Raw genomic sequence first — 72,089 nt, forward strand, 5'->3', positions numbered from 1 at the left:
CTGTTACCAATGGACTTCTTGGACTCTTATCTTCTCTAACTTTTCGGATCCCACAATTCAACTCGATTGCATCCGCCAATGAATGGCTCCTTCTAATGCTTCCCAGTAGCACCAAAATCTCACTTTACATTTAGAATGGGTGTGGTAAGTGTTTGGCTTGCAACCTCTCAAGGATCTAGAAATGGAAAGGTAGGAGTTGAGGAAAACCATAAGGAAATGTGAAGATGATTGTGGGAATAACAATCTCTAACTCTCAAGTGTATTTTCTAGGGTTTTCTCTCTAAAAAACACTCCTTACACTTTGTAGGTAATGAGGGTACATATAGTGTGGGTAAAAACTTAGTAAAGCAAAACACAACTTTTGCCAAACAGTAACTTTCGCGGGTCCTTCGTGGGTTGGCCCTTCCCGCAAGACAGTTGCGAAAATGATAGCCTAGCATGACTATTCATCTTCCAGTCATGTGCTCTACACGTGGCCTTTTTGTGGGTTGCTTCTCGCGAGCCAGTCGCAAAATCCACTTGTTCAACTTTTGAAGCTTGATTCTTCACCGACCTCTCACACTCATTCCTTACAATTAAACCCACATACATACAGGGAAAATGATTGAGGAAATTACAATCAAATTTGGCACGGAATTAAAGCCAATACAATATAGTTAGAAATCAAAACTTTATAGAACCAATAACACTTACTATTATGAAAGTGTTGTACAAATATTATGGATGTAATACATCTCATTTTAATTATACCAACTATCATATTAATTGACTTATTGACTTAACATCTATCTTCTTAATGGAGATAGATGAGAATAACGTTTTGAAAATGATTTCAAATGTGAACAATGCAAATAAAATTTTTTGAACATCAGAGAGAAGAATGAAACCCTATGTATAAGGGATTTTTTTTAAAGGAGAAAATTAATTAAATAAAAAGGGCTAATTAAAAGTAAGATTTAGTAAAGTTTTATTATTTATGAAAATCCTACAAGGAACATTTTTATTTTGCGTTATATTTGACTTCACATAAGAGATCTGAGGGTCAACTTCTGCCTACACCAAAAACTAATTGGTGTCTTAATTTGATAATAAAGAGATATCATTAGAAACAAACACCATAGGTTATGAGGTTTAAATCACACTAAATAATTAATATTTTAATTTTAATTGCTTATCTAGAGAGATAGGCAACGAATTAATGTTAATATGTTAATATTTAAGCCAAGGGAGAGAGAGTAACAAACGGGTATAGGTTTTTCTATATAAAGGGGGCTTTCAACATGTCGATGGAAGACCACAAAACTACGCAGGTCTACTTTTGTTCGTCTTGTCTTGTAGGCCAATTCTACATTGGTCTGAAGTTCCAGACACACAACACCAGCCTTGAGTGCTACAGCCTTGAGAAGTGCAAGACCACAATATCTTGAGGTAGCCCCATATGTATATAATGTAAATGGTCATTTAGAAGTTCTTTTTGAAGGGTTATAATTATTTTGTACAATCCAAACTTTGATGTTAAAATTATGAGTGCTCAAAAATTGGTCATAATCACTGGCAGCCGTGCAGTTCTATTGAAGCTAAAACAGAATGTGGAGGCTGAAGATAGGAGAGGGTAGCAATGATCCTTACCTCTTTAGCACAAATAACTTTGCTGGAAGACAAACATGGGTGTTTGACCCTGAAGCTGGTACCCCAGAAGAGCGAGCTGAGGTTGAAGAGGCACGCCAAAATTTCTACAAGAATAGACGTCAAGTCAGGGCCAGCAGTGACCTTATATGGCGAATGCAGGTACCCTTCAAGCCTCCTATCCTCCTAGCCCTCCTCTCTCCAATTTATACTGATATGGTTTTCTCCACAGTCCAAGTAGTGATTTTTGCTTTTTTAGCTATGAGTTTTTAATTTTGTATTTTGTATAGTCAAATCCTATACATCCTATATATAGAAGTTCAACCATTGTATTGAAATTTTCACTTATTAATTATTATTATTATTTTTAGTAATAATCGCATCTTTATAGTTATAGATTCTCTTCCTCCATTTGTTTTTGAAAGTAAGCTAGATCATTTACGAGTCAAATTTTGTTTTTCTGAATCAAGGTTAATTTACTTGATATATAACTATTACTTTCTTCTTCTTTTCATGTTTTCCTTCGTTAATATGAAACGGGGGAAAGCCAGAATTTTAATTGAGGTGAGTCCAAGTTTGAAAATACTTTTTTCCATAAAAATCCAAACTAATATCCATTTTGAATACATACAGTAACTGTTTTTGAATACATTGCAACACAATTTTCTATCATAGTGGAACTTGATTTCTTTTAAAATAAATTAATGAGAGAAATAGATTGTGGATATCATACATAACCGCGCGAGTAAAAAAATTATATTAAGTAGATAAAAAAAATTTAAAAAAAAAAGGACAAAATTTGGTTACAAAATTGATCGTAGCCTAAAGCTACAACATTACTCAACATTGTTAACATTTTTACATATTTCGAAATCTAACCGTTGGATTGCATGTACATGTTTTTTGCGCTTTTAATATGCATGTCAAATTTTGTGCCAATAGGGTATTATTTACTATATGATCTATACAATTATATTTTATGCATAATTTTAAACTACAAAACTTGCAATTTAAACAATTTCTTGATGACATTGCTATTGATCTTTAATTTTCTAGAAATTTTACAAGCATAGAGGATATATGAAGAAAATGTAATTCAACAGTGGATTTGTCGAAATTCACCTCCAATAAAAAGATATTAAGTAAGGTTGTAGCCTTAAGCTACAACGAATTTTGTAACTAAATTTTGTCCAAAAATAAAAAAAGAATTAATGAGAGAAGTAGGCCAAAATAATAAATAAGTATTAAGTTTAGGATAAAATTTAGTTACAAAATTAGTTGTAGCCTAAAACTACAACCTTACTCAATAAAATAAGCATTACTACATATTTTAAAAATCTAATAACTAAATTACAGATTATTTACTCTTTTAATACAAATGTCAAATTTTGTGTCAATCAGATATTATTTACTATATGATTTATAAGTTTATATTTTATGCGTAATTTTAAATTACAAAAATTTTCAATTTAAACAATTTATTAATGATATAACTATTGATCTTTAATTTTCTAAAAATATTGCAAGTATAGAGGATATAAGAAGAAGATGTAATCCAATGATAGATTTGTCAAAATTTCACATCCAAAATATATTAAGGTTGTAGTCTAGGGCTACAACCAATTTCGTAGCTAAACTTTGTCCTTGAGTTTAAATGACACAACCACCAAAGCAATTTAATGCTTTTGAATTAAACTCAGTGAAAGCTCAGATTTGTGTAAAAACACAAGAGCTTGTTTAGATCTCCAAATTAAAATTACGGTTAGATAGTTTTTACTCTAACTTATACTAAGTACGGAACAATAGTAAAGAAGCACAAACAACCGTTAGCATTATCCTAAGCCATATTCATCTATTATCAACAATAAAAGGAAAGCTTAAGAGTAGGGAAGAGAGATGCAAATACTAGATAACACCGAGACGTGTTATTAAAGAAGAAACCCAAGAACTGGGCGAAAAACCTCTATGTGACCCTCCAACTCAAAATCGATCCACTAGAGAATAAAGTTGGAGTACATGAATAACAAAAGACCCTCCAAGCCTAGTCTACCCCATGTACTTAAACCCTCCAAGCTCCTGCTACCAACTGACTTCTCAGAGCCTTGTCTTCTTTAGCTTTTTGGATCCAGCAATCCGCCAATAAATGGCTCTTTCCAATGCTTCCCAGCAGCACCAAAATCTCACTTTACACTCAGTATGGGTGTGGTAAGTGTTTGGGCTAGCAACCTCTCAAGGATATAGAGATGGAGAGGTAGGAGTTGAGGAAAACCACAAGGAAATGTGTAGATGATTGTGGGTATGACAATTTTTAACTCTCAAGTGTATTTTCTAGGGTTTTCTCTCTGAAAAGCACTCCTTACAATTTGTGGGTAATAAGGGTATATAAAGTGTGGGTAAAGACCTGGTAAAACAAAACTTCACTTTTTACCGAACAGAAAGTTTCACAAGTCCTTCGCAGGTTGGCCTTACCCGCGAGACACTTGCGAAAACCTCTAGCTTAGCATGACTCTTCGTCTTCCAGTCATGTGCTTTACACGTGGCTCTTTCGTGGGTAAGCTTCTCGCGAGACACTTACGAAAACCACTTGTTCATCCTTTGAAGCTTGATTTTTCACATTATCTCACGCTTATCCCTTACAATTTGAAGCCCACATACATACAAGGAAAAATGATTGAAGAAATTACAATCAAATTTGGCATGAAATTAAAGCCAACACAAAATAGTTTTCAATCACAACTTTACACTCAAGTACAAGGTTTTGAAACCCAGACCATTCATTGAACCGTAAAAGAGAGAGATTCAAGGTTTTTGAGGTCGAACCGAGGTCGAACCGAGGTTGAACCGGGGTCGAACCATGATGACATCATAATTAATTTAATAATTATTTTAAATATATATAAAAATATTAAATTAATAAAAAATAGAAAAATTAACTAAAATAGTCTAACACAACGGATTTAACTAACAATCTCCAAGACGAGTGTTTCACCAAGCAAATCTTTTATATCATCTAGCCCTCGATCTATCCCAAGGTTTGAAAGCAATCCACCAACAGTAGATTTCACAGTAACAATGGCTTTCACAGAACTGACCACTTCACAATAACAATGTGTAATCCAATACACATTGTTTCTTACAAAAATACATAAAACCAATGTTATGAATACCGTTTCGGTTTGTCTATTGGAATGAAATGTTTCGGTACTGGTTCGATAAAACTTGTTATCTTAGAACTAATATGATCATTTACTTAAACTACTATTATTTTATTAAAGTATACTAATTAATTCTTTTAATGCAAAAAAAAAAAAAAAAAAAAAAAAAAAAAAAAAAAAACCGAACAAAATGAAAGTATGAAACTTAGAAAGTTGGCTTGCACTCTACCCAACCAATTACATTTTCAATATTTTATATTACTCCTTTTTTCCTCACTAGCTGGTTCACTCCCTTTTTTTTTTTTTTTTTTTTTTCTCTTCTATTTTCTCATCCACACATGTCTAGCCACACTCCCTTTTCATTTTTTTTTTTCTCTTCTATTTTCTCATCCACACACGTCTAGTCACACTCTTCTCAGTCTTAAATTTCCTCTCATCTTTGTCATTACATGTTGTCTTCCTCTTTCTTCTACTTTTTCCCTTTGTGTGCGTCTTCTTCAACTTACCAGTTACCAGTGCTTCATCTCATCTGACTTTTCTCCACTTCTCACTCAAGTTTCTCACTTTCTTACCGTGGATTTTTTGTTTTGCTTTATTTTTTTTGTAAGGTACGTTTGTTTATTTCATTTCTTTCTTCTTCTATTTTTTTTTTTTTTTTTGGTTGAGATTTTAGTTTTACAGTCCAAACTCCATGCCAGCCAAATCTTGAATTTCGGCCGGTCTTTACTAAGGGTTTCTTGATTAAAAGAGTGAGGCGAGGGTTTCTTGTTTGAGAGAATGATCCAATTCCAAAGTCCAAATGACGCTGTATAGGAAAAAAAAAAAAAAAAAAGGAAAGAGAGTCCAAAACGGTGTCGTTTTAGGCTTGAAACAAAGGACCCGTGTGAACTGCCTGAACCGGTCACGGTTCACAGAATCGTGCAGTCCGACTGCAGTCCGTACGGTTCACTGCTTTTTTTGCATGGAGCGGTTCTTCATGTTTAACAAATCGTAAAAATGGCCGGTTTGAGGTTTTCCCGGTCTAACCGTACAGTCCGGTCCGGGTTTCAAAACCTTGCTCAAGTACAATCCCCAAAATATAGAGTGATTTTAAGACCACAAACTATTCCACAACTTTTACGTGACATACTACTATAAGTGATTGTCTATCACTTACACATAAATTTGCCATTTTTTTCCATGACTCACACTCTGCCACATTGTAGTTGTTGCAAAAAAGTTATGTAATAATTTGTAGTAATAGATATTTTCCAAAATAAAATACATTAGGTAAATATGGCAAAATGGGTTAAAATTTGCTAACCCAACTCGAAAATATCTGACTCAAATCCAAATATTTTCACTGAAAGCAAAACCAGTTGACTAGTGACCCGACCCGACTTTTTTTTTTTTCGCAAATCAACCTGAACTCGACCCATTTTTAAAACATTTTTTTTTATAGAAAAAAATTAAGACATTATTGATTTAATTGCTTGTTGTGAGTTTTACAATATACAAGTCAAACTCAATTGGCAATATGTAATGGACATTATTATTAATTTTTTTATAAAATAACGTACATCAAATTTTTTACCATATTTGGATAATGCCATTTAGAAATATACATTTAACATCATTTTGATAATGACTTTAAGGAAACATTTGAGAACTTTACATAACTACATGCAAATAAATCGAAATATGAATGACTGAGGCATTCTGTAATGTGTAAAGATTTTAAATATCAAATAACAAAATACATGCCAAGATAATCTGGTTACAGTAGAGTTAAAAACATATATTTAAAATTATAGACATAGATGAGAAACATTCAATAGTGTGAAAAGAGTAAAGCCAAAATATATGAATGAAATTAGCATAAATTATGGATGCTTAGTCCTATTTTTTAACAATTCAAATCCAAAATAAACGGCTTTTCAAAATAAATTATGTTATTTTTAAAAGTGTGTGTTTCTTAACAATGATATGGTTTTCATAAAAAGAGACCATGTATTAATAAGTAAACAATCAAATTTTAATGTACATTCTCAATTTGAAATAGAGTGTCAACCACAATTGATATTAGAATTTAAAATTAGCTTTCAAGATTGAAAATTTCTTACATGATTTAATTCGTTATCAAATTAGTTATCCAATAAGGCATTTGCAATTTTGTTTTATGTTTTGGGATGTTGATATTGTGTAGAAATGAAACTTGTGTGTTTGTTTTAATTATCTTTTGTGCTATTTTGTTTTAGTTAGTTACGTTGGAATTTGTATAATTTTAAAATTATTGAATAAGTATTAATTTGTTTAGCTGAACTCATTCTTAATATTAGTGTTGAATTAAAAGTAATGCATTTTATATCAAATAATTTGCTGCATTATTTTTCAAATGGCAAATGCATTTATTTTTCTTTAAAGTAAAAAGTTCATGTGAAAAATATCGGTGTACTCAACCCACAATCTAATGAACCCAACCCGTCCCTAACCCACTTAAAATGAATCGTTTTTACCTGCAATCTGGTTGGCCCAACCTAAACTGCCCGTTTGCCACGTCTAATCTCCTAATAAAATTTGCTGCAATTAAATTCAAGCAGGAGGGATACTAAAAAGCAATCACATATGTGGATATGGACATATTCAATCACACAAGTAAACAATTTATAATAAGTAGAAATAGGGTCTTATTAATGGTTGCTCTTAGGGCATTCTTAAATTTTAGGCAACTTTTAACACAATTTTTATGAGAAATATAAAAAACCGTCAAAATAGTTAATTTCTTTTTTCTATCTCCATAAAATGTTTTTAAAAATATTTCCTAAATTGATGCACTAAAAACATCCATTAACTTTTACAAAAAAAAAAAAGTTTTTTTCACCAAGATCCTCAGCACATAAGCCAAAGAAACATAATAGCATCTAAAAAAATTTCTTTAAAAGAAATAAAAAAATAAAAAAAAATCTCATCGATACGTTATCACTTTCACATGAAAATATATCTAACTCCAATATTATTTAACAAGACTCATCACATGTACTTTGCGCATGTAATAATGCCATGAATGATGAATGTAAAACCAAAAATCCATCAAAATAGCTCAAAATATCTCAACATTACAAAGGAATCAAATACATACCTCAATAGAAATTAAGACCAAGCTTGTAGTCAACGATCTCTGTCTCTCTCACCAAGCTCTCTACCAACAACACACACCTTTATATACAAACCTCAATAAAAATTCACTTCTCCATAGAAATTAGATATAATGTACCTTTAAATATTGAAATTTAGCAAATTTTAAAGGTTGCTACGTTTGATTCTGACATGAAAGTGGTGGGTCTGTTAAATTAGAATGAATATGTGAAGTAGGAAGGTGGGAGATGTGATATGCAAATGGGTGGTCAGAATAAAAGATTTTTTTTCCTTTTGTACGTGATAGTGGCTAAAGGGAGTTGAGATAGTAGTGGGTAGTAGTAGTTATTTTACATTGCTATCCCTAGTATGGATGCAATTTTAATGTGTTCAAATGAGGGAAATTTTGTACCGTAAGAAGTTGAAAACCAATTGAACATTTGAATTTATCGATTGGGATAAGAATTGTGATAAGTAAAACAAAAACAAAAACAAAAACAAAAAAAACTGAGTTTCAAACAAAAGAAAGATGATAAACGTTAGTGTGAATGGATGAGGACTTGTGATAACTGTATATAATTTGGATTAAAAAAAATTGAAATATTTTAAAGAATTAAAAAAAAAAAAAAAAAAAACATAAAAATTTTGGGATAAAACTGAAAAACGTTTTAGTATTATTATTATTATTATTATAAAACATAATTGAAACAAAAAAAAAAAAAAAAAAAAATTGTTTTTAGCTAAATACGTTTTAGTATATATATATATATATATATATATATATTTTTTTTTTTTTTTTTTTTCATTTTGTACGTGAGAGGTAGTGGGTTTTTTTTTTTTTTTTTTTTGAAGAAGTAAATTTGTAATTTTCGTTTTGATAAACATAATCGAAGTATTTGAATTCAAATAGATAACAGATACAGATATGGATCAGACTTTTTTTTTTTTTTTTTTGAAGCCGATAGGAGACATTTGAATACAAATTGATGGTGAGAATAAGGTTTTTTTTTTTTTTTTTTTCCTTTTGTACGTGAGAGGTAGTGGTTTTTGTTTTTTTTTTGGTATTTTTTTTCTCTTTGATAAACATAATTAAAGTATTTGAATTATTATTTTTTTGATAAAACATAGTTGATACAAAAAAAAAAAAAAAAAAAATTGTTTTTAGCTAAATACGTTTTGGTTTTTTTTTTTTTTTTCTTTTGTACGTGAGAGGTAGTGGGCTCTTTTTTTTTTTTTTTTTTTTGAAGAAGCAAATTTGTATTTTTCTTTTTGATAAACATAATAAAAGTATTTGAATTCAAATAGATAACAAATGCATATAGGAATAAGACATTTGAATACAAATGAATGGTGATAATAAGGTTTTTTTTTTTTTTTTTCCTTTTGTACATGAGAGGTAGTGGTTTTTTTTTGTATTTTGTTTCTCTAATAAACATAATTAAAGTATTTGAATTCAAATAGATAACAAATACAGACAATGATCAAACATTTGAATACAAATGGGTGAAGAGAAAAACTTTTTCGTTTCCTTGTATATATGTACATAATTGAATTTTTTTTTTTTTTTTTTTTCCTTTTGTACGTGAGAGGTAGTGGTTTTTTTTTGTATTTTTTTTTTCTCTTTGATAACATAATTGAAGTATTTGAATTTAAATAAATAACAAATATAGATAGGGATCAAACATTTAAATACAAATGGGTGGAGAGAAAAATAAAATTTCCTTGTGTACGTACATAATTGAATTTTTTTTTTTTTATATAAAACATAATTGAAGTATTTGAATTCAAATAAATAACAAATACAGATAAGAATCATATATTTGAATTTTTTTTGGTACGTGAGATAGAATTACTCGTTCAACCTTTTTGTTTTTTTGTAGGAGAGAAAAACTTTTTTTTTTTCTTGTGTACGTACATAATTGAATTTTTTTTTTTATAAAACATATTTGAAGTATTTTTTTTATAAAACATAATTATGGTATTTGAATTTTTTTTTTTTTTTTTTAGAGAGTTTCAACCTATGGTGTCCATTCCTGATGATAGCGCTTTATCATCAGACCAATACACCAATCAGTTTTTGGTGTAAGCAGGGATTGAACCCTAGATCTCTTATACAACCATCAGAAATTTTACCAGTTGAGCTAACTGGAACCCACCAGTATTTGAATTCAAAGAGATAACAAATACATATAAGAATCAGATATTTGAAAAAAAAAAATTGTACGTGAGATAGAATTACTCGTTTAACCTTTTTTGCTTTTTGGTAGGAAACAAAATTAAACTAAAGAATATGTTATTTCAAAATTTGTATGAGGACATTTTGGTACACCAAAAGTTGAAGACGAAATAAGGGAATCCTCTTATTAGTAGTATAGATTAATCCTAACATAAATTTAGTTAGCCATAGCTGAACATGCGTCAACTCCATTAGGACCTTTAATTCCATATGGATATTGTTCATTTTGAAAAATCAAGAATAACTAAATTAAAAAAATTAAAATCAATTTAAGAGAAAACCCCCTATTGATTACCCCTAAAACTTAAGTGATCGTAATCATTTGATCACATCATGAAATTTAAACTTTGAACCTGCAACTGGAAACCTTGCTTTCATATGTGAACCTTAAATTTGAGATCAAAGTACTTAGATCACTGGAAGCCACAAATTATTCTAATTCCTAATCATAAATTCAAAATGTTTTCAATTCATTGATTACTCTCAAATGAGTCAAATCTATATTAATTTTACCCAATTAAATTTAAAAAAACCTAATCTTTTTTTTTAGAAAACATAATAGAAAAACCTAATTAGATGTACTGGTTACATGTTATGGATCCAATTGTATTTAAACATTACAAGAACGAAAAGCCCTAATTTAATGTAATAAATATAATACCTAAAGATACATTTCATTAGATCGACTTAACCCAAACATAATCTAACCTTAGAGTTATGAATTTTAATTAGGATCCTTAGTTTTTCTTCTTAAGCATTCAATTTAATGGTTTAACGTCCAGAACACAAAAATCCCCTATTTATGCATAACACTTAAAAATTTTATAGCCGAAACATAAAAAAGACAATGATGCAGATTGGTTAAGGGAGAAGAAAATATTTTAATATTTTATGTTGTTTTATCATTCCTAGTGGAATTAGGATTCATTTGCTTTTATAAGTTCAATTAAAATCCTTTTCCTAGTTAAATTAGGATTTTAATTGTTTTTCTTTTCCTAGTTAAATTGTTTTTCCTTTCTCAAATAGAAGTAGGTTTATTATTTCTTTTCCTAAAAGGAGTAGGAGAAATTCTATTCCTATAAAAACTCTTTAAAGAGAGGTTATTGTTATGTGTGTTTTGAATAAAAGTTTGCTAGAGAGGTTTTCTCTATTATTTTGCCTATTAGCCTAGTGTTCTTGTAGAACTTAGGTATAGTGGAAGAGTTGTAGTATTTGTGTGTTATAAATTCTGCTTCTACACCCCTACGCTGCATCAGTTGGTATCAGAGCAAGGCTAGGTTCCTACCATGGCACAAAGAGGAGCATATGGGGGAAGACCTGTTGCCAAAGATGACATGTATGAACGCGATGAGATTACACACAATGCACAATTAGAGGCGTTCTTTCAACGAATAGAGGAGTGGTTTGATGCGCTTTCAAAGCAGCTTGCAGCCTTCGCTGTTGAAAACCAACCTCAAAACTACCATCCAAATCCATGTGATGCAAATTGGTTAAGGGAGAAGAAAATATTTTAATATTTTATGTTATTTTATCATTCCTAGTGGAATTAGGATTCATTTGCTTTTATAAGTTCAATTAAAATCCTTTTCCTAGTTGATGAGCTTCTCTCAATTTTTTTTGGTAATACAGTTAACATCAATTTGGAAAGATTAATGGAAAACGTTATTGATCCCTTCTGGGAGGATTTTATTGAACAAGAATTGATAGAGGTCAACAAGAGGCATGAACAAGTGATTTTAAGTAATCTTTGTGGAGGAGACAATATGAAGTTTTTGGATGTGTGCATGGATTCTTTTTTAGTACTTGCTTCATATATCCCGCCGTGGCAAAAGAGGTCAAGAATAAAAATTCGTACATCAAGATTTATTATGAGTGAGAAAAGATTGATAAGTAGCATATTGATTCGTCTTGTCTTGCACAAAAGAATAGGATGGAGAGGATTATTCGGGGTTCCAATTGATCGTGGAAGATTGCCACAAAACTGGAGGACGAGTTTTCCCCAACCCCGAGAGAATGATGCAGATTGGTTAAGGGAGAAGAAAATATTTTAATATTTTATGTTGTTTTATCATTCCTAGTGGAATTAGGATTCATTTGCTTTTATAAGTTCAATTAAAACACTTTTCCTAGTTAAATTAGGATTTTAATTGTTTTTCTTTTCCTAGTTAAATTGTTTTTCCTTTCTCAAATAAAAGTAGGTTTATTATTTCTTTTCCTAAAAGGAGTAGGAGAAATTCTATTCCTATAAAAACTCTTTATAGAGAGGTTATTGTTATGTGTGTTTTGAATAAAAGTTTGCTTGAGAGGTTTTCTCTATTATTTTTCCTATTAGCCTAGTGTTCTTGTAGAACTTAGGTATAGTGGAAGAGTTGTAGTATTTGTGTGTTATAGATTCTGCTTCTACACGCCTACACTGCATCAGACAGTCTAGCCCTAGAGTTGAAATCTCTCAAGAATTCCTATCAAAGCACTAAGAAAAAGTGAATTGGATTCATTAAAAGGGAAAAAAACTAACAAACCTTGGTATCTTTTAGTGTTCAAGTGAATTGGTTAAAAAGTGTCATTGCTCAATGAAATTCTATGGTATTAGTCAGTTTTGCAACTGCTCATACTTCTAGAGCCTCAGATATTGTTGACACTAACACCATCCTTTCTTTAATTTGCAAAATTATTGTAGTTTTTGAGAGAGAAAAACTTCAAACAAAAAATTCCACCAATAAAGATTGAGGATGGAGAAGAAATCACAGATGAAAAGGCCACAAATGCATTGAGGAGGGCTGTCCATTTCTTTGCGGCCTTGCAGTCTAGTGATGGTCACTGGCCCGCTGAAAATGCTGGCCCGATGTATTTCACTCCACCCATTGTGAGTTATAATGTTGTCATTATTGTTCAATATTGTGATCATTATAGACTATTTAATGACATGCCTGCCACATAATTATTTTGGTGTTCATCTTCATCTAACTGCTAATTGTCTTTATCAAATCCAAAAATATGCAGGTAATATGTCTCTACATTACAGGACATCTTAATACTATTTTCCCTACTGAATATCGAATAGAAATTCTTCGTTACATATACAATCATCAGGTACATATTCTTTGATGTTTTATAGAATAAGTAATTAGAGTTTTTGTGGAATTTGTTACTTTAGTCTTTCATTTCTTCTTCTTTTTAATTTTAATTTTTCACAGTTCAAACTTTATTTATAGCAACTATGCTAAAAAATATTCAACAAAAAGCTATGTTATTAATTTATCATTATTAATTAGAATGAAGATGGTGGCTGGGGATTACACTTAGAAGGTCACAGCATCATGTTTTGCACAGTTCTCAACTACATTTGTATGCGTATACTTGGGGAAGGACCTGACGGTGGTCACGACAATGCTTGTGCAAGAGCACGGAAGTGGATCCTTGATCGTGGTGGTGTTACACACATACCCTCTTGGGGAAAGATCTGGCTTTCGGTATGTCCTTTTCTGCAAAGTTTCACATCAAATTATAGTTATACATAGATAATAATTTGTATTGTAAATTAAAATCTAATTGTATTGCTTTCACCAAGAATGATGACTATTTGCTGGTAACTAACTCTATTATGCAATGTTGTAGATACTTGGCGTGTTTGAATGGACTGGATGCAATCCAATGCCCCCAGAATTTTGGCTCCTTCCTTCTTTTCTTCCCATTCATCCAGGTTCACACAATATGTACTTATTGCTTCATTAAATATATCATATTTTACAATTCTATGTAATTTAGATCCTTATTACATAGTGGAATGTTTTTGAACATAGTTAGGATAATGAAGAAATAAGGTTTTCCCTTCTATTAGATGCCTCTGCCACTGTTGAGGATTTACTCTTCTTCGACAATAGAACTTTCTATATTTTTATTTTAGTTAAAACTATATCAAGGATTTTTTGTGCCTAAACTATAGCCAAAATGTGGATCTATTGTCGGTTGGTGTACATGCCTTTCTCGTACTTATACGGGAAAAGATTTGTTGGTCCAATTACACCTCTAATTCTTCAATTAAGGGAGGAGCTCTATACTCAGCCTTACAATGAAATTAAATGGATGAAAGTGCGGCATCTATGCGCGAAGGTGAGTTTACCTAATTTTCTCCACATGGTTGATACGTGTGCATTCACATATAGGCTCTTAATAATTTCTTCATATGCATTGGTTCTTCAAAACTATTCTTACAGGAGGATCTCTACTTTCCCCATCCTTGGATACAAGATCTGCTTTGGGATAGTCTATACATATTAACTGAGCCTCTTCTTACATGTTGGCCCTTAAATAAGTTGGTCAGAGAGAAGGCTCTTCATGTAACAATGAAGCATATTCATTATGAAGATGAGATTAGTCGATACATTACTGTCGGAGTTGTGGAAAAGGTAATTCGATTCTATAGTCAAGAATAGCAATTAACATGGCTAACTTAGGCTTTATAACATCAATACTAATGCCATTTGCACTTAACAGGCAATATGTATGCTTGCTTGTTGGGTTGAAGATCCAAATGGGGATTATTTCAAGAAACATCTTGCTAGGATGAAAGACTTCATATGGATTGCTGAAGATGGAATCAAGATGCTTGTTAGTACACATGTTTCTGTAAAACAATTGTGGAACATTTTACCTATTTCTTGAAGACTTAAATTTGAGTTTATATTGAACAATCAATGATGATATTCTTTAAAATAATTCTTTTATAGAGTTGGTTATGTAATCAGTATATACATTTATATAGATTAATTTATGTCAATTTGAGTATAAGCATAATTTCAGTATACATATCTCCGCTTTATATTTTTATCTGTTAAAGGACATTGCAAGAAATATAGGAATTGTTGACCTTGATTTATGTCATCTATATGCAGGGTTTTGGTAGTCAATTGTGGGATGCAAGCTTGACTATTCAAGCTCTTCTTGCTAGTGATCTCACTAGTGAAATTGGACCTGTATTGGCAAGAGGGCACAACTTCATAAAAATATCTCAGGTATGATTTTCAATTCTTAAAAAATGTCATTACCCAGTATTGATTCAAATATCTCAGATATGATTTTCAATTCTTAAACATTGCAAAGGTCAAGGACAATCCTTCTGGAGACTTTAAAAGAATGTATCGTCACATTTCTAAAGGATCATGGACTTTCTCTGATCAAGATCATGGATTACCAGTTTCTGATTGCACTGCAGAAGCTTTGAAGGTAACTAACTTTGTTTAATACTTGATTGAAATCTAGTGTTTCCCTTTACCCATAATCAATTGATTTGTCACCAATTCTCCTTTGCTTTACAGTGCTGCTTGCTTTTCTCAATGATGCCACCAGAGGTTGTTGGTGAGAAAATGGAACCAGAGCGGTTGTTTGATGCTGTGAATAACCTGCTTTCCTTACAGGTGAAGATTAAGGGCCTATTTGGGTTAGCCTTTTTTGTCACTCAATTTCCGTCACTCAATTTCCATCACTCATCACTCATAACTCATCACTCATCACTCATCACTCAATTTTTCACATCCGTTTGTCTTCATTACTCAGTTTCCATCACTCACTATTTTTCACACTATTTGGAGGGCCCACGCCTGTCACAGTGCAGCTTTTTTTTTTTTTTCCACTAGCAGCTTCTTCTTCTTTTTTTTTTTTTCCTCCTGGGTTGGCTGTTCGGTCTTGGGTTTTTTTTTTTTTTTTTCACTAAGTTTGGTGAGTCTAGGTACTAAAGAAAAAAAAAAAAAAAAAAAAAAAAAAAAAAAAAAAAAAAGGAGGTACGAACAGCCAACGCCAACCCAGGAAAAAAAAAAAAAAAAAGGAACGAATAGCCAACGCCAACCCAAAAAAAAAAAAAAGTCAAAAGGTGGTCAAAAGTTGCGGCTGTGGGTCCCTCATGTGTGTTTATTTACAGAAATGTCATTGAGTTATGAGTTATGGAAACTGAAAACAGCCTTTTGTTGTTTTCAGTTTCCATAACTCATAACTCAAAAATCAGAGAATTGAGTTATGGAAACAAAGTTATCGTTTGGCCAAACAACCTTTTTGCTATAGGTCCCACCATTTTTGAGTTATGAGTTATGGAAATTGCTTACCCAAACAGGCTGTAACTTTCCCTAGTGGTGTATCTTTATGCATACTTATTTTGAATTTGTAGGCATGTATAGTTCATTTATGTTACATTATTACAATAATTCTAGGACCATACCTTTTCCCACAACTATTCTATGTGACTAAGTGTGAGTGGTGAAGAAAAAGTAATAAGTCAATGTAAATGTGATAGGCAGCCAACCACTGTTTACCACATAAGATAGTTGTGTTCAATGGTGGTAAATGTTGTGGTTCTAGAATAACTAACATTATTATGGATCAACAATTTTTAACAAGAAGAAAATTAATTAACCAAATTGAGAGAGACTTTTATTTCTAAAGCTTCTTCCCCAAAATTATCTTTAATTTTTAGTATTTTCTATTGTTATTAAAAAAATAAAAAAAAAAATAAAAATCAACTCTTTATGCATAATGAAATTCACTTTGAAGGAACTTTGTTAATTTTTATTAATTAGTTGTTTGTTTATTTCCTCATTATTTTACTATGTTTATGTCAACAATGCAGAGTAAAAATGGTGGTTTAGCAGCTTGGGAGCCTGCTGGAGCTGGGCATTGGTTGGAAGTTAGTACCTTAACCATATTGGAATGATGTTGAAAAAGTCTTTTGGAAATACATTAAAATTATCTATGTCAATAAATTAATGCTTAATTATATTTTCAACAATAAGAGTAGCCCCTATGGATAAATATCACCCTATTGATTAAAAGATGAGAGATAGACACTTTAGATTATTTGGTCATGTTTATAGGAGAGCGATTAGTGCACTGATGAGAAAAAAATGAGTTGATTCAAGTTGAGAGAATAAAAAAATAAAAATAAAAAAGGAGAGCAATAAAATAATATTAATAGAATTAAGAAAAAATAAGGCATGCCAATTAAGAAAGTAAAAAAAACATATGAGTCATATGGCTTCAGATAAAATATATTTATTGAAGAAAAAATACATGTGGCTGTCAAAACTTACTAGTCTATTGAGGATCCATAGTTGATCCTCACAAATTTTGGAACTAAGTCTTGATTATTGTATCCTATATTTATGAAAAATTAATCATGTATTGTTTTTCCCTCTCAGTTGCTTAATCCCATAGAATTCTTAAAGGATATTGTTGTTGAGCATGAGTATGTTGAGTGCACTGCATCAACAATCCAAGCTTTTGTTTTGTTTAAGAAGTTGCACCCAAAGCATAGGAAGAGAGAGATTGACAACTCCATTAGAAATGCGGTTAGATACATTGAAGACACACAAATGCCTAATGGTTCATGGTATGGTTCACTAAATATGTATTATTATAATTATTATTTCGGCTCTATATAGATGTATTTACTACAAAATAATTTAAGTGATGAATCTTCCCTACAGGTATGGATCTTGGGGAATTTGTTTTATATATGGTACATGGTTTGCACTAGGTGGATTGGCTGCAGCTGGCAAGACTTACCACAATTGTCCTACTATTCGTAAAGCTGTTGATTTTCTACTTAGAACACAAAAAGATGATGGTGGTTGGGGTGAAAGCTATCTTTCATGCTCAAACAAGGTAGGGTTTCACCAATCTATAAGCCTTTTGATTTTTTAACTTTCCATAATTAATATCTTTCATTATATATGTTAAAATATAAATAAGAAAATAAAAATAAAAATAAAAATATATATGTAGAAGGAAAAAAAAAAGTAAGAAAAGTATTATCGTGATTCCTCTAGATGAACTAAGTTCATAGAGAAAAGCTTTTAGATGTTACACCATTAATGTGAAAAATATTAGAAAATAAAAATATGATACCATCATTAGGACATGAGAAAAATATTTTGTTACAGATGATTGGTACTAATATATTATCTTGGGAATATTTTAGAAAATAAATAACATATTATATCCCATTAAAAATTAATTACATATTCTCGTGAATCTGGTGGATATGTGACTAGTTCTATATAATATTTTTGACAAAAAGTTAAATAACAAACTCTTTATGTTTAATTATATAGGAATATGTACCTTTAGAAGGACATCAATCAAATTTGGTACAAACTGCATGGGCAATGATGGGACTTATTCATGCTGGACAGGTTAGTCTCTAGTTCAAAAGCGGTTTATTACATTTTGCGGTATCATATGCTTTTCTTGAATAATTCTAATAGACACAATTTTACTTGTAATAGGCTAAAATAGACCCGGAACCTCTACATCGCGCAGCAAAGTTGATAATCAATTCTCAAATGGAAGATGGTGATTTCCCTCAACAGGTATCTTCTTATTTGGCATAGCTTCAAATAACATAAAGAAAGAAAAAGATATTAACAAGAAAAATTGTGTTTTGCCCTTGTCTAGTAAATTTCACAGTAGTTTGCACAGAGACCCAACTTATTGAAGCATGACTTTCTATTTCAAAATTCAGATAGAAAGGGGAGAAAGGAAAAGTAAAACATCTAGTATATTATGCTTTAGTTTTACTTACAATAATTGCAGTAAGGAAAATTATTGAAGCATGAGTTTCTATTTCAGAATTCAAATAGAAAGGGGAGAAAGGAAAATTAAAATATGTAGTATATTTTGCTTACAATACTTTCTAACCAGTTATCACACGTTATGATAGGAAACCACTGGAGTCTTCTTCAAGAACTGCACGTTACACTATTCAGCATATAGAAACACTCATCCATTGTGGGCACTTGCAGAATACCGCAAGAGTGTTCCATTGCCATCTAGAACTATGTAACTCAAAGATGCATAGCGAATTGTTAGTTCTGTTGGAACCATTTAGTTTTTAGTGTCTTATCCATCAATACCTTCTCTCTCTCTTTTGCAGCAATTGATGACTGTATAGAAGTTTATTAAATGCACTTGAATGAATGGGAATAAGATGTACAATATTATATGAACTACAAAAAGGATTGGTTTTTGCCATAAAAAAAAAAAAAAAAAACTAGTTTTTACAACTACAAAAAGCCGTCATAAAAACTAGCTTTTTTGACGTAAAGTCTCTTTCTTCGATAATTACTCGTCAAATATTAAAACATTTGTGATGACAGAATGATTCTATCAAAAATGCCTATTATTTTTGAAGAAAATATGATTTGTTTTGGAGGGAATTGTTCCTGCCTTACTTTTGTGATGGCATAAAAATGTTCGTCGCTAATAAAGTATTATTTACGACGATCATAGAAAAACTATCGAAACTATTAACACTTATGATGACTTTTGTGCATCGAAAATACAAAATATATACTTTTTATATTGTTAGTATTTGCAACAAACATTCTTCCATTGTAAATATAAAAGAAGGTATTAGCGACAAACATGAAGCCATCAAAAATGGTAAAATATTTTGGAGGGAAAATTCTCCCCTTACATTTCACATTTGTGACGACATTTATCTATCGCAATTAATTTTTTTATTTTTCTAATTGAGTTTATATTTGTGACAAACATGTTGACCATCGTAAATAGTTAATTTGATTTAAAAGAAAGAATGTATTAGTGATGGAATTGGATACCTCCCAATAAATCATATTTGCGATGAACCTAAGCCATCAATACTAGTAATTTTTTCAAAATGGGGAATTCATGCCCTTATTTTTCATGTGTTTAACGGTTTTTTTCTGTCATTTTATATTGCATTGTTATTTGCGATGAATGTTTTGGTCGTCATTAATAGTTAAAATTTTCTTAAGAAAAGAAGGTATTAGCGACAGTAAGGTAAATCCGTCACAATAAAAGTGATTTCCAACAGACATATGGCTGTAAAAAATGGTTATTTTCTTTGAATGGTGAATTTTCCTCAATTTTATCTTAAAACTCAAGAATTTTTTCTTAATTTTAAAAACTACACAAAAACGTCTTTCAAGACCCTCCAAGTACTTATGGTCTATTTTGGTCATTTCAAAATTAAAAAGGTATTTTGATCATTTTGAAGCTTTGAGGGGCACTTTGGTCAACTCTTGGGTTGTATTTTGGTTAATTTAGAAGTTTATGGATATTTCGGTCATTTCCTAGCTTTCAAGACCCTCCAAGTACTTTAGGGCTTTTTTGGTCATTTCAAAAGTAAAAGGTATTTTGATCATTTTGAAGCTTTGAGGGGCACTTTGGTCATTTTGTAGGTTTTGGGTTGTATTTTGGTTGCTTTAGAAGTTATGAGTATTTTGGTCATTCCTAGCTTTGATGGGGGTATTTTAGTCATATTGGAGGCTTTAATAGTTATTTTTGGTTATTTGGTAGTTTTTATCAACATATGAGACAACAACATGCATCCATCATGCACCAAACTCATATTCAAAGTTTGACTATTATATTGAAAGAATGGGGTAAGATATTGGTTTTGGTTTGAGCTTAACTAAATGGTTGGATTATGTGAACAGGGTTAATCATAGTTTCTTAGGGGGTGGGTATAACGACACATGGCCATCATTCGACAGACTGAGATCCAAAATCTAACCATCGAATTGGCATAATGTAGTGAAATATTTGTGTTTGTAAAGTATAGTGACAATCAGATGGTCAAATTGTGAGAGCAAAGTGCAGTCAAATCTTGCAAAACTTTGTCAAAGTCAATCAAACTTGGTCAAACTTCAGAGTTGGTTCTAGGACCATTTGATTTGATGAAATTTGGTTGATCAGTGAGGTTTTAAGTGGGTTTTGGTTATTGGCCAGTATTTTAATTTTTTCTTAGTTTTCATGCTTTATCAGTTTCAAGTTTTAAAATGGCAAGACAAAGTAGTCAAAAGTCACATGCAAATCCATTGGGGTCATTTTCTAGGTTTTGGGTTGTAATTTGTAAGTCATTTTCTCAATTCGTAGTAATGTTTATATAGTGTATAACTCTCTTGGAAGAGTATTAACTATTTTTAGTGATTGAAGTTTCATAATAAGTCGATACAAGAACATATGTCCATCTTGTGCTAGAGTAAGATTTAAAATTTGACCATTGGATTGAAAGAGTAGGATAAAATATTAGTTTTAATGAATTTTGAGCTCAATCTAATGGTTGAATTGGAAGAATGTGACCAATCAATTTTTCTTGGTATTCTAGTATAATGACACATGTCCATAATGCTCTAGACTCAAATCCAAAATCTAACCGTTGGATTGGAAGACTATGGTGAGATATTAGTGTTGGTGAAGTATGACAACAATTAAATGGTTAGATTGTGAGAAATGAGTAGTCAAAGTTTGCAAAACTTGGTCAAAATTGGTGAATATTTAGTCAAACATGGTCAACCATCGAAGTTAGGTCTATGACTACTCAATAGGATCACATTAGGTTGAGTATGGAGATTTTGAGTGGGGTTTTACTTAATTATACTGAAGAGCTCATCAATGTAGATGCATGCTTCTCTTGAGAGATTTTGAGTATGGAGATTTTGAGTCTAGGCCAAATCTCTTGACAAGATTATTAGCATACTTCTCTTGGGAGATGAAAATATCATCTTTTCGTTATTTAACTTGTAGACCGAGAAAATAATTCAGCTCACCCACCATGCTCATTTCAAATTCCTTCTTCATTTCTTCTGAAAATTCATGAGCAAGTGAGTCAATTGACAAGCCAAAAACAATGTCATCAACATACACTTGGGCTACTAGAAGAGATTTTTCATCTTGTTTCACAAAGAGATTGTGATTGGCGAGGCCTCTTTTAAAATCATGATCTAAAAGATATGTTGTGAGACGATCATACCAAGCCCTTGGAGCTTGCTTCAAGCCATACAATGCCTTTTTCAGCCAAAGAACATGATCTTGGAAATGAAGATCTTGAAATCCTTTTGGTTGCTCAACAAACACTTCTTCTTGAAGGATCCCATTAAGCAATGCACTTTTGACATCCATTGGATAGAGTTTGAACTTCATGATACAAGCAGTTGATAATAGAATGCGAATGGACTCTAGTCTTGCTACTGGAGCGAAAGACTCATCAAAATCAATGCCTTCAACTTGAGTATATCCTTAGGCCACCAATCGAGATTTGTTTCTCACAACTTCACCATCCTCATCGGTGTTGTTTTTAAAGATCCATATTGTACCAATCACATGAGTATCCATATGACGTGGAACAAGCTCCCTCACATCATTTTTCAGAAATCGATGTAGTTCTTGGTGCATGGAGTCTACCCAATTTTCATCTTGCAAAGCTTCTTCCATCTTCTTAGGTTCAAATTAAGCAAGATAGTAATAATAGGTCACATGATTTATAGTACCTCTTCTTAGGCACCCTCTTCTATATCCCCAATTATGTTGCTTTTAGGGTGATTCAAATTCACTCTTGACGATGGTTTCTTTGAAGTGGACAGAACTGAGAGTGCATCATCATCACAAGATATAGGAGGTTGAAACTCCGGTGGAGTGAAGGGACTTGATGGCACTTGGGATGACCTCGTTTCTCTTTAAGAAGGACTAGGAGAAGATTCCTTTTCTAATGATTCTTTTTCAGCACCACTATCTTGAGAAGAAATACCATCCTCATTACTATTCTCAGGATTTGTAACATCACCACCTTCATCTCGGGAATAGCATCATTTATAACAACATTTATTGATTCCATAACCATTTTGGTTCTTTTGTTGAACACTCTACATGCCCGGCTATTCATGGACTACTCAAGAAAAATTCATTCATCACTCTTGGTATCAAATTTTCCAAGATTTTCTCAATCATTGAGAATAAAGCACTTGCTACCAAACACCAGGAAATATTTGACTTTGTGCTTCTTTCCTTTCCATATTTCATATGAGGTCTTCTTGGTACCCATTCGAAAGAAGATTCGATTCCCAATATGGCAAGATGTATTCATTTCTTCCCTCTAAACTTTTGAGGTATATTCTGATACACTAATGCTAGCCTCCCATTTTTGCCACCACATCAACCTTTTTCGTCTTTTTCTAATTTCTGGCCTGATCTTTGGGCTTCTGTTTCAAGGCCTTTCTGAGCTTTTTTTTTCTTCAAATTTTATATTAACAAAAAGATCTGGATGTCTAGTTTCCAACGGTTCTGGCCTCGTTTGATTTGGAGCTACGGTCGTTGAGATATCACACTTGGAAGGAAGGTGACGCAATGCTAAAAATTCTTTGACCTTTTTCCTTGAAAAATTCATATCTTCTAATCTGAAGCAGATATCATCAAGCCATTTTGATAAAATTAGCTAAGACCTTTTTCTTCAAGATGGTCCAGCCCACTCATTCCAGTTCTTGCTCAATCGGTACAGTTTATTGCATGAAGTCAGGTAAAAAACTGCCAATTTTTCCTTAAAAAAGTGAAGGTTTTTATTAGGGTTTTTGGTATTTTGGTGATATCTCATCCAATTTCACCTCAATATTGGCCCGTAAACTATCGTTTTGAAGGGAAAAATATGCCCTATGATATAATCCAAAATTCAACACAATCCAACGGTTGGATCAAAAAGTCAACTTTTTAACCATACCCGATTAAGGCTTTGGCCTTAATCGCTGTAAAATGACTTTTTCAAACGTTTTGACTTTTTGATCCACCGCCCAATCATATTGTATTTATTTTTACCCATTTTAGTCTTGAAATTCATGATTTTGCACCTCTTTCATTTTTTTTTTTTGGTTTTTATTTTGACACTTGAATCAAGGCTAGACAAAATACCATATCCACAAGGCCAAAGGTTTTTTTTTTTTTTTTTTGTGAAAACTTTTGAGTTTTGGAGCCCAAGATTTGATTGTTTGAAAAAAACTTTAGGGCTTCCGACCTAAGAATTAATGTTTATTGAGAATTGCTTTGTTTTGATGTATTAGGCATTGGTGCCAAAAATTTGCTGATAATTACGAAAATGCATACTAGAGAGAGCTGAGTAGGTTAAATGCCAAAATGGGTGAACGCATCATTATCAACTTTGTGCATTCCTACTTACTAAAACACAGCTGTAAAATTGTGAAGGTCATATGAGGGAGACGTTTTTCTAGTAGTACAGTTGGGCATTTGTTGTTTAATGTCATTGTGGCCTGTACCATTAAATGGATTTGAAAATACTGGATTCAACAAATTTTACCACCACTGGTGGTCACTCTATGAGTATAAATGCTTGTGGGGTGTGGGGGGTAACGGCTGGAGTTCAAGTCTTCAGGAGGGAGCTTCACACACATATACACTTAGATTAGGCTAGAGTAAAAATTCTATCTTGTATAAAACAAAAACAAACAAACAAAAAAAAAAAACAAACAAACAAAAAAAATTTACCACGTGTGCAAATTTAAATCTTACATACGCATTTGGATCACTTGCATTTCAAGTTCGCATTACTTCTCATCAAAAGGAAAAAGAAAAAAATTTGCATTACTTCTATCTTTTAATTGTAAAAATGTCACCGATATAAAACTGATCTAGCTTGCAAGAAAACATGGGAGTACAATTTCAGTATAAAGTAGCCCCAAGTTTTGAAATCAATTGACCATATAATATGTTAAGACTAAAAGTCACATGGTACACAAGAAATTATTTACTCCTACGGAAGGAAACCTCTCTCCTCTCATAGGAGGTGTGAGTCCCACATAAGGGTTCATATTTGTTATGAAAGGAGGGAGGACTCCTCTGGTAGAAATGAATAATTTCACAATTAATTGATTCCATGCAAATTAAATTTGAATAGCATGAACTTGTGGAGAGCAAGAAGTAATTATTATCAAATGCAATGATGAGGAAATTTGCCGTGGGATGAATGGAGTGATAAAAGAGTAGTTAGTTCCTAAATTTTATTGAAAGAATAAACGGCCAAAATTGGCAAATGCCCCTTTTACACAAACTTTCCTACATTTTGCTCCATTTCCCAAACAAATTAGGGAAATGCCCCTATTTTGAAACTCGATTTTCTAAAAATTGAGTTCCAAATATAAAACTTGATTTTTGGAACATCGAGTTATAGCAAACGTGGACTTAGAGAAAAAAATTTTTTTTTTTTGAAACTCGAGTTCCATGTGAAGTACTCGATTTCATGGAACTCGAGTTACATTTAAATTTTTTTCAAGGAACTCGAGTTCATGGAACTCAAGTTCCAGAGAAAAAAAATTTCTAATTTTTCGGTTCGCTATAACTCGATTGTCCAAAAATCGAGTTTTAAATTGAAACTCGATTTTTGGAAAATCGAGTTTCAAAACAGGGGCATTTCCCTAATTAGTTTGGAAAATGGGGCAAAATGTTGAAAAGTTTGTGTGAAAGAGGCATTTGCCAATTTTCTCCAAGAATAAACAGATCGATGAGTGAATCAGTTACTTAGTTCCTTGGTTTTTTAGGCGGAGGTTTTAGGTTATTTTTATCAAGTTATTATCTAGGGATCAATTTCAATGGGCTTTCTAAAACAATCAACTATTTATGTAATTAGTCGTACTCCCGAGCAATGCACTGAAAACTACTAAAATTGAGATCTAAAGAAATAGTAGTAATATTATTTAAATGAAATTGTTACCTCTCACAGAATTCAGATCCATTTCAACCTTGTAAATCAAATTATTTCATTCATTAGTTGTATCATGTATGTTATTCATTTTGAAACAATAATTATTTGTCCTATTCTCGGCAAATTTTGTGCTTGTGTGTGATGGTCTTATCTTTTAAGATTCAAATGTTATCATATTTATAATTGGGTCCTCTCTCCAAAATATATATATATATATATATATATTTTTTTTTTTTTTTTAATTGGGTCATGTTAAAAGGCGTCTATATATATATATATATATATATATATATATATATTTATAATTGGGTCCTGTTAATAGGCGTCTTTAGAACAATTGTTAATAAACCATATTCCTAAAGTTTTGACATCACTTTTATGGAAAATATAAAAAATTGTCAACAAAATTAATTGTTTTAACATTTTCCCATAAATTATTTTCAAAAATAGTTCCCAAATCAATGCCCTTAAGGCATTTGTTAACGTTTCCATTTATTAATTTGCTTCATTCTTTGATTTTGTCATTGCAAAACATAAGTTGCACTTGAGCGCTGACCCTTTCTCTACATTGGTAATAGAGAAAAAGAAAACTTTAATTTATTGCCTAATCCTCCTCCAAATTTTAAATCGTTTGGTCTGGGGTATGTGAATTCTTGATTTTCAGGCAATTGGGTGAATTTGGTTATTTTATTTTATTTTTTGTTGGGAAGTGAATTGGGTTTCTGATGAGTTTAGAAAATAGAACAAAATTTAAAATAGCATAGAATAATTTCGGTTCTAATCGTTATTAAACAAAATTTACATGAAATAACAATTAGGCAAAAAAAAGAAAAAAGATTACGTCTTTGCAGATTTCTTCTAGCTAATATGTGAATCAGTCATATAACAATCTGCACCACCAGGACTAAAATTACCTATATTTTCGTAAAAATTCCAACAAATTAGCTTAGCCATAAAAAAATTAATTGAACACACCACAAAATATATGTACAAATGCATACAGAAAAACATAAGAGGTTAGTGAAACCAGTTTCTCTTCACTCTCAGTTTCATTTTCTACATTTATGTGATTTACATGGCAAACATTGAGCTTCCAGTTATAAGTAAGTACTTATTAACATTCTTTCTAGACAGTATTCATGTTTAACTTATGGCCAAATTCAATGCCATAGCCTTCAATCCATACTCCATACCCTTACAATAAATATTTGAGTATTTCTATGTTGAAACTTAATCCAATTACATTAGCAACATAAGTACCCTGTTTATTGGCCAACACTCTTCAAATAAACTTCTAATGTTAAGCTTGACATCATTCACCTAAGATATACTACAAACTCATTTGAAAGCTATTAGCAATTTAGGATTCAATTCCTATTATTGTATTTCGCATTTTATTGGCAACATATTGTACTTGCTGCTGAAAATAACCATTGTGGTTGAAAGTTACCTAATCTCTATTGAACTACTTTATTTAAAACTTACCTCATCCCATGGAAAGGAATTAGGATAAGTTTACTATTGCATTAGAGAATTTGCTTTAATTCTCTGATGGAAAGGAACCAAGGAAGTGGTGGCTAAAGCAACTAACTTTTTGTTAAGTATTTGACATGAGCTCTTTCAAGTGGAAATTATGAGGAGGAAAATTTTACAGAACTCACATAACTAGAGCGATAAGAGCTAGTTTTCACAATTGATTTTGTATGTATCAAAACTAAATTAAAATTTAAAAATAAAAAAAATAAAAAAATAAAAATAAAAACCATGTCAAACATAAAATTTCATTGATTAGGCTCAACTATGAGAAAATGTAAGCATACAACTTTCAAGTTGATGTTAATTCTTCTGAGCAAGTCAAATATATTTCAACATGAACAATCCGATGTAATTGATTAGGATGTGCTTTGGTGGTGGAGGGCATAACTAAGACATTTCAGTAATTTTACTAAACATTTTAGGGTTGATTGAGTTTTATGAACTGAAATTTCTTATTCACGATCCCTTGCACAGAACACCTCGTTTGGCTTGCCATCAGGAGGTCAACAAAATGTCAAATGTCTTTAGTTTTATATTATATAGAGAATATAGATAAGATTATATCATTTTGGTAAGATTTAGGATTATGCAAAAGAATTATCCCTTTCCTTCCTCTTTCTATAAAAAGTCTAGTTGTCCACAAATTCAAACATTCTGACCTAACCTTGTATTTACATCATTTATTTACAAGCTCAATAACTCCCGAATCCATCATATTATAATAGTTCTATTTTGAATGATTCTTTCTATTTGTTTTGAAATAGACAAAGTCACAAAGATATTTCATGGTTAAGATGTATTTTTGAAAAATGTAAACATATATGCCGTCATAATTAATGGTAACTGATTTTATATATGTGAAAAAAATGCACTTTTTAAATTTCTAGAAATTAAATATTTGTTGAAAAATAACTCCTATTATTTTTTACAAGAAATTTCTATTAATTTTAAAGCAATATAGGGAGCATTTTAACTAGTGATTAAATTCAAAAAGGAGTTCAATATATATTAATCCCAAATTCCTAATTTATAATTTGTCCCTCATATTTTATTACAATCTACAATTAAAAAATATAGAATATTATTATGCAGCTAGGTTAGTTAAAAATTACATGTTTGTGAGTCTATAAAGTTTTTGTATCTCTAATAAATCAGTTTTATCTTATAAGAATTTCATATGGGAAAAGAAAAGGTTACTTATATTTTAATATTTTGATTATATGAAAAATTCTCTTCCAACTTTGTCAAAAATGGCATATCCAAATAAAATTGTCAAAAAATGAGGTTTTAAAATAAGAAATATTATTAAATTACCCCATCCTAAACTAACAAATTATTATTATTATTATTATTTAAAAAATGGCACACAATATTGAGTTTCAGGTAAAGTTATTGTGTATGTCTGCGCGTGTGTGTATATATATGTGTGTTTATAAGTACGTATATGTATATGTTTATGATTATGAAGTATCTATTTAAATATTTTATTAAAATATAATTTTATCTCTCTTTTATTTTTTATATAAATATGAAACTGGATAATTATGACATTTATAAATGGTCATTTTTTTATTGTCTTTGTATATGAAATATTAAATACAAAATTTGACAAGTATGTAATTCATTATTATATTGTTCTTATCTAAAGCTATTAAATGTATATTTATGATAATTATAAATATATATTTATTATGATTGTGTTTATTTATTGGACTGTCTATTTTATCATTTAATTGAGAGTTTAAATATAGAATAGAAATTTAAGTCCAATCAAAAAGACTTCCTCAAAAAAAAAAAAAAAAAAAAAAAAAAAAGTCCAATCAAAAAGTATATATTAGATATTGACATGTAAAATTGTGAGCATATAAAAGCTTACGTGAAAAATTTCTTAAGGCCAACCAAAAGTCAATTATTTTTAATTTTATATATTATAGATTATATTAGGTTATATATATTAACGAATTGCATTATTTATAATTTGTTAATTCGCTAGCAGACTGCAGTGATTCAGAAATTATTAATAAATTAATGGAATATTGACTTGATCTGGGTTATACAACATATAATATGTCTCAAATGTGGATCTTATCCATCAAATTATGGACAACTTCGCGAAACTTTTGCGAAGTTGTCCTTAGATTAATTGCCAGACCAACTATAAAAACTTTATTCCTACCAATAATTAGAATAATCTAAATCACTATGGTCTGCAGGTGAGTTAATAAATTGTAATTAATGGAATTCTACATTGGTAGAAAAAAATATTATATTATTCAATTCCTTATTATACATAATCTTGGAATCTAGTTGGCTAGTGATAATATCGCTTGAATTTAGAGTGACAGGGTTCTCGTCATTTTATATTTTTCATAATGGCATTGAATAAAGTTAAAAGGTTAAAGGACTAAATTGAACGAAATTAAACTTATAAAATATAATTAATTTTCTTACAAAGTTAGAGGGTGTAGTTTTAATATAGACTATAAAAAATTTAATGTGTATGCATATGTATATGTTTATAGTAATGTTTATGAAGTTTTTATTAAATATTGCATTGAAAAAAAAATGGTTCTATTTTTCTTTTTTTGATAGATATAATTTCAACTTATGGCGTCTACCGCATGAGGATTGTTTTTATCATTAGACTAAGACACCAATCAGTTTTGACGTTGGCGGGATTTATGATTTTGAAATGGTAATTGAAAAATAAACGTGCTATATTAAAATCGATTAAGCATCTTACGAAAAAATTTATTGTTGAGAAATAAAAAATCATTCAGCACAAATATTAGTCCAAATGTATGTTAAGTTTTTCATTACCATTCGTTTGAGTGCTTGGATTCTAAACCAATTTTTGTATTTGAAGATCATATTTTTCTTGGACAAAATGGCCTTATGCCCTTTTCACCCAAATTATATAGCCTTATGCCCCCCTTCCCAAACTAATTAAGGAAATGCCCCTCTTTTGTAACTCAATTTTCTCAAAATCAAGTTTTTTTAATAAAAAAAAAAAAAATTCTAAGCCCTATAGTGACGTTTTTAAGGACCTATAGTGATGTTTTAAGGACCTATAGTGACGTTTTGTAACTCGATTTCGTGGAGCTCGAGAAAGGACCTATAGGTCCTTAAAAACGTCACTATAGGGCTTAACTCGATTTTGAGAAAGTCAAGTTTCAAAAGAGGGGTATTTCCCTAATTAGTTTGGGAAGGGGGGCATAAGGCTATATAATTTGGGTGAAAAGGGCATAAGGCAATTTTGTCTTAATTTTCTTATTTGTATCCTATCTAGTGTTACCTTATTTCATATGTTTTGAAATGCAAAAAAAAAAATATCTTTTGATTGTTTTGAAGCTAGGAATTTGGGCACAAAATTTTGTTTGATTGTTATTTTTGAGGGTTGGCTTTGATTGGAGGGTCTTATCCTCGAATGTGCATGAATCTTTGTTCGCGTAGAATTTTTTGTTTGTGCACAATTTTGTGTGTTTTGAATTTTGTTTATGTTGAATTTTTGTATTTGCCATGGGTTTTGTGCTTGAAAATAGAACAAATGGGCGAATGTCCCTAGTGTGAATATGTTTGAAAACAGACAAGTTAATGTTCCTATGTTTTCACGATGTGTTGTGACTTTTGATTGTGGTTGTCCAATCTTTTGAATGATTAGAAAGTAAAATAATTTTATTTTGAGCCTACGGTTATTCCTAATCTAAGGTGATGTGGATGATTTGGAGAGGATCCAGGCCAAAAGTAGTTCGAATGAATAAGGAAAACTTACTGTTAATGACGATGAAGACCCCTAGTCAAGTTTACGTAGTAATTTCAAAATGAATTTGTTCATGAGAAATTTTAGAAATGAATGATGTTATATGTTGCATGTTAGGAACCCCTATAGGTATATAGATAATAATTGTTGTAATGTTGCACTTAGTTAGTTAGTTGGTTAGTTTGTTACAATTCCAAGCATTTTAATCATATTTAACACATGTTGGAATTATCAATGCACATGGGGATTAATATAACCATTAGGATAAGGTCATGTGGGCCAATAAAATAGTTTTATGGTTTTATAAATACCTACTTGTAATCACATTTCCATTATTGAAGAATAAATCAATTGCTTAGTGCATTAGTGCGTCTCTCTCTCTTAATCTCTTTCTTTCTCTATTGAAGGTGACTACCTCGAATTAAGTCATTTCTCCTACAATTCCTACCTGTCCCTATTAGGAACCACCGGGTTCCTAACAAGTGGTATCAAAGCCATTAATCTTGAGACGGGTGAATATAACCAACAAGAAATCTTGAAAGACTTACGACAAAATGGTGAATGAAGTTTCAAAGAAGGTTAAGGTCTTAACGGAATCTCACAAGGATGTTTCAGAGAAGGTCAAGGCCTTGGCTAAATCTAAAAAGGTCATGAAAGAAGAGCTCTCAAGATTGCAAGAGGATCTTGAGAATATGACAGAGGAGGAGTTACTATATCTTGATGCAATGGAACTCGAAGAACAAAGCAAGTTCCAAGAATTTACTGTCATTGTTGCAAGTCGGGATGTTGATTTTGTGTCAAAGTGGATGATGATATCCATGTACATGCTGCCCTTGAAGTTCAGTCCAAAGAACCAACAAGGAAGGTGATGATGATCCAAGAATCTACAATGCAAGAACCCATTGTTATTGGTGTGGATGAAGAACACATTGTTCTTGTGCAGTCCCTTTGTGTACAAGGCAATCAATCTGACACAGTCATGGAAAGCTTAGCCATGCATGGCATGGGTGCAGTGCATCCATTGGCAAGATACAACTCTGAGCCCTTTGAATTCATTGCTTATGAAGGCACAATAAATACGGATCATATTTGTTGTATCAAGTGTGATAAAATGTATCTTGATATTCTTTCCAAGAGTGGCATTAGACTTTCAATGAATGAATATGGGTCAGTTACAACTTCGCATTTTGATGGCAACGTATCACTTTTCAACATCATGATTGGTCCAATGCATAAATCAGTGATTATATATGGAATGATGTTAATTCAACTTTCCATGTTGATGAGTTTTTTAGTCCATCTTTCAAGATTGCTCCAATACATGATCCAATCAATGTACGTAATCATGTAACATTTGATTGAAGGGATCTTTTGTGCTATGATGGATGCTTGTGTGCCTTGCATATAGAGTGTACCCATTTGCCAAGAATTTATCGTGATACTTGGTACTGTAGGTATTGCTAGATTGTGTTCCAGAAAGAAAAATTTGTGAAGCATATTGCTATTGATGTAGTAGCTAGAAGTAAGTTTGCTAATCCAGTTAGAGATGCGAGCTACTTTCTCAAATTATGGGCTGTGGCAAATTGCTTGGAAGTAGTTGGTGTGTTCAATCTTCAAGATTGTTTGGAGTATTGGGTTAGTGGCTAGTTTCCCCTCATGAAGGTGTCATTTCACAACAACACCTTGTGGGCAAGGTGTTTTGAAGGGGAGGGAAATGTTAGGAACCCCTATAGGGTTATAGATAATAATTGTTGTAATGTTGCATTTAGTTAGTTAGTTATAATTCCAAGCATGTTAATCACATTTAACACATGTTGGAATTATTAATGCACATGGGGATTAATAGGACCGTTAGGATAAGGCTATGTGGGCCAATAGAATAGTTTTATGGTTCTATAAATACCTACTTGTAATCACATTTCCATTATTAAAGAATAAATCAACTGCTTAGTGCATTAGTGCATCTCTCTCTCTTAATCTCTTTCTTTCTCTATGGAGGGTGACTACCTTGAATTAAGTCAATTCCCCTACAATTCCTACCTGTCCCTATTAGGAACCACTGGGTTTGTAACATTGCGTAAAAACATTTGGTGCACAATGGTGTTTTAAAATTTTGAGAATCTTTTTTCCCTTTTCGAATGAGCAAGAGAAAATAATTTGAACAATAACTTTGGGACAAATCATGATATCTAAGAGTCAAACCATTCTCTTTGATTAGAAAGGATGAAAGTCTTTAGATCCACAATCTTTCACTATAAGCTATCATGTTCGCCCATATAGCTCCAAAGACACTTCCCCAATCTTGGATCCCTAGTCGCCTAATGATAAATACTAGAGACATACTAGTTTTCACAATCTTTTACACATCTAATAATGTAATCAGTTATGATTGGAACATTGTAGCTTCTACATGGAGTTATTAAGAGACCATATATCACCTTACATCACTTTTATTAACACCAATCACAATGCAAGGAATTTGGGATTTGACAGTTGAATTTGAGGACAACTAACCTCCAAGAACAAAGATAGGGAAGAACAGAGAGAGAGAATTAGAGGGAATAGAGAAAGAAATTATGGAATTAACAAAACGGTTCATACACTTCCCATCCCATTCCCTAGTCTAATACCCTCAGTCACCAACTGAATGCTAGTTATGTAACTACCTTGACAGCTATTCACTCTAACTAACTCACTACATCAGCTAACACACATGCCATATAACCATGAGGTAAACACATCACCACTACAAGTAATACATGTGTAACTAACCTACAATACAAGTATACAGTGCCAGCTAATTAATACAACCATTATCTAAAAAACATAGTCCTATACACACCCAAGCTGCACTGGAACTAGGGGTGTCCACGGGTCGGGCCGGGTCGGGTTTGTGCCCAACCCGGACTCGACCCGCTCAGGTCGGGTGGGAGAGAATCAGACCCGCAACCGACCGCCGATCACCACGGGTCAAGTCGGATCGGATTCTAAAAAACGATCGGTCGGTTCGGTTGAAACCGACGAACGGCGGCGACAAGCGGAGAAGAACGAACCGTCGTCGGATTTGGTCGGAGGAGAGCGAAACCTCACCGATCAGAGCTTAAACATCGCCGGATCTAAGCCAAAGTTACCGATCTGAGCTTAAATGTCACCGATCCGAGCTTAACGTCACTGATCTGAGCGAAGTTTTGAAAAATATCGCCAGATCTGAGCCAAAAATTGTCGGATCTAAGTAGATCTGAGCAAAATCGTCACCGGTCTAAGTGAAAGATGGCAAATCATCGACGGATCTGAACGGAGGAGGCTTTCATCTGAAGTGGTGGTCGGGCGGGTCGGGTGGCTGCGGTTTTAGAGGAGAAAACCCGCCACTCGACCCGCCGGAATCGGGTTTGGAGGATTGAGACCCGCGGCCGACCGCCAGAGTCGTCGGGTCGGGCGGCGAGCGGGTCGGTCCGGGCGGGTTTCTCGGTTTGGTCGGGTGAACAGGTTGCTTGGACACCCCTAACTGGAACCACACACCCCTCATCAGTTGTGCACGCATGCCTCATCAACAGTATACACCCCTTACATCAGTAGCCTCGGCACACCCTGCAAAACCACCCCATGCAGCACCACACGCACTGCCCATTAGCACCACATACACACATACAACTAGACACTCCTAACAATGCCCTCTCCTTTAAAGCACCTTGCCCATAAGGTGTGGAAACTTCTGTTGCAATTCAAATAAACTCTCCTAGGTAGCATCATCCTTACTCTCATGCACCCTGCCACTGCACCAGCACCTGAGTGATGAGTCTACTCCTCAACTGATGAGTTCTAGAGTCCAAAATAGCCACAGGTTCAAGGGAAAGGATCTGATCTGCAGTCACAGCAGGCAAGGCAAGTCTAGGAACCACATGAGCACCCAATTTAGCCTTGAGATTTGAAACATGGAACACAAGATAGATTTGTGACCCCACAGGTAGATCAAGCTTATAAGAAACCTTTCCCACCTTCTGCACAACTTGAAAAGGCCCATAAAAATGAGGAGCAAGTTTCCCAAACTGTCTAGACTACACTGAGGACTGCTTGTATGGTTGAAGCCTAAGATAAACCCAATCCCCCACCTCAAAGGACCTATCCACTCTCTTTTTGTCAGCAAACCACTTCATTCTCTCTTAAGCAACATTTAAATTGTGTTTCAACAATGAAAAGAGCTACTGCCTATCTTGCAAATAAGAATCAACAGCTACCACCCTTGTAACACCAGGGACATATTCCATAACCTTAGGAAGAGGATAGCCATAAAGTGCCTCAAATGGAGTGAGCTTAATGGAAGTGTGGAAGTTTGTATTGAACCAAAATTCAGTTAAGGGTAGCCAATCCGCCCAAGAGTGAGGCCTGTCAGCAGCAAAGGCCTTCAGGTAGTGTTCTAGACTCTTATTCACCACTTTAGTCTGTCCCTCTGATTGTGGATGATATGAAGAAGACATAGCCAAGCTAGTTCCTTGTAATTTCATCAATTCAGACCAGAATTTGGAAGTAAACATTGGGCCCCTGTCACTCACAATTGTAGAGGGCATACCATGTAACTTGAATACATACTGCATGAACAAATGAGCAACCTTAGCAGCAATGTAAGGGTGAGCCAATGGAATGAAATGAACATACTTGGTGAACCTGTCCACCACCACAAAACCATTGACTTCTATTGAGACCTAGGCAAACCTTCCACAAAATCCATGCTAATGTCTAGCCAAGGCCTATCAAGAACAGCCAAGGGCTGCAACAAACTAGCAAGTAAGCAAGTATCACTCTTCAACCTTTGGCAAGCATCACATTCCCTAACAAACTGTTTTAAGTCCCTCACCATACCAGTCCCAAAATATCCTTCTTAAGCCTTTGAAAGGACTTCAAATAGCCAGAATGACCCCCTAAAGGACTAGCATGTAGCTACTGCAACACCTGCACCTTCAAATCCTAAGCTGAACTACCCAAAAATAGTCTGCCCTTGTAAGACAACAAGTCATTGCAAAAAGTGAACCCAGTGGGAATGTCTCAGCCTGACTAAATAGCAAGAATGATTTTCTGGGCTGCAGAATCAGAAGTATAGCTTGTCTTGAGATCATCCATCCAAGTGGGAGTAAGAAATGAGATAATGTAAAGGGTGCCCACATTATCACCCTCAACAACCCCCTCCTCAACAGCCTCCCTCCTAGAAAGTGCATCAGCAACCAAGTTCTCTTTACCATGTTTATATTCAACCAAAAATGCATACCCAAGGAGCTTAGTAATCCATTTTTGCTAAGCCGAAGTCCCAATCTTCTGTTCCAACAAGTATTTAAGGCTTTGATGGTCTGTTTTAATCACAAAGGGCCTGCCAAGGAGATAAGGTCTCCATTTCTTCACTGCCACTACCAAAGCTAGCAATTCTTCTCATAAGTGGAAAGAGCAAGGCTTTTACCCTTCAAGGCCTGGCTATGGTAAGCAATTGGTCTTTGGTTCTGCATTAAGACAGCTCCAACACCTAAACCAGATGCATCACACTCCACCACAAAGGACTTAGAGAAGTCAGGTAAAGCCAAAACAGGAGGATTTGACATTGCATCCTTAAGAAGTTGAAAAGTATGAGAAGCTTCAGAGGTCCAAGCAAAGGAATCCTTCCTCAACAAGGTTGTTAGAGGGGCAGCAATTTGACCATACCTCTTTACAAACTTCCTATAGTAGCCTGTCAAGCCCAAAAATCCTCTTAAGGCCATAACATCTTTAGGAATAGGCCACTGCTGCATAGCAGCAATCTTCCTTGGGTCTATTCTGACCCCATCACCAGAAATAAGGTGTCCTAAGTATTCCACCTCCTTACAAGCAAACACACACTTTGACTGTTTCGCAAACAATTGATGTTTAACCAAAACTTCCAACACCAAACGAAGATGATGCACATGATCAGTCAAATTCTTGCCAGACATCACTTTGTCCATAGAAAAGCATAAACTTCTACACCTTCTACAATCATTATTTCTATTTAAACCCATATGCTTTCAGTTACATCTTATGGACAATGAATCCTTACCCGATCAAGAACCTAAAGTCCCTCAAACATCCCCACTTCTATGAGTCAAGAATCCAAGCACTATACTCTTCATTTGGCTTTTCAATAAATGCTTCAATCTTAAATATATATATATATATATATATTGACATGTCTGTAAGGATAAAAAGATATAAATGCAATATTTTATACCAATAATGCATGCTTAAAAATGTCCATAAGGACAATAGGACATGACAAATGCAACATATCAATAATTATTTTTTCCTAGATAATCATCTTGATTTTCATCTATCTGATTTGAACCAAATTGGTTTATGCGTTTGGTATAGAATGATAGATGATAAGAATTTTAAATTGAAATCTTCAAGACACGACAATTTCACACTTACCAATATATAATAATAGTTTAATAAAGAGAATGTTAAAGCATTCTCATCTAGTCCTTTAAAACCGGATGAAATGCAAAGTATGTAAGGATTTTCATTATATATAAAAAAAAAATAAAAAAAATAAACAAAAAACTGAAAAAAGGAGCTTACATAACCGGTCTCGCATTCCTGTAGCAAATTTTAAACATTGTTATAGTATCATGTATTTTTAGATGATACTATATAACCTATGTATTCTTTCTTTTCCTTTTTTGTTCTTTCTCTCTTACTCAATCTCTCTCTCAAACACACATAATCCTTTTTTATTCTTTTTCTGTCACTCAAACACACATGACCTATGTTAGGTGTAAAAAAAATATTATTTTAATATGGTGTATTGTAAAATAAAGAATGTGATGTAAGGTCTGTTGTAAGAGTAGTAATGTAAAATAAATCAAATGGCCTTTTTTATTCTTTATTGGGTTCAAGATTACTTATTTGGCTCGATAACTATGGATAACATCGCGATAGTTTTGAAGGAAAAAACTCTTTTAGGTTATATTATTAGTGTTTATCTGATCTATAAGGGCAGAAGAAAGGTTATATTATTTTCAATTTATTACTATACAATCAGCTTGGCTAGTGATATTATTGCTTGAATCGGGAGTGATAGAGTTCTCTTGTCACTTTATTTTTCATAATGACATTAAATAAAGTTAAAAAGTTAAAAGACTAAATTGAATGAAATTAAAGTTACAAAAAATTAATTTTTTGACAAAATTAGAGGGTGTAATTTTTAATTTAGCCGATCAAAAATTTAATGTATATGTATATGTATATATTTATATTAATGTATATGAAATTTTTATTAAAAAACAAATGGTTCTGTTCTTTTTTTTATATGTAGAATTTCAACCTATGGCATTCATTCCATGAAGATTTTTTTTATCATCACGCTAAGAAACCAATCTGTTTTTGGCGTAGGCGGGATTTAGGATTTTAAATTTAGTAAATTAAAAATAAACATGATATGTTAAAATTGATTAAGGATCATATGAAAAGTAAAGTTTGGGAGAGTCTCATTCCATGAAACTTAAATAGAGATTTTTGTAATTTACCCAATCATTTATCATACTTTGTCATCATTTTTTTTTTTTTTTGAAAAACATACTTTGTCATCATTAATTATGAAAGATATAGATATAAAGAGGTAGTAGTATGCATAGGTCAAGTTGGGTTAGGTTTTTTCTTCTCAAAAAAAAACAAAAAAAAAAAAAAAAGTTGGGTTAGGTTTGGAGTATTTTTCAACTCGGTCGATTTGGTTTGAGAAATTTCTAGCCCAACCCAACCTTTAAGGATTAGGTTGTAGCGATTTTGTTAGGCCTTATAAAACCAAACAAGAAAAAAAAAAGTTAAATTACATTAACCATCATTGAGGTTTGAGAAAATAATCAGAAACCCCTTCCAATTTTCAATAATGACACTTAGCCCCCTAAAATTATTATTAATTTTTATTATATAAAAAAAATTAGTTTGTAAGCATTAATGTTATTCTAAATGAGAATTTAATATTATATATATATATATATATATATATGTGTGTGTATGTTGACTCAATTGTAATTGATATAAATGATTATAGAGGGTTGTTATATGAATCGAAACATTTAGGGATGTCATGTTGTTTTTAAATATATAATTGGTTTTTGACATTTTTCTAAATCTCAAAGTTAATTTACCCTAAAAATTAGGCTTTCATTTAATTATTTAAGTTCATTGTTCTATAAATAATTACAAACTACATGATTGATCTTGATATTCCAACTTCATCTAAAATAATTTACAAAATATGAAAATTGTTAAGTTATGGTTTCTCACATAACATTTATGTTGGCTTTATTCCATGACAAAAAGCATTGTAATTTTATTAATTTATTTCCTTGTATTTGTGGTATGGGTTTGGTCTTAAGTGGTGATGATTTGATCAAGACAGTTAAAGGTCACATGAAGAGCATATGCCAGAAGTTGAAGAGTCAGAGTGTTTCACGACTCATCTTACGACTAGGCCAACTCATGAGATGACCCGCGAGATACACTGACAATTGGGATTTTAAGTGTGACTCTTATACCCTTCACCCATACTATATATGCCATCATTACCCACAAAATTGTAAGGAGGCTATTCAAATAGAAAACCCTAGAGAGGTTTCTACAACACCCACCATTTTAGAGAGAGCTACTCATTCCTTAAGTGAGAATTCTTTTGTAATCTCTTCTCCTTCTCCTCTCCCATTGCCATACCTTGAGAGGAAATTTGTACCCAAACACAACTCACACTCATTCGGAGTGTAAAAAGTGTTTTGGAGCTTGAGAAACATTGGGTCTTTGCCAAAATAGGCCAATGAGGCTTGGCGGTGCAATTAGGCCGTATTGCGGGATCCGAGAAGCTAGTGAAAACAAAACTCCGAAAAGTCCGTTGCTAACTGAAGCATGGAGGGCTAAAGTACTTTAGATAGATTAGGCTTGAAGGGTCTTTTTGGTATCCTTATACTCCAACTTATTCACTAGTGGATCATTGCGACTTGGAGAGCCACAGAGAGGTTTTTACGCTGAGTTCTTCGATTTTCCTCTTCGATAACACATTGTTATGCTATCCTGGATTTGCTATTATTTTACCCACTGCCCTTTCCATTTTAGCATTGCACTTATTTGTTCATCCATGCAATTGTTGAATGCTTCGATTGATTAATTTGCTAATCACATAAATTTCACATTAAGTGTGTTAAGCATAAAATTAATCAAGCCATAATTAAAATTGGGGGCCTAAATAAGCTCTAGTATTAGATTATCGAGCTTTCAAAAATAAACCAAACAACAAATATAAACTAAATATCAAAATCCAAGTTTCTATCATTTAATAATAAATAAATAAATAAAATCCAAAATTCAAGAAGAATTAAATTAACCGACTTAAAATATATATTTTTATAAACTATTGAATATTTGATAGCGTGGGTTGGATCAAGTTGTAAATCTTGTCGCTGAACGCAATTTATCAACTCATAAGAACCAACACAAGGTGTCAGGTGGAGTTGGAACGGGTTAAATTGAGTGAGCATTTGGGATTTGCTTAAGTTGGTGATGATGATGATGATAGTGATAGGGATAGGGAAGAGGAGGTAATATATTATTTTAATGTGTAGTAAATATTATTTTAATATATAGAATTGAAGAATAGAACATCTGATAAATGGTATGTTGTAAAATGATGTGTTAAAATGATAAAGTGGGTTTTTGGTGTGTCAAAATGGCATTTTTTTTTAGAGAGCTGATGAGAATGCTCTAAGCCTTCATTGAGGTTTGAGAAAAAAATTAGAAACCCCTTCCAATTTTCATTAATGACACTTAGCACCCTAAAGTTATTATTATTTTTCAAGGGAAATTACAGTAAATCCACCTATGGTTAGGTCCGTTTTCACTTTGCCTACCTGTGATTTAAAACTTAACATTTTGCCCACCTGAGGTTACTTCCGTTAGGGCTCCGTTACCCACCTCTATTAAAAAGAATGTTGAATATGTATTTTTGCACCATTTTTATGTCTCTCTCCTCCCAAAACATAAAAATTCAAGAGAAAACAAGATCAAAATGTGCTATTGGTAAAAAATATTATGCAATTTCTTAGAACTTCAACTTGTATTTGAACTTATCATCTCAACCACAAACAAACTAATTATACATCTAAAAACATGATAAAGCCGAATGAGAAAAATTGGATAAAAATTAAAACTCCTAATCTAACTCAACAACATTCAAATACATCAAATCAAATCTCCTACTCCTCATGTCCCTGCCAACAAAAATTGAAAACCCAAAAAAGTTCAAAAACTAGAAACCCAGAACTAGCACTACAAACATCATTAGAAATTTAGAACCCACAACTGCCACTAGCACACCCACAGTCCACAACCACCACATCACTATCAGTCAATGTTACATGTAATTTTCTATCCAAAACAAATAATCCACTTGAGTGACCAAACTTGGTGCCAGAAGGCCAGAGTGGAACTTGAGAGAAGGCAATACATGGGGAGACATGAAAGTCTCACCATTGAATGATCTGTGTGAAAGAGGAGATTTTGGAAATGGGCCACATCCAATCTTCTCTGTTAAAGGAGATCGAACTAGTGGGGGTTCTTCCACTTGTAAATCTGATCCCTGAAAACCCAAAACTCAAAAAGATGAATAAAGGAGCCATAGAATCAAAATGAAAGTGAAAGAAGCAGATTAGAGTTAGACCCATAATTTGAAATAGAAAGAAAAAGGAGAAGAGAACAAAACGAAAGAATAAAGAACTCAATTTTCTGTAAAAGAGAGACTAATTTTAACAATACAAAATGTACCTGTTTGACCCACTTGATTGCGCTTTCACCCAAGCCTTCAGTGAGCATCTTTGTGTGCTTTTTGGTTTGACAAAAAGGGTTTGGAAATGAGCAAGCTTGATTGAAAGGATAGGAGAGGATCTGAGAGTAGAAGTTGAAGAAGTAAAGAAGAAGAGAGAGCGTGGATATGGTGCTTTGGGGATTTTCATGATTCTAGGAAAGAGTTTAAGGGTTCGTGGTTTTGATCCATCTTATGTTGTGATTTCTATTAAAATGTGTTTTTTTATCGTATGAGGTTGAGGTGGGTAATGGAGAGCAAACGGATTGAAGCTCAAGTGGACAAAGTGTTACGTTTTAAATCACAGGTAGGCAAAGTGAAGGTTGGCCTAACTACAGGTGGATTTACTGTAATTTCTCCTATTTTTTATCATATAAAAAATCTAGTTAGTAAGTATTAATGTTATTCTAAATAAGAATTTATTATGAAAAAATATGTAGGTTGACTCAATTGTAACTGATATAAATGGTTATAGAGAGTTATTTGTTATATGAATCAAAACCTTTAGGGATGTCATTTTATTTATAAAAATATGATTGGTTTTTGACATTTTCCCAAATCTTGAGGTAGATTGTTTTAATTTACCTTTAAAAATTAGGCCTTCATTTCATTATTTTATAAATAATTGCAAATTACATGATTGATCTTGATATTTCAACTTCATCAAAAATAATTTTCAAAATATCAAAATAAACCAAACAACAAATAAACTAAATCTCAAAATTTCGCTTAAAAAAATACTAGATCTCAAAATTCAGGTTTCTATCTTTTAATAATAAATAAATAAATAAAATCTCAAAATTCAAGAAGAATCAAATTAACCAATTTAAAAAATATATTTTTATAAACTATCGAAAATTGATAGCGTGGGTTGGGTCAAGTTGTAGACCTTGTCACCAAATCCAAAAAAACCAATACAAGGTGACAGGTGGAGTTGGAACAAATTGAAAATCTTGTCACTGCATCAACTCATAAAAACGAGTTCAAGGTGTTAGGTGGAGTTAGAACATGTTAAATTGAGCGAGCATTTGAGATTTGCTTGAAAAAATTTCACCTTTTTTTTTTTTAACGTATAGCTTTTAGTCTTTTATAACATATTTACTATAAAAATGATCAAAAATTATATCTATTCAATAAATACTATACAAATATACTGCCGAAAATAAACAAAAGCGAAACAGTCAATTCATGAGTAGAATGCACACCATATGAGAGGAGTTACCTAGAGAAATACCCCTCTCTAGTGACCAGGAGTGGAAAGACTTCTCCTTTGTGGGACATGTGGGTATTACAAGAAATGGCTACAACTTAGTATATTTTAGACAGACAGATTGATGTGTAATACATGGCATGCCCCCTCTCAATTTGAAAAATAGAACCGTTAGGACTTATCCTCACAGCCAACGGCTAGTTTTTTTTTAATGTTCCTTTTGAGGACACCGCTACACTGTTCTCTCTCTTTATCTCTATCTCTCTCTCTCTCTCTCTCTCTCTCTCTCTCTCTCTCTCTCTCTGTCTCTCTGATATCCCTAATCCGGTAAACACCTCAGACGCCAACTCAGTCATATAGGGTCTTCCATCTGAATCTAAAGTCGTCGCTGAATTGAAGCAAATCTCATTTCAGGTTTTACTTTGACTTTCCGATCCGATCCGATTATTCAATTTATTCACAAGTATATGCCAGTGTGATTTTTGGAGTTTGGATTCTATTCAATTTCGCCCAAACCCTAAACCTGAAAAAAATATGAATGAATTGATGCAAGACCAACATCAGCCGGAAGTCACCACCACGACGGCGGAGTCGCCTCTTCTTCCTCCGCCTCCGCCTCCTCCGCCGCCAACTCAACGGCGGCCGAGGGTGAGAGAGGTCAGCTCTCGGTTCATGTCTCCTCTCGTTTCATCGCCCATTTCTAAACACCAACAACAACAGCATCAGCATCAGCATCAGCATCATCAGCAGCAGCAGCCGCAGCGGTCAACCTCGGCGCATAGGCAGCGGCGGCGGCATCTGGACATGGAGCCATTGTACAGTTCCGATGACGAGAACAGGCCTTCTGTCACTGAGTCGATTCAGATCCAAAACTCGGAGCTGGACCCTCAGTGCAAAGCAGCTCAGAGGAAACTACAGCGTTCTGTAGTGAAGCTTTTCAAAGAAAACAGAGGAGGAAACAGAGCCGATCCGCCTTCGAAAACTTGCTCTGGAAAATTCAACACGCCTTCGAGGCCGGACACGCCTACTGTCTCTACAATTGGTACAACAATAGCATCGAGATTCAGACGATCTACCACCAATATGAGCGCCACGGGCACCGCCGCGGCCAAGCTTTTGCAATCGAGCGGCTTGTCATTGTCAATATCAGCTCAACCTTCAGATTCTTCCGATGAGACTAATCACAATCTACGCCCAAACTGCACGGCTCGCTCTCTTCCTGATTTCCGGTCTTCAGTGCCCGAGGCAGATAGACTGATGTCTGAGAAAAATTGCTCTACCAATAGGGGTGTTAATGGAAGCAGTGATTCTTTGAAATTCTCTGCTCCATCGCCTTGTTCTCGTTCGATGAATTTGCCATTATCAAGTGGTGGTAATGGTTGTGAAAAGCCTTCAAACTTTGCTCTCCCCAAACCAAACACAAACTCTGTGAAGACGAGTGGAGGCCTCTCTCTGCCTCCAGTCCCACCGCCTGGGGCAAAGTCGTTGGGGGCTGGGAATGATGCTAGGAAGGTAAAGAAAGTTTCGACCCAACAGGAAAATGTACACACTCTCAGATTGCTTCACAACCGTTATCTTCAGTGGAGATTTGCCAATGCAAAATCTGAGGCCTCTATGCAAGCTCAGCAAAGAGAATGCGAGGTTGGTTCATCACATTCATTACCCAATTTCCTAAATTCATTGTTTTTCCTTCTAGTTACCAGTTTTCTTGATGAGCATAATGATGTTTAAAGTTTTGACTTGATATAGAACTAGGGAGGTGAATTGATGAATAATTTTGGAGTGAATATAAGTATCACTCTAACTAGTGGTGCTGTTGAATTTTTTGCACAGTTCACTTGCTGGTTTTAATTGTAAACGCCACATGGTGCTGTAAGCTGTTACAGTATCTTACTTGGTCACAGTGAATTCCAGGCTCATGACAATGGAAATGCCATTTTCAAGTTTGGCTTGTTATTCCCTAAAATTGAATATATGCTATGATCATGCGTAGAGTTCGTAACACTTATATGGAATGTATGAAATGGGCATGCTTAAAGTGCATAACAACCTTATAAATCTATTTACCAGTAGAATTCGGTCTTAATTTTTAAACAAGGTTGCTGCTACTTGCTTTTCAAATGAAAAGTACAAATAGGATAAAGTTTTTGTTACTAAACTTGTTTAAGTAAGAAGGACTGGACTTAATTGTCTTTGTTATAAACCCCTTTTACATGTCTGTCAAATTTTTAGTAACACCCATTGCACATGTTTCTCTTGTCAATATGTCTACTTCAACTTCAAAACCAAATGAGGGTTAGTTTATGGTGCTGCACATACATGCTCTTGTTGTCTGTGACACAATCTCTAGGAATTCCCAAAAGAAAGAAAATAAATGGTATGTTGTCAAGACCATTAGTAGAGGATACTTATCAACACAATTATAATTGTTAGAGATTTCATAGTCCCAATACCACTAGTATCATATGTTCTGTTAGACATTTTGGTTCTCCATCTAGGGCAACAGGAATCAATATAATTTCCCATTACATTGCTTTGCGAAAATTTAGGAACCAAAGGGCAGACTGCTGAGATTGTTAGTGGTAAAGCAACAATGGATAAGATTAGAAATGTAAGCGATGGCCAATGATGAGAAGTTAAATGCAGCATCAAATGCAAATGAGGGAAACATAGCAGATAATGTTTTTGCAAAGAGAAATACAGGCACAAAAGGGACTTAGAGGAAGCCAAAAAGAATGTGGTTAATTGCAGTCAAAAGCATTTATTCTTTCTTTGATGTGAGAAAAATAGGATAGTGAAATGACAAACTTAGCATCGACATCTCAGTTATATATATATATATATATATTATTGGGTATTCGGTCTAAATTGACTTTTACTTAAACTGACCTCATTCACACTTTTTTCCTAAGTCATGGTCATCCATATCTTGTTATTTTGGAAATTTTGATGCTCTGATGTATTTGCTCTTTGCATAATCACATAATGATCTTACCGTTTACCTCCCTCTACAATATGCAATCAAATCTATTCTTCTCCTGTCATAATAATAGAAATATTTTCTATGCCTTGTGAATACTTTATTAAACAGCTTCTTATCTTGTAGAGAACACTTTATTCCCTTGGGGTCAAAATATCTGAGTTATTTGATTCTGTGAAGAAGAAACGCCTAGAACTTGGGCTTTTGCAAAGAACGAAGACTCTTTCAACAGTTCTTGAAGCTCAAGTAAGGCTGCCTGCCTCATTATTGCTTTCTGCATTATCTTATCTTGTCTGTGCTTAACTTACAATTTCACCGATAAAAAGAGTTCTTTTATACCTGTATTTAGTGGCATGGCTTGGTCCTCTCCCTCATGCATCTAACCCATTTCTGGCATATAAAGCATCTTTCATGTAATTTATATTTCAGTGGAACAAAGTTGTTTGTAACCTGCCATGATTGGGAAATATATACACAAATTCATTTATACTAAACTTTCCTGTTTTAACTAAAGGAGAAATAATTACCATGCGTGATGTTTGTTATAGGCACCAACTCTTATCATTCACGTTTTCTTTCTTCCAACCAAAAAGGAAAAAAAAAAATTCAAAATAAAAAGTTTCATGCTATGATTTCGGCCTCTCTCTAGATTTTCATCTCAAATACTAATATCTTTTGCTTAGGGTACCATGCGCTTAAACTATGACTTCTCTTCATAGGTGCAGTTGCTTTTAAGCATTGCAAATGATGGCCCATCTTAACCAACATTTTCATGATATTGCATTGACAAGTGTTCCTGTTATATTTTAGATCTTTCTCTAAGCCTCATCTCGCATATTACTCTGTTCACCTTTCACTTAGGACACCATTCACTTCTATTCATAAGTGCAATTGCTTATAAGCATTGCAAAATGACAACCCATCTTGGCCAATGTTTTCATGATATTGCATTGACAAGTGTTTCCACTAAGTTTGATGTTTAACATAGTTTCAGTTAGGGTCAGTTCTTTTTAGCTCAAAATGGACAATTATCTTCACCGTCAACTTATGTAAAAAAATTTAATGCCTTACTTTTTATACATACAGTTTTTCTTTTACACAGTTTATTTTTTTAAGACAAAATAAGCTCATCCAAACACACTAAGTCGTTTTCATCTTAATTCTCATCCATTTACTTATTCTTACCTTTTTTTTTAACCAGAAAAATTGGACCCAATGATGAGATCAATTTTTAAAGTTTGATCTAACTGGGGTGAAAATATCTAGGAAGCAAATATATTTTGGGTTGCACAAGAAAATATTTATTCGTCCCAATATCTTTTCTTTTCTTGTCTTTTCTTTTTTAGCCTATTGTTCTCTTCCCACTTGGTTGACAACCCAATAGAATAAGTAGTGATGTTTTGGTTAACATCTCTCTAATCATTTTCTACAACCTAGATTTTTCATGGAAAAAGGGCCAACGAAATTAATAAAATATCAAATAAAAAAATATAAAAAATAAAAAAAACCTGGACAGTTTGTATGCCTATGTATTAATACTGAAATTGAATGACTTTAAACAGTTCATAGTAATTATCTGTTATGACTTTAGCTAGTACTTGCTGCCTCATAGAAGTACAACTGTACAAACAAGCTTCCATCATCTTTATTTATTTGTTTATAATATTTACACAGCTATCTCTTAAAGCTAGCATCCCACCGATTCTCGCTGGTGCTTATAAAATAGTTGAAAGCAGTGGTTGCTTGACACGGTTTTCAATTGCATGAATACCAAAGGCGTGATAATTATACATGTGAAAGCAGAATTTTTATGAAATATAAGGACTTCTTTTTTATTTCAAAGACTATAGGGATTTAGTTTGTGCTTATTTGTCCAAAGAAATGTTTGACAACAGAATGTGTCGTGGTGGTTTAGGAGGCTTATAAATATTCTGCTTTTTGTTTATCAGGATGCTACTACTATAGGGAATTTAGCAACAAAACTGAATTCTTTATTTCCAATGATTAGTTTGATTTGCCTATAGCAATAGAAGAATTTGGACCTTAGAAATTCTTTTCAAATTAAATCATACATTGAAGTCGTGAAACCAAAAAATAGAGGTGGAATTAGCCAATGAGATGTACAAAGGTTAAATAATTTCTGCGTTTGATGAGATCATGTAACAAATCTGTGGCACTTTGCCATTATATAACTATTGTGAGAATAGATTACTTGGTGCTCTTTACTTGTGAGATCATGTAACAGATAGGAATCTTTACTTTTGTCTTACTCCTTTAAGAAAATATCAATTTGCTTTGTAACATTGGTGCTTATAACATTCATAGTTTAGCCCTATCTAAATCAAACGCTATTGGCCCTTATTTTAGATTCCCTATCTGGAGGAGTGGTCTGCTCTAGAGGAGGATTATTCAGTTTCTTTATCAGAAGCAATTCAAGCTTTGTTGAATGCCTCACTTCAACTTCCAATCGGGAATGTCAGGGTAATTTTTTTTTTGTCCATTTTAGCTTCCAAGTGGTACTAATGTTTAAAATCTTTCCTACTGTGTTTTCTACACTGATGATTCTTGACCATGAGAATTATGCATGTTGCAGGCTGATATAAGAGAGGTAGGAGAGGCACTGAACTCAGCAACAAATATGATGGAAATGATAGTTTTTCATCTTCAAAGCTTTGTGCCAAAGGTAAAATAAGTGAAAGATATTTTCCTTTACCATTGTTGAGTAGATCTTTTGTTTTCTCCATAGCTATGACAGAGACTATATATAAACCTCTTCTTGAGCCTATCCCACATTGCTAGTTTCACTGGACACACAACTCAATCCAAATCCAACTTATTGGATTGCTTTACGTGAACTATTTTAAGTTGAACAAAGTTCTTCTGTAGGGGATTTCTCCTATATGCAATAATTTGTTCATGAAATTTTTTATATATTTAATTTAATCCTTTATGTTTCTATATTAATGATTATTGAATTCAGTGTCTAATATTGTGTATATTTGTAAATATGAGTTATATATGATATGTGTAAATTTATGTAAATAAACTTTGCCTCCTCTAGAAATTATTTTGAGCGTTTTAGTGACAAAGTTCATCTGACACAGGCAGAAGAAACAGAAATTTTAATTTCCGAACTAGCCAGAGTTACTGGGGGAGAAAAAGCTCTTATTGGAGAATGTGGTGGTCTGTTGTCTAAGACATATGCATCGCAGGTTAGCCTCACCACGACAACTCTGCTTGTAATATATTATTAGTACTGTCACTAAGTTGCTTTGTGGAAATACCAGCATGCTTAAGTTAACTGTAGTGTATAGTCTTACTAGTAGGGGATTGAGATGCGGTGCAATTACAATATGCAATTGCACCATGCAATTAACCCCATTCCCTTCACAAAATTTTTTACATTCTTAACTTTTTACTTCTTTTTAATATTTTTTTTATTGAATGGTTGAGATTGAAATTTTCTTTTTTCAACTTTCAATCTCAACCACTCATTGCAATTGCATCATGTGCACATGATCTCAATCCGTTTTTACCTATAGTAGTCCTATGCTGAAGTGACGGAAAGAAAAAACTGTATATAATATAACAAATAAATCAGAGTTATGCCTTGACCTTATGATATTGCTTTCATATCAGGTGGAAGAGTTCAGTTTGAGGGGTCAGCTAATCCAATTGCATCATTGCTCTCATAAAGACAATCTTGTCAAGACTGAGTAGTACTTCATCACTGACATTTTGTTTGTGCTATCTACATAGAATCAAGGATTTAGCCCATGATCAGTTGGTGTTGTCTCTGTGACTTTTCAACAAAATAAACATTTTTATTACTCATAAGAACTCTCAATCACTCTCGCTCTCTTGGAATCAAGGCGGAGGTGAGAAAAGGAAGGGAAAAGGGGGGGGGGGGGGGGGGGAAGCTAGGCATGAAAGATAAATTTTGTTGTAAATCTGTCTTGGCCCAGCAATTCTTTTGTATGTATAAAACTTTTGTAAGATCTGTAATAATCAATAGCTTTACATCACAATTCTTTGATGAACTGGCTTTAAGCTCTGTCGCTAATTTTTTTGGTTGGAACATACGAGTGCAAGAAAAGAAGGGAAAAGCAAGAAAACTAACCAACCTTATAAATGACACCAAAGCTTTTGCTAGAGCCTGATACCAATAATTATGCCTAACCTTGTTTCTCCCAAAAATAATAATAATAATAATAATTATGCCTAAGACATTCAACAACAGTTAACTAGGGGTCCTTTTCGGGTCTGGATTCCCAAAAAAAAAAAAAAACACAGTTAACCAAAAAATAAGAGAAGTTAACAACCAATTGAGCAACTCCATTAGCTCTGCCTGATACCAGTGAGCCATGCCTAACATTCAAACTCTTTACCTTTTTGACTTTTACACTAATACAAACACAGAAATTGCCTGGTGTAATGACTGTATTGGATCCAAATCCAGCTACACAGACCACTAACATCGATGAATCTGGGATGCATTATGTGAGCTATTGCCTGAATGTCCTGAAAAATCATTCCAACATCCCTCAAGAGAAATTGTCATGATTTGTCATGACAGCATTTGCCTTTGCTGCCAAAAGGTATGGGCTAAAATTTTGTATTTCATTCCCAGATCAATTTGCCAATTTGATAAGTTTGTGTATTCTTTCAGCTTGAACTTGGTTGTCTTTTCTGACTAAAACATTTGTTTGTATTAAAATAATCTTCCAATTTGACAAATTATGTTTTTCCACAATTTTTATTTTTTATTTTTTTATTTCAGTTGTTACAAAACGAATGGGGGAGGAGAGATTTAAGCCCAAATTTTCCTTGTAAAGAGCACCCAATCCCAATATCACTAAGACTCTTTATAAACATAAGTTAATTAAATTTTTTGCTTTCGTATAGATAAAATAGGATTTTGCTTTCATATAGATAAAATAGGATTAAAAATCTAGGATATTGTTTTGATTAAAAAAAAAAATCTATGATTTAATTTGTTACACTGTATTTTTTAGAGGGATTATGCAAATTTTTATAACCATGCTGATGATGAGAAAACATTTGTCCAATATTTTGGGGTGGATTATAAATTCTTAACTAGAAAAACAAAAACTTTTCTCAAAAATACAAAAACACAGACATTTGCTGTGACAAAGGCAGGGATCGAACCCTGGACAACAAGCCTCACAAAGGAGGAACGACAGCCTCACAGAGGAGGAACGAATACCAACAGACTATAAGCCGATGGACAACGCAGGAGTTTATATTTAATATAATATGTAATTATGAATTCGGCCTTTTTTAAAGTAATGGGCCCAATAGCGACAATGTGATGGGCTGGGCTGGAGTCCAGGTGACCATGGCGGCGGCTAGAATACGAAATTAGAAATTCAGAATTCAGATTAAAAGATTAAGATTATTGAAGAAGAGCAGAAAAGGATTCAATTGTAGTGGTTGTTGTTGTTGAAGTTTGATTGAAGAAGAAGAAGAAGAATGGCGTTGAAATTCTTGAACAAGAAGGGATGGCACACGGGCTCTCTTCGGAACATAGAGAACGTGTGGAAAGCCGAGCAAAAGCGCGACGCAGAAGATAAGAAATTGGAAGAACTCCGCAAACAGATCCAGGAGGAAAGGGAGCGCCACGAGTTTCGTCTCCTTCAAGAACAAGCCGGTCTCGTTCCGTACGTATCATCATTATTCTATATTTGCTAGGGTTAGGGTTTGAATTTTGAGTTTTTCTGATACTCACAATCTTATAATTCTCTGTGGCAGTAAGCAGGAGAGATTGGATTTTCTGTACGATTCGGGATTGTCTGTAGGGAAGGGAAGCAGTTCCGATGGAGGAGGATTTAAGGCTCTTGAAGCGAAAACTGCCGATACTGGCAAGGCCGGCGAGGCGGCGGCGGCAGCTTCATCGTCGGCACCGGCATCGGCTACGCCTGGAGCTTTGTTCGAGGACAAGCCTCAGTCTGCGAATGACGCGTGGAGGAAACTTCATTCGGATCCTTTGCTTATGATTCGGCAGCGCGAGCAGGAAGCTCTTGCTCGCATCAAGAACAACCCTGTTCAGATGGCCATGATTCGCAAATCCGTATGTTCTTCTTCTTCATCAAATTTTTTTATTTATTTTTAATTAATGTCAACTATGGGTGCAATTGTATAAGCTGTTTTGAGTTTAAAGCTATCAGGGAGTTGTGATTGCAAAACAGAGTTTTGGGTTTTAAAAACACGCTCCCAAAACGCCTAACCAAACGGACCTATATAGTGTTCATACCATATAGGATGAGTTTAGCATTGCCTTTCTTATGTTATGTGTATAACATTGGTATAACTTACTAAAAAAAAAAAAAGGACTTGTGAATAAGGCTTTGTTTTGGTAATAGGACAACATTATATTTGATCATTGGAATTTTCTAGAATTGGGTTTTATTTTCTTGTTTTGAGTAGTTTTAAGAGTATTTTAGTCATTATTATATAGGATTTGTTATCTAAATCTTCATAAGTTCATTATCAATAAAAAGTTTGTATTTTCTCTATTTCTTATGTGGTGGATACCAAATCTTTTCCTGGTGGATGTGCACAGTGTTGCATGGTTTAGGCATGTACTAATCCTCTCCACGTTATTAGTTATCGTGCTATGTCAGGTGGTATTAGAGCCTCGTTTAGATTGATTTGGGGGGCCAAACAATGAAACTGACTACAACCACCTTGTTGACGATGAGTAAGGGGTGTAGCCATCTAGGTTCCATTCGAATGAGAGTTTAGAAGGCGATGTTACAATCCCTATGTAAGCAAAATTTGCTTGTTGATCCAAGAATTTAAACCAATAGAAATTGTGGAAGCATTAGCAATAGGAGAATTTGTACTAGAGATCTAACTCATGGCCAACCTATTCATAGACGCATTCCTAGACGCGACAAAATTTCGTTTTTGATGAAATAATTTTTAAATGGGATTTCATTGATTGGATTCTTGATTTGAAGTATTAAGTTTTTCTTGAATTGAATTAAGGATTTCTATTTACTCTTCTTTCATTTGGTATGCAACTTGAATTGCATCGGCCATGGCATAAAGTCTACTTGCAGCCAAACCCAAAATATATTAGGATTCAATTCTTGGCATTACATAGAATTCATTACATCTTCCTTTCATGGAAATCACAATCTCATAGCCTAGCTGTAGAATTTTTGGTGTACTCTTCAATAAAATAGCTCCTTTGCAACAACTATGTGTATTGCAAGTGAGCTCGTTGCTTGCAATTAGGTGGTGCAAAGTTACAAGTCATAGCAATTCTCATGCCCTCCCAAGATCTAATCTAATGACTACATAAGGAGTTTGTTGATAATTTTTCCCACCAAATTTTAGCTGTCCCTTTGAGTTTTGCTGTGAAATTTTTTTTTCACTCTTCACTCAAGCTGTACCATCCTAAAATACTTTTTAAACTATGCAACCAATCAAGTAGCACCTCCAAATTGCTTCCCCTGTAAAAAAATGCTTAACTTCTTGTTTAACACCTCTATCTGCATCAACAAATGTAGGCTTTTCTTAAGATCCAACTAATGGTGGATGATAAGGCTGATTTCCTTCCATAAAGACAGCACCTTGATGCATGTACCCAATATTAGATTTTGTTTGCTGTGGGGGTACCTGACTAGTGCTTGGTCTGTAGGTATTTATGGAAGAAAAGGTATTGAGCTTGAAGGACACGTATGGGCTGAACCTGGTCCTGATTTAAAGGACTTGGGTCTTGATAAATGACTGTTTCAGCAGCAATTTTGCCGATAACAATGGCTGACAGGCTATCCAAAGTTTCTTTATAGTGGATGATTTTTCGAGCTTCACTTTCATTGAATTCTCCTTCTCATTCAACTCATTCATAGCCTTTTTTGTTCCTTTATAATCTTGAGGAAAAACCTTAAACTTGGAATCTAATTCTGCGTTAGCAACTATTATCTTGAATGAGAAATTTTGTTGAGTGGTTGGCAGAAGAAATTTCAAAAAAGAACTTGTGGTAGGATTTTTGGCTTTGATACCAAATTGGTGTTGGGCAAATTGTAGAATTTGTATACATGTACTTGGGGTAGGTTAAGGTTTAGGGGTATTTGTGGATCTTGGGTTTAGAACATTTTAAAAGAAAGGTTAGGGTTCAAGAATGAGTAGTGATTTATAGGTAAGAGAGAAGATTTGGATTCGGATTGATACAATATAAGAAATGGAAACTGAATTTGTCCACAATGTTTGAACAATGCGTGTGAACAATGCACGTGAGTACTTGAACAGTGACATAATATCAGAGAGAGAGAGAGTAATAACTAATAAGGCAAACACTCATATTGATCAACTCCTTGTTTTAGTACAATAACACAAATCTTCCTAACCTAAGCCCACCACAACCACACATAAACAGAGTCCTACGTCAAAATGCTCCCTTCTTTGCACAATGCATTCAACAAAGTTGCTACAAGTACTGCTATTAAACCTACCTCTCCTCAACTGGCACCTCCTCCCCTTGTAAAGTAAGGTGGAGGGTGAGGCAAATATAATTAGGTTTAGCAGGATCATGGCGGCTGAAACATGTACATTCTTTCATCTAATTGGCCATGAAAAAGCATTCTGAACATTCAACTGCACCTGCATGACAACAATTGAGAGATCAACGCAATTGGTGGTTGGCTTGAGTTAGTGCGATCTTGTGGTATCTGTCATAAGTTTTCAAATATTTTTTTTTGATGTGGGGTTTCCATTGTAAATTAATAAAATTTGTGAATTAATTTGATAAAGTGTGCCAAGTTAGTCTTATCTTTTAGTTATTGTCATAAATTAATATAATTACTTTGATTAGTAGTCATAGTCATAAATTATCAGTTTTATCTTTTTAAAATTAGCCTGAAGTTTCTGTTCTCATGGTCCTTATACACTTGAGGGCAGTGCATATACATCCTCTGATATTTTATCTTTTATTGATGATTTGAATTTTCGAGATTAAATCTGTTTTTTTTCTTTCTTTCTTTTCCTTCTCTTTTTTCTTTGTTGGGTGTTCCTTTATACACATGCTCTATACTTGGGTTGTGCCACTTTTTGCGCTCTTTTATGAAATGATTTTACTCATAAATAAATTCTGCTGCTTGAGTGGCCCCATGCTTTTTTAAAGTTACAACAGTACCTGTGTTTAAATATTTGACTCTTTTAGTATTATCAAGGGTATTCATGCAATTCCCCCGTCCATTGATCAATTTGGTCAATTCAGTTTATGGAGTTCCTTCTTTAATTTATAGCATAAATTATGAGTTGCCCAAAGAAAAAAAATCAACTGAAATGATGTGGAAAATTTTCCATTGGAATATGCATGAGTTGCAATGTCTAAATTCTTTGAAAAAAAATGCGGTAAATAAATGTTATGCTTGAATTTATCTTTTTTTTTTTACACCTTTTTTAAATTAAAGCTGCTGATCATGCCTCAGTGCTTAATTAATTGATTATTTTTATTATTTATTAGGTTGAAGAAAAGGCACCTAAGAAGAAAGATCATGATAAAAAGGAATCCCGGAAGAAACACCATCATAGTAGTTCAAAGTATCAAAAGCGTTCATCATCCAGACAACAGTCGGATTCAGAAGATGTCACTGCTGAAGGGGAAAAAAGGAAGACTCATAGATACAAGAATTCAAATTATGATGAGCATTCAAGTTCAGAAGATGAATCTAGTAAAATGGAAAGCCAACGTCGGAAGGATCGCTACAAGAGCTCTAAGTATAGAGAGCAGTCACCCACGGGCCTGTCTAGCCGGAATACTGCAAAAAATAATGGTCAAGATCGTTTGAAGGGAAATCATAGCATGTCAGAACGGGAAACATTTTCTTCAAAAGGTCGGGCAGATCATGATGTTGTAGAAAAGGAAAGGGAAAGCAGAACGGTTCGTGAAGCAAGCCGTTACCATGGGCAGGAGTCACACTCTAAGCGCCGCAATGTTGCTTCTAAACTTTCTGAAGAGGAGCGGGCTGCTAGGTTACGAGAGATGCAAGTGGATGCCGAGTTGCATGAAGAGCAAAGATGGAAACGTTTGAAGAAGGCTGCGGAGGATGATGCGCAAGAAGCTACCCAGGATAGCAAAACTCGTGGCAAGAATTTCCTGGATGCCACTCAGAGAAGTGTCTATGGTGCTGAGAAAGGTGGAAGCTTAACTATTGAGGAGAGTGTCCGTCGCCGAACACATTATTCACAGGGCAGGTCTGAAGCACGTGAAGGCAATGCTTTTCGGCGGTGATGAAGTTGTTTATTGCCTGTTGTAATTACTCCAGCTCGTAAAAGTGTGCTTCTCCAACTTCGCCCTACATGCAGGGTATGTTTCTTGTACCAACTTTGACCCATGTTGTAATGACAAATTATTGAATGTCAAGCTGAATTATGTTGATGCAGAATATCCTCCATATCTCTACGTAATTCTCATAGTTAGCCCAGAACGACCAAATACAGTCTAATGTAGACATGCAGATCTGTGCCTTGTATTTTTGTGAATTATGAATTTTTCTTGTAGTATGTTGTAACTGGTAAAGTGATTAACATCATTCATCCACAATTCACATCTCCTTTTCAAGGTTATGTGGTACCTGGTTGATCTCTTCTTGTTTGAAAGGTGTTGAAAGGTTTGTTTTAGAGAGGTTAGAAGTTAGAACCCAAACATTTATAGAGACACTGTTGACTGACTCCAACCAAAGTGAGGGGGTGAAGGGAGGGTGTATTTATGGTTTGGTTAAGAGGGAGGGTGTATTTATGGTTTGGTTAAGAGGGAGGGTTGAAGCCCAAAATTGAAAAACCTGAGGCATGTATTGCATGGAAGTTGCTGTCATATAACTTCATCAGTTGTCTTAGACAGTAACTTCTAGTAATACATGGCTCAGAGTGGGGAGCTAAAATTGAATTCTCCAGTGTATATGAAGCTTTGGCCTGTACGTGTTTTGTGTGTGGTAGTATGACATGTACGAATTAATGACAATGAGAATTCAAGCTTTGGCCTGTACTCATGATGAAATGGATTGTTGGTTGGGTATGTCTATGTACATTGTACACAGTATACAGACTATTGTGGTCCAATTAATAAAACTGAGTGGGATTTCAATCACCAAATTAACACCCAGTAAGACTTTATTCATGCCTCCTGTATAAGTGGCAGATAGCACCAACTATGGTATCTTCAATTTATGTCTTGGAAAGTATGTTTGTTGTTTAGAACCAAAGGCCGTTCTTGGTCAAATTATAATTATAAAAGGGTGGGGCTCTTTCTGATTTTGCACGATTAGATCATGTAAAGAAAAAATGTATAAGTTTCACACAATTAGATAAACTCTTTTTCTTCTCATTAGAGATATTATGAGAATGAACCTACTACTAAAATTAATGAGGTTAAATCAAATTAAAGTAAAAAAGAAAAGGGAAAGTAATAAAGTAAAGTTAAAGTAAAAAAAAAATAGAGATTCTAGTATAATATAAGGTCATTCTTTGTTCGAAAATACACAATGTATTCAATACAATAATAATAATAATAATAATTGTAGGGACCAGATTTGAGTCCCTAACCCAAAGGATGGATGGATTTTGGCCCAAGATGTCCAATACAAGAATTTGTAGAGAGTAGGTTGAAAAAACTGGGCTTTAATGAATCAAACAACAAGTAAAATAAGTTTGATGACAAGAAAATGAAAATGGACAAGTTTAAACTAAAGAAAATCGTCCTAGGCTCAGCCTGAGTAGATCAGCTCTTATATCTTGATTCTCAAATGTGATTACAAGTGCAGTTCTTGGTTGCTACAGTGTTATTTTCTAAATTTCCTGACTCCCACCTTATTAGGGGTCTCATACATTATATACCTCCCTTTGAATGATCCTGGTCCTCCACTTGTCAGTCATCCAAGCCACTACTTGAGTGTTTATCCCATCGGACACCCTCACAGGTCCTCTGTGAGTTGAGATGGCCAAGGCAACACTGTTCAGGGATCTTCTCCACATAAACACAGCCAGAGAGTTAACTACAAAGCATTCAATGCGATGGTAGCAGCTTTTCTTTAAATATTTCTCAGCTTCCATCTTGTCCTCTACGTTCACAGCACATATCATTATCAATAGAATTTCCTGGAATGTCACTCTGGATAATAGAACTCTCCTTCTGACCTCTTCTTCGCTTAGCTGAGGAAATACTCCTCCTCGGCCTACCTCTCCCAGCCTTTATAGTCATAACTTGCTTGTGAAGTTCAAAGTCTTACTCTCTCCTCATTGTTGATCTATTCTCAGATCACTATGCCTCCTCGGATAAGACCCAAGGCCCAATATACACTTGGGCCTGCATCCCCACAATAATAATAATAATAATATATCAAAATCCAATTTTAAAGTGATTCAATTTCATTTTTTGAATAAAGTTACACAACAGAGTTTTTAATATTTCTAATTTTGATTATTAAATATAATATATAATATTAGTATAAGAATATTAGTTTTTAAGATGAATTTGTTGAATGGGAAATAGGGGTTGCTCAGATATCACAGATGATGAATTGATTTCTTACCAATGTCACTCCCTTTTTTTTTTTTTCTTTTTTTTTTTTTTAATTGTTTAGAAGGGTTGATGAATCAAAAACTTTCAATTGAAAGAATAAGTGGAATTTGTCTTTTTGCTTATTCTTGTTTGTATCTTTCAAAAAATTGAATTTAGGGAAGACTTCAGGGTTGACTGACTCTAAGTAATATTAGAGGTGTATTGTATTGAATTGTATCCCCTCATCTCTCTCATTCAGTAAGGGTACACAAGGGTCCAATGGAGTTACAGGTAAAGTTGCAATTGGTTCTAAAATTCCATGCTTATCATCTTTCTCATAAATTATTTGAGGGGTCACTCTTTGAAAAACAAGGTAGCTTAAAAAAAAAAAAAAAAAAAAAAAAAGAAAGCAAACTCGCTGCCGACACATCTTTACCATTACAGTAATAACAAGGAGCACTAATGTCATATCAGTGTTAGCCGTGCTCTAGTTTTTTTTTTTTTTTTTTTAATGCATGCCTTGGCCCCTCCCAAAAAGGAAAAGCAAAAATAGCTAGTTTGAACTGATTCATCAGGCATATGAATTTGCCTGCTACTATATATTGCAAAATTGCAACCTCAAATACTATTTGTTTCCTCAAGCACTCGGGTGACTTGATATTTAACATTTTCACTTTGGGTTATTGTGCCCCTTTTAGATATGTAAAAGTTTAATATCTTTGTCTTATCTGCAAATAATGCCCTCACAATTGATTAGTGTTAGCATAATTTTTAGTTCGTTGGGTAAAAAAATAAATAAATAAATTCTGCCGCTTTAAACTACAAGCCAACTGAAAATTGTAGTTAAGAGAGGGGTACCCAAATCCAGGCCCTATTCATTTGAAGGTTAAAAGGAAATCTGAAATGGCTACCTTGGAAGTTTGTTTGTTTTTATTTTATCAATTGTCCCAATGTATTAAGATTTAGAATTGGCTACGAAATCTAATTAACTCAATTAGTAAAGTCTTTTATAGATTTATCTTCAAGCAAGATCTCTAAGGTTCAAACCCTTACTTATACCAAAAACCAATTGAAATCTTGGCGCGAAGAAAAAAAAAACTCATTTGAGATTTAGCAAAGATGAGTTGATAAAGGTTAGAAAACTAAGTCAACACTTAGGGACTGTGAGATGGCAAAAACAATTTGGACTAGCCTGGGGGTTCGGCCAAACAGCAGCTTCTTTGAGGATAGCCTCCACATTTGGCTTGAAAAGAATTGCAAAGATCATGGGTGTAGAGTGCCCAATTAGCCACCTTGGAGAATTCTTTTTCCTTTTGTCATTTGGTTGTTGTGGAAAGAAAGGAATAATGTGGTGTTTAGAGGCCAAAACTTTCGGCCTGGTGTTCACAATGAGGCGGTGTTCCAAGCTCTTGAGTTTTTGCATTGTGTTTTGAATCCTAAAATTGCAAGTAGCAGAAGGATGTTCCGGATCAGATGGGAGAAGCCTTCACCTGGTTGGGTTCGCTTAAACATTAACAGATCAGCCTTAGGGAATCCTGGTAGAGCTGGTTGCGGTGGCATCATTCGGAATGATCGTGGAGATTGGCTTGGTGGTTTCTCTAGATGCATCGGAGTCACCACAAGCTTTATTGCTGAGATTTGGGCTCTACGTGATGGCCTTAACCTTTGTCACAACATGCATCTTCAAGCTGTTGATATTCAAATTGATGCCAAAGCAGTTGTTGATATTATTAGAGATCCTTCTTATTCTAACCGGGTTGTTATGCCTATTGTTGATGATTGTAGACAATTGATATCCCAATTTGGCCAAGTTCGGATTGGGCATTGCTATCGTGAGGCTAATTTTTGTGCTGACTTTTTAGCTAGAAAAGGTGTGCTCCAAGATTGTTGTTATTATGTGTATCAGGATCCTCCTGTGGACTTGCTAGATCTTATTAGTGCGGACAAGGAGGGTGTGTTTTGTAACAGGGCTATTCCTGCTGCTGTTGCTGGTAGCCTTTAGTTTGTTTTAATGAAATTTCCATTTTACCAAAAAAAAAAAACTAAGTCAACAATTTGGACTAGTTCAGAAACATGTTGGATACAACTCATACAAGTATCAACAATGTATACTATGGAAAAATATTAAAACTAAAGACAAAATGAAAAACTAAAACGACGAGAGTGGTGTACAGAGCGCACTCGTGCATCGCACTCAAATGTTACATTTCACTTTCTTTCTTTTTCTTTTTTCTTTTTTTTTCTTTTTTGGTTAGATTTACATTTCACTCTCACCCTTCTATTGTGATATTGTTAAAATTCAAAGACTATGGAGTATGGATCTTTGAGAATCAGCTCTCTTGCCTCTTGGACCATTCTACATTTTGGACACATTGTTTTTAGACTTTTATCCGATAAGTTCATTTTTTCAGGTTATATTAATATAGTCTCATTGTCTGGATGAAGAGCTGCTTTTTTAAAGAAATAAATAAAAATGAAGAGCAGACAAGCCATCAAAAGATAAAATTCAAATTAATTGAAGTTGTGGGTTTCAATTAGCTAAACCGATAAAGTAATTGAGCAACATCATACTACAAAATTGCAATTGAGACCTTGACTTCTGCATCCTTTACTGCAGGCAGGCCAATGAATAGAGTCTTATACCAAACTTTTCGGTAGCTCATTGCCACGGTTTCATATCCACTTGTGTTACAGCATCACTCTCCTACCTACTCTAAAGCAATATATATATATATATATTAAAAGAAAAACAAATCTCTTGTATATATAATTTTTTTTAAATAAAAATCTTACACATACGAAACGGTCAACTAGCTAGGTTTATAAAATCCTAAATCTCAATTAAATTATATTATATTTTAAAAGTATATAATTTTTATATAAAATTAAGTATAAGGTTATTCATGTATTATTACTGTGGGGGCTAGGGCCCAAAATAATGTATTGGGCCTTAAGCCTTGTCCGAGGACACTAACAAGTCCGAGGAGGAGAATATGACTTGGATGATCCACATTACAAGTCTCATCAGTGGGACAAGGGGAGGAAGGTCCGAGGAGAAACTCCTCCTCAGACACGGCAAACGCAGACCAGGTGTGTACTCTAGCAATTGAGATGTGCCCCCTGAACACGTGAGAAGGAAGAAAACTCAAAATATCTAAGGAAAGGCTGCCACCACCACATTAAATGCACTACAGCTACTTTTCTGGCCACATTAATGTGGAGAAGACTCCTGAACAGTGCTGCTGAAGATGATAAAATATTGGGCCTGATGGCTTACCTTAATGGGCCTGACGGACTGGGTCTCTTGGGCCTGCGTAAAGATGGTCCCAGCTTCGAAGGCCCATCGTAAGGCCCCATGATCCGGAAATGGGAATCCTTGCTCACCACGCTTAGAAGAATTGGGACTAGAGTCCCACATTGGAAAGATGTGAAAACCAAAAAGGAAAAGTCAACCCTCCATCACTATAAAAGGTATAATACCCACAGAAATCGAGGTACGCTTTAATTGACCCTCTCTAACGCTCTAAGTAAGAAAGAACAATTCTAACTTGACCGTCGGAGAACCTTTGGCCGGCACCACACCGGTGCTCTTTGAAGGACGTCCGTCGATTGTTCTTGTCGTGCAGGTTCGATTCGAGTCGCGAGTACGGTGTGACCCATTGGTGACAAATCTCGACGTCATCAGTTGGCGCCGTCTGTGGGAACGAATTTTCCTAGACAAAAGAGTTACATGGTACTCACACACTCGATGGCAACCACAAATGACGTCCAAGAAGAAGCCCCTACGACTGCCCTTGAGAGACAGGTCAAGACGCTCGCCGCAGCCGTGGAGCGCCTCACCAAACAAAACCACGACCTGACAGAGCAGCTGAATCAAAAGAGTGCAGCGGTGAATAGCCAAGGAGAAGATCAAGAAGGGAACAGTGAGGAAAGGAGAAATAATGACGGACCACAGGAGAGTAACGCCCCGAGCAAACAAGTGCGACGGGACGCTAGCATCCCCTCAGTGACGGATACAGCTCCACAACCCATCATCGCGGAGATGCAGGCGATGAAGGAACAGATGGAAGTCCTGATGAACGCTCTCAAGGGGCGAGTGTCCAGCGATCTTGACGACCTTGTCAACCGGACTGACTCGCCATTTACGGCGTCCGTCAACTCCTTCCCCCTGCCGAGTAAGTTCCGCATGCCGAGCATGGACAGTTATGACGGAATCAAGGACCCCCTCGATCACCTAGAGACCTTCAAGACCCTGATGCACCTTCAGGGAGTGGCGGACGCAATTATGTGTAGGGCATTCCCTACAACCCTGAAGGGCGCGGCAAGGATTTGGTTCAGCCGGCTAACACCAAACTCCATCGGCACCTTCAAGGAGCTGAGCGCCCAGTTCACTACGCACTTCATCGGAGGACATCGGTATAAGAAGTCCACAGCTTGTTTAATGAATATCAAGCAGAGAGAGGAGGAGACGTTACGGGCCTACATATCACGCTTCAATAAAGAAGCGCTCTCGGTCGACGAAGCCGACGACAAGATATTGGTGGCAGCGTTCACGAACGGGCTGAAGGGGGGTAAGTTTTTGTTCTCCCTGTACAAGAACGACCCAAAGACCATGTCAGAGGTGCTTTACAGGGCCACAAAGTATATGAACGCTGAGGACGCACTGTTAGCCCGAGAAGACAGACCCAAGAAAAGGGACAGACAAGAGGACCCCCGACAGGACCAGGGGCGGAAGAGAGGACGGATGGGAGATCGCAGAGAGGAGAGACGTCCAAAACCAATGGGCGGAAGGTTCACAAGTTTCACTCCGTTGACCGCCCCGATAGACCAAGTCCTAATGCAGATTAAGGACGAAGGATCCCTGACGTTTCCGGGAAAGCTGAAGAGTGATCCCAACAAAAGGTCCAGAGACAAATATTGCCGCTTCCACCGTGACCATGGTCACGACACGGCCGACTGCTATGATTTGAAGCAACAAATCGAAACCCTTATCCGACAAGGGAAATTGAAGAAGTTCGTCAGTAAGGAGAGAACGGATCAACCCCCACAAGAACAACACCCCCGTCGAGAGAACGAGCGACCAAGGCCCCCATTGGGGGACATAAGGATGATAATTGGAGGAACAGGTGCGGCCGGATCGTCAAAAAAGGCTCGCAAAACATATCTTCGGATGGTACAGAATGTCCAGTTGGCGGGTACAGTGCCAAAGATGGCAAGAAGGGAAGGCCCCATTATCGGGTTCTCGGAAGAAGATGCAAGACGCCTACACCATCCACACGACGATGCCCTCGTCGTCACCTTACGGGCAGGCGACTACAACATCCACCGAGTGTTGGTCGACAACGGTAGTTCGGCCGACATCTTGTATTATCCGGCGTTCCAACAAATGAGGATTGATAGGGAGCTGCTGATACCAACAAACGCCCCGCTCGTTGGTTTCGGAGGGAGTAGAATATTCCCTTTGGGCGCAGTCACGTTATCGGTGACGGTAGGAGATTACCCACAACAAATCACCAAGGACGTAACATTCTTGGTGGTCGATTGCTCGTCAGCCTACAATGCTATTATTGGGCGACCCACGCTCAACTCGTGGAAGGCGGCAACATCAACTTACCACCTGATGATCAAGTTCCCGACAGAGTATGGGGTAGGAGAGCTACGCGGGAGTCAAATTGCCGCACGAGAATGCTACGTAGCTATGATGGAGGTGGAAGACCAGATCCAGGCCTTGAACATAGAAGAACACCGAACGACGGCAGAACCTACAGAGAAGCTAGAGGAGATAACTCTCGACAGTTCCAATCCAGACCGAACCACCCGGATCGGAACGCTTGCCAAACCCGCAATCCGTCAAGAGCTCGTGGCTTTCTTGAGAAGCAATAAGGATGTGTTCGCCTGGAGCCATGACGATATGCCAGGAATCGATCCCTCGGTCATGGTACATAAGTTGAATGTGTTGCCCTCGTTTCCACCCGTCCGACAAAAGAAGAGAGTATTCGCCCCGGAACGAGACCAAGCAATAGCGGAAGAGGTCCGCAAACTCCAAGAGGCAAGCTTCATCAGGGAAGTCTACTACCCCGATTGGCTGGCGAATGTGGTAATGGTGAAGAAAACGAGTGGCAAATGGCGGATGTGCGTGGACTTCACCGATCTTAACAAAGCATGCCCCAAAGATAGCTATCCCCTTCCAAGGGTCGACATCCTAGTGGACTCGACGGCTCAACACCAATTGCTAAGCTTCATGGATGCTTTCTCGGGTTATAACCAGATCCGCATGCACGAGGACGACCAGGAGAAGACTTCATTTGTAACCAGTCAAGGTCTCTTCTGTTACAAAGTAATGCCATTCGGTCTGAAGAATGCAGGGGCAACATACCAGAGACTAATGAACAAGATGTTCGCACAGCAAATCGGGAGGAATGTCCAAGTTTATGTCGACGACATGCTGGTGAAGAGCCGGAAGGAGGAAGACCACTTGGAAGATCTCAAGGAAACATTCGGTACACTTCGATCCTACAACATGAAACTCAATCCAGGAAAGTGCGCGTTCGGTGTAACGGCAGGCAAATTCCTAGGATTCATGGTGTCTCAAAGGGGGATTGAAGCTAACCCGGACAAAATCCGAGCCATAATGGAGATGGCCCCCCCGAGAAACGTGAAGGAAGTACAGAGCCTTAACGGCAAGGTAGCGGCATTGAATAGATTCGTGTCGAGAGCGACGGACAAATGTTTACCTTTTTTCCGAACATTGAAAAAGTCATTCGAGTGGACGGACGAGTGTCAACGAGCATTCGAGGAGTTAAAAACCTATCTATCTTCACCACCTCTACTGAGCCCCTCGCAACCAGGTGAAGAGCTCTTCCTCTATTTGGCCGTCTCCACTGTGGCCGTCAGCGCGGCCTTAATCAGAGAGGAGGACAGGGCACAGAAGCCCGTGTACTACGCCAGCCGGGCGCTCCGCGGTGCCGAGGAAAGATACCAACCTATGGAGAAACTCGCTTTTGCGTTGGTCACGGCGGCTCGCAAGCTCAAGCCCTACTTTCAAGCCCATACCGTGAACGTAATGACCGACAAGCCCTTGCGAAGGGCACTAAGTAATCCTGAGGCCGCAGGTCGACTGACGCTGTGGGCAATAGAATTGAGTGAGTTTGACATCAAGTACCGTCCACGTGTGGCCATTAAAGGACAAGCTGTAGCCGACTTCATAGCAGAGTTTACGCATGACGCGGATAAGGGGGCAGAAGAACCCCCCCAGTGGAACATCTACACCGACGGATCATCCAATAAGCGAGTTGGAGGAGCCGGCATAGTATTGCTGTCACCTGAAGGAGACGAGATTGAATGTATGGTCCGTCTCGACTTCCCCATTACCAACAATGAAGCAGAATACGAAGCGGTAGCAGCAGGACTCGACCTAGCCAAAGCCGCCGGAGCTGAAAGTGTGGTCGTGCATTGCGACTCTCAAGTCGTGACCAATCAAGTAAACGGAGATTACGAATGCAAAGGGGAAAGGTTGAAGAGATATCTTGATCAAGTGAGGGCTAGAGTCGACGGGCTAAAAGCAATATTCGTCCAGATCCCCAGGGGAGACAATGAGCCCGCCGATCGGCTAGCCAAAGCCGCTTCAGCAGAACATATGATAACACCGGGTAATGTACTCTCCTTTGTTCAAATCTTTCCGCTAATAGACCCCGACAACATGCAGGAGATACGCTCCGAAAGAAACTGGACTACGCAGATAACTTCATACCTAAAGGACGGGATATTGCCTGAAGAGAAGGAGGCAGCGAGAAAGCTAAAAGTCCGAGCGGCAAGGTTCGTCTTGATAAAAGACATTCTTTACAAGAGAGGTTTCTCCCGTCCTTACCTAAGATGTCTCGGGGTTGAAGAGGCAGACTACGTGATGAGGGAAGTACACGAAGGAATATGCGGGAATCATTCTGGATCGCGGTCGTTGGTGCACAAGCTGTTACGAGCTGGGTATTACTGGCCGACCATGCAAAAGGATGCTGAGTCCTACGTTAAAAGATGCGACAAATGCCAGAGGTTCAGCAATTTTATCGGACAGCCAGCTGAAGAGCTAACCCCCATAACGGCTCCATGGCCGTTCGCTCAGTGGGGACTGGACATCATGGGACCTTTCCCAACGGCGATAAGGCAGCTAAAGTTCTTGGTAGTGGGTATTGACTACTTCACGAAATGGGTGGAAGCGGAAGCCTTGGCCACCATTACAGAAAAGAACATTAGAAGTTTTGTCTGGCGGAACATAGTATGTAGGTTTGGTATTCCTAGAGTCCTTGTCTCCGATAATGGGAGGCAGTTCGATAACGGCCCCTTCCGTGATTTCTGTACACAGCTAGGAATAAAAAACCACTACTCATCGCCTGCCCATCCTCAAGCTAACGGTCAGGTTGAGGTCACAAACCGATCCCTGCTAAAGATTATCAAGACTCGGCTCGAGGGGGCAAAGGGCATATGGCCGGAAGAATTGCCAAGCATATTGTGGGCGTATAGGACAACGGCGAGGACTCCGACAGGAGAGACACCGTTTCGACTGGCATACGGGAGCGAGGCAGTCATCCCAGCAGAAATTGGGCTCACAAGCTACAGGGTTCACAACCACGACGAGGGAAGGAATGACGAGTCCATGAGGCTACAGCTGGACCTTATAGATGAGGTCAGGTCGGCAGCAGAACAGAGGATCGCTAGATACCAGGATCGAATGTCCAGACATTTCAACTCCCGGGTCCGACAAAGAAGCTTCCAAGTAGGAGACCTCGTACTCAGGAGGGTCATGGGTACAACTAGAGACCCTACACAGGGAAAACTCGGCCCCAACTGGGAAGGACCCTACAGAGTTATGTCGTGGAAAAGGAAAGGAACATACCACCTGGAAACGATAGACGGAGAAAAGCTACCGCATCCGTGGAATGCCGAGCACTTGAGGAAATACTACCAGTAATAGCGACACGACGACCAGTTTCTCTTTTAAGACTTTTTGGCATTATTAACTATTTTTGGCACTGTTTAACTATTTTTGCTACAATATTGTCGTGCCTTTTTTAAGCCCAAGGGGGCAAGCACTTTTCCTTTACGCATTTCTATAATCAGATGCAATTTTGATCTTCTGCTTGAATGTATGTCATTGCAATTGTCCACAAAGTTAACGGAAACAATAGAAGTCCACAAGATGGACGGAGTATCCTACAGGGACGATCACCCTAAGTCCACAAGGTGGACGGATCATCCTACAGGGACGATAACCTTAAAGTCCACGAGATGGATGGATACAATACGAAGTCCACAAGATGGACGGATCATCCTACAGGGACGATCACCCTAAGTCCACAAGATGGACGGATCTTCCTACAGGGACGATCACCCTAAGTCCACAAGGTGGACAGATCATCCTACAGCGATGACCTTAAGTCCACAAGATGGACGGATAAAATATGAAGTCCACAAGATGGACGGATCGTCCTACAGGGACGATCACCCTAAGTCCACAAGATGGACGGATCATCCTACAGGGACGACCTTAAGTCCACAAGATGGACGGATAAAATATGAAGTCCACAAGATGGACGGATCGTCCTACAGGGACGATCACCCTAAGTCCACAAAGTGGACGGATCATCCTACAGCGATGACCTTAAGTCCGCAAGATAGACGGATACAATATGAAGTCCACAAGATGGACGGATCGTCCTACAGGGACGATCACCCTAGGTCCACAGGATGGACGGACGCAAAATCTAAGTCCACAAAGTGGACGGATCACTAAGGTGATGAAATTAGTCCACAAAGTGGACAGACCACAAAGATGTTGAAATACATAAAATAAAGTCCCAAGGTGGACGGAAATAATAGAAGAGCGTGTTCGCAAAGTGGACGGAAGCTAACTACGTCAAAATTTTTACAAGTCCATTAAATACGCGATATATTTAAAAATGATGTACAACGCCATAAAGTGGACGGTCCTCCTAATAAACCTCTCAAAGCAGACGGAAAAGGAAAATTCTCAGCGATGTAAATGCTCAATCAACACAAGATAATAAGTCTACGATGCGGACGGAGTATCACAGACAAATATTCTCACAAAAATCCTTCCTCAAGAAGGGAGACGGAGCTTTAAACAGGATACCAAACAATTATAAAGAGCATATCTGAACATTAAGCTAAAAAGCCCCAAAGGTAAATGTTTAATACAATTAAAAAGGACGGATTGTCTTAGAATGTGAATAAAAAAAAAAATAAAAAAAATAAAAAAATGAATTACATAGATGTTAAACTTCCTTTGGTTCAGCAACTGGGACTTCCTTAGACGGGGCGGACTCTCCGTCTCCCTGAGCAGCACCGTCGCCAAAAAGGTCCTCCGTATTTTCGGAGGCGACGGGGAGGGCAGAAGTCTGGGCTTGGTCCTCAAGTTTGACCATTGTCAAATCCAGCTCTGGATAAGCCTTCTTGACTTGACGGAGAGAATCATCGAAGCCTTGAAGGAAGGAGTCCGACAGCTCGCTCAAACAGGACTCCGAGCATCGATACTCCTCGACGGCTGCCACTTTAGCCTGACGGAGCTCTTCTTTGAGTTGTTTGATCTCAGCCTCTTTATTCTCTATGGCCGTCAGCGAAGTGGCCGTCTTCTCCTCCAGCTCCTTCCTCGCTTGCTCAGAAAGCTCCAGCTTCTTCTCCATCTTGGACCTCCATTTATGAAGTTGTCCGAGCTCTTCCTCCGTCTGCTGCGCCTTCGCGCGCACCCGGTCTAAGGTACTCTCACGGTGGAGACACCGGTCAAGTAGTCCCTTCATCATGACCATGGACTGCAAATAGAAAAGAGACCGTCACATAATGTAAGTAACAACAAGAAAGAAGAATAAAAACTTATTTGACAAACATAACCAACCTGAGCGACGGCAAAGAGGCCCGTCTCCCCCATGGCCTCCGTCGAATGGTTTCCCAGGTCTTCATAGTCTTTTGCCGTGATGATGGACGACAGCTTCTCCAATGCATACTTGGAGTCATCACGGAGAAGGGAAGGAGGTCTCTCTTGCTTACCGTCTGGGACCGTCATCAATCCCTTACCCTTCCCCTGCTTCGCTGGGGTGACGGCCTTGTTACCCTCAGCCATTAAGCCAACCACAGGTTCAAGAGAGACCTTAGGTTGCTTAAATGGACGGTCTGATTTTGTCGTCAGTTTCCTCTTAGGGACTGAAGCTGACACCTTAGGAACCTCCTCGCCGGATTCCCTCTTCTTGACGGCTTGGGACTTGATCAAAGCTCTCCTCTTTGCGTCATCCATCTCTGCAAATAATGACGGATGGAATTAAAACAAAATAAAGTCAGGTAAATGGCAAAGTAAAGTCGACGGGCTTACGTCTATGAACTCGCTCGTCGTATCTTATTGCTTCTTGGGTGGGCTCAGGACCGTCGCAGTACCAATGTATGGTCCTCGGGTTCACCAACTTAGCCCAAGTCCTTTCCTCCGGCGTAGTCTTCTTGCAAACCTTTTCAAGGAAGCTAAACTCCTCGAGGCTGACTTGAGGGCGCCGTCTACCTGCAAAGAAAAATGATCAAGATATACACATATAACTGGACGGATATGAAAAGCAGTACAAAATTTAGACGGATGCATACGTGTCTGATTTATAACTGCCCAAGTTGTGTCGACGGGCATGTACTCCGTCTCCCCTGGATGGTTCATCCATCTGTCACCCTCCAGGAAGAAGTACCGACTCTTCCAGTCTCTATTTGAGTCTGGGGTCTCAAAGATCACCTTCAACAAGGGGCTCCGACTGGCAAAACTGTACATCCCCCTTGATCCAGAAATCTCGTCCGGACGGTAACAGTGAAGAAATTCACGGACCGTCAATCTCCTTTCCCCGTTTGACATTGCACCGTAAAGAATCTCCATGGCTATGAAGACCCTCCAGGCGTTAGGGGATATCTGGGTGACGGACAACCCCAGATACTGTAAGAGTTCCCTATGAAGTGTAGAAAGCGGGAATCGAAGTCCAGCCTTCAATGCCTGCTCGTACACTCCGACACCGTCTACCCCTTCGTAGTAACACTTCTCTGACACATATGGTAGACGGATGGAAACATAGTCTGGGATTTGGAAATTGGCCCTGAAGGTGCTGAAGTGTTTCTCCCTGATGACGGATGTAAACCTATGCATCGTCCACTCTGGCAACATGATGAACTGCCTTAGTCCATCAGCGCCTACAACGGACTCCAGTGGTTGATCCCCGTCGTCATCGGAACCCTCTATTTCGACTATCTCCACATCCTCATTTGTTGAGGATGAAGAGGAGGCAGACGGACTCCTATCTTCGCCGGGGCTCTCTTGGTCTTTATGACCGGACGGGTATACATCCTCGTATTCCGTCCCATCACGAACCACCGACTGGTTACTTGACGCACTAGACATTTCCTACAATTGACAATGAAACCTAAGACTGACGGGTTTGAAAGTGTTGACGGGTATGGAAAGCCTAACAACAACGCATGGACGGAAATGTAACTTAACTATAGTAAATTAGAAGCACTTACCAAGCTTAGCAGAGGATAGGTGACGGTTGGCGTAATCAACAGATATTCGTCCTCGACGGGCTGCTCTGACAGGGCTGACGGCTTCGCTCTGACAAATGTTTTCTGAGTGAAAAGTGAAAAATGAGAGAGTGAGGCGCCTTATATATATAGGAGGTGCACGGAAGACGAAGCGACACTTCGATCCTATACAACGACCATTCCGAGAACGACACGTGGCATGCGTAATAAATGCTGACAGCCTGTTAGTACGTAACAACAGACTTATACCCGTCATGTCTCTGTCAACGGGATGAGTCTTACTTTGACGAATTGACCCATCTGGAACCGTCATCCCATCCTGCCTGATTCCGTTATAGATTGACCCATCTGGAACCGTCATCCCATCCTGCCTGATTCCGTTATAGATTGACCGTCATACCCATACGTAAGGACCGTCACCCCATTGATCCTTTGACCCGAAAGTTGACGGACCATTGGGGTGAAGGGGGCAACTGAAGATGATAAAATATTGGGCCTGATGGCTTACCTTAATGGGCCTGACGGACTGGGTCTCTTGGGCCTGCGTAAAGATGGTCCCAGCTTCGAAGGCCCATCGTAAGGCCAAATGATCCGGAAATGGGAATCCTTGCTCACCACGCTTAGAAGAATTGGGACTAGAGTCCCACATTGGAAAGATGTGAAAACCAAAAAGGAAAAGTCAACCCTCCATCACTATAAAAGGTATAATACCCACAGAAATCGAGGTACGCTTTAATTGACCCTCTCTAACGCTCTAAGTAAGAAAGAACAATTCTAACTTGACCGTCGGAGAACCTTTGGCCGGCACCACACCGGTGCTCTTTGAAGGACGTCCGTCGATTGTTCTTGTCGTGCAGGTTCGATTCGAGTCACGAGTACGGTGTGACCCATTGGTGACAAATCTCGACGTCATCAGCTGCCTTGACTGCCTCAACTCACAGAGGGCTGAAAGGGGTGTCTGATGGAATGGGTACTCAAGTGGGGATCCAGATGATCAGAAAAGAGTTATATAATGTGGA

At 35.9% G+C, this 72,089-nt stretch overlaps 4 protein-coding genes and 1 long non-coding RNA gene across 6 annotated transcripts; 3 read left to right on the forward strand and 2 right to left on the reverse strand.

The window, feature by feature from the left end:
• The first annotated feature begins 1,278 nt into the window (after positions 1-1,278).
• Positions 1,279-19,124, forward strand: LOC126726820 (beta-amyrin synthase-like). Of its 2 annotated transcripts, none has more exons than XM_050432188.1 (18): positions 1,279-1,428; positions 1,559-1,788; positions 12,809-12,994; positions 13,132-13,221; positions 13,404-13,601; positions 13,747-13,831; positions 14,075-14,241; positions 14,346-14,537; positions 14,626-14,739; positions 15,024-15,143; positions 15,232-15,354; positions 15,447-15,545; positions 16,748-16,804; positions 17,316-17,506; positions 17,604-17,781; positions 18,231-18,311; positions 18,405-18,488; positions 18,839-19,124. In XM_050432188.1, exons 2-18 carry the CDS (start codon positions 1,588-1,590, stop codon positions 18,959-18,961), a joined length of 2,289 nt encoding a protein of 762 aa, XP_050288145.1. In that variant the 5' UTR covers positions 1,279-1,428; positions 1,559-1,587; the 3' UTR covers positions 18,962-19,124. The 2 variants fall into 2 exon arrangements, with proteins under 2 accessions (XP_050288145.1, XP_050288146.1); XM_050432189.1 differs by having other exon boundaries at positions 1,281-1,428; positions 1,567-1,788.
• Positions 19,125-35,990: 16,866 nt separating this feature from the next.
• LOC126728612 (uncharacterized mitochondrial protein AtMg00860-like) lies at positions 35,991-36,892 on the reverse strand. Its single transcript, XM_050434409.1, has 2 exons — positions 36,388-36,892; positions 35,991-36,166 (listed from the first exon to the last, which is right to left on the reverse strand). The coding sequence occupies exons 1-2, from the start codon at positions 36,890-36,892 to the stop codon at positions 35,991-35,993; spliced, it is 681 nt and encodes a 226-aa protein (XP_050290366.1).
• Positions 36,893-41,481: 4,589 nt separating this feature from the next.
• LOC126729157 (uncharacterized) lies at positions 41,482-42,072 on the reverse strand. The gene is made up of 2 exons (XR_007656526.1): positions 41,748-42,072; positions 41,482-41,562 (listed from the first exon to the last, which is right to left on the reverse strand). It is a non-coding gene; the product is annotated as an uncharacterized LOC126729157 (long non-coding RNA).
• Positions 42,073-43,233: 1,161 nt separating this feature from the next.
• On the forward strand, positions 43,234-49,754 carry LOC126726821 (protein ENDOSPERM DEFECTIVE 1). The gene is made up of 6 exons (XM_050432191.1): positions 43,234-44,635; positions 46,101-46,220; positions 48,342-48,455; positions 48,568-48,657; positions 49,079-49,186; positions 49,614-49,754. Exons 1-6 carry the CDS (start codon positions 43,529-43,531, stop codon positions 49,692-49,694), a joined length of 1,620 nt encoding a protein of 539 aa, XP_050288148.1. The 5' UTR covers positions 43,234-43,528; the 3' UTR covers positions 49,695-49,754.
• A 1,617-nt stretch (positions 49,755-51,371) lies between these two features.
• Positions 51,372-56,550, forward strand: LOC126726822 (uncharacterized). Its single transcript, XM_050432192.1, has 3 exons — positions 51,372-51,655; positions 51,747-52,065; positions 55,471-56,550. The coding sequence occupies exons 1-3, from the start codon at positions 51,468-51,470 to the stop codon at positions 56,236-56,238; spliced, it is 1,275 nt and encodes a 424-aa protein (XP_050288149.1). The 5' UTR covers positions 51,372-51,467; the 3' UTR covers positions 56,239-56,550.
• Positions 56,551-72,089: the final 15,539 nt, after the last annotated feature.

The sequence above is a fragment of the Quercus robur genome, chromosome 5 (assembly GCF_932294415.1).
Source record: "Quercus robur chromosome 5, dhQueRobu3.1, whole genome shotgun sequence".
NCBI classification, from domain to species: domain Eukaryota; kingdom Viridiplantae; phylum Streptophyta; class Magnoliopsida; order Fagales; family Fagaceae; genus Quercus; species Quercus robur.

Excerpts from the sequence above, each read along its gene's own strand:
- LOC126726820 (XM_050432188.1), top strand. The coding sequence starts at position 1,588 with ATGTGGAGGCTGAAGATAGGAGAGGGTAGCAATGATCCTTACCTCTTT. Across the intron at positions 15,355-15,446 it reads GCACTGCAGAAGCTTTGAAG|TGCTGCTTGCTTTTCTCAAT; the intron begins GTAACTAACTTT and ends TTTGCTTTACAG. Across the intron at positions 17,507-17,603 it reads CAAATGCCTAATGGTTCATG|GTATGGATCTTGGGGAATTT; the intron begins GTATGGTTCACT and ends TCTTCCCTACAG.
- LOC126728612 (XM_050434409.1), bottom strand. The coding sequence starts at position 36,892 with ATGTCTGGCAAGAATTTGACTGATCATGTGCATCATCTTCGTTTGGTG. Across the intron at positions 36,167-36,387 it reads CCATAGCCAGGCCTTGAAGG|AGAACTTGGTTGCTGATGCA; the intron begins GTAAAAGCCTTG and ends AACATGGTAAAG.
- LOC126726821 (XM_050432191.1), top strand. The coding sequence starts at position 43,529 with ATGAATGAATTGATGCAAGACCAACATCAGCCGGAAGTCACCACCACG. Across the intron at positions 44,636-46,100 it reads CTCAGCAAAGAGAATGCGAG|AGAACACTTTATTCCCTTGG; the intron begins GTTGGTTCATCA and ends CTTATCTTGTAG. Across the intron at positions 48,456-48,567 it reads TTCCAATCGGGAATGTCAGG|GCTGATATAAGAGAGGTAGG; the intron begins GTAATTTTTTTT and ends TGCATGTTGCAG.
- LOC126726822 (XM_050432192.1), top strand. The coding sequence starts at position 51,468 with ATGGCGTTGAAATTCTTGAACAAGAAGGGATGGCACACGGGCTCTCTT. Across the intron at positions 51,656-51,746 it reads GAACAAGCCGGTCTCGTTCC|TAAGCAGGAGAGATTGGATT; the intron begins GTACGTATCATC and ends TCTCTGTGGCAG. Across the intron at positions 52,066-55,470 it reads TGGCCATGATTCGCAAATCC|GTTGAAGAAAAGGCACCTAA; the intron begins GTATGTTCTTCT and ends ATTATTTATTAG.